This window comes from Solanum lycopersicum, chromosome 12 (assembly GCF_036512215.1).
Source record: "Solanum lycopersicum chromosome 12, SLM_r2.1".
NCBI lineage: Eukaryota > Viridiplantae > Streptophyta > Magnoliopsida > Solanales > Solanaceae > Solanum > Solanum lycopersicum.
In genome coordinates, this window is record NC_090811.1 from 32,161,193 (window position 1) to 32,233,281 (window position 72,089).

Sequence of the window (72,089 nt, forward strand, 5' to 3'; positions counted from 1 at the left end):
TTTAAGGCTTGTGGTTTAATGGATTTGGGATACATTGGCCAGAACTACACTTGGTGCAACCAAAGGGAATAAGAAGCTAGGGTGTGGAAAAGACTTGATAGAGCAATGGTTAATGACAATCGGCTTCAGAAGATTCCTTAAACTACTAGTATTGATCTTCCTTCTGTGGGATCATATCACTGTCCACTTTTGATGCAAATTGTGGGCACAGTGAAACAACCTACAAAATATTTCAAGTTTCTACATTGTAGGACTGAATATGAAGACTTCAATAATGTGGTTGAATCATGTTCATACAGGGGAGCGGAGGGCAACCCTATGTGGAGGTTGCAACATAATATGAAGAGGTTAACTGCTACTCTCAGTACTTGATCCAGGAATAGCATTGGAGACATTTTCAGTAAGGTAAAAGAGCATGAGGAAAGGGTTAGAGAAGCTTAAGAGGAATTAATTGCTAATAATTCTGCTGAAAATAGGGCATCTCTACATCAACTTAATGCCAAATACATTAAGTATTTGAAGTTAGAGGCTTTTATTCTCAAATAGAAGACTCAACTCAATGGTTCAAAGAGGGTGATACCAATTCCAAATACTTTCATGCTATCATGAGGGGTAGAAGAAGGAAGATGTTTATACACAAAATTAGCAGTGGAAATAAAGAGTGGGTGGAAGGTGATGAGAACATTGCCAAAGCAGCCTGTGATCATTTTAAACATATTTTTACTAGAACTGAACAACCTATTAATGAGGAAATTCTTCAGCATATCCCTAGGAATTTGGAGATGATTTTATTGGTAAAGTTACTTAAACAAAGGCAAAAGTCATTTTATGGTTCCAAAAGATACTCCTCTCCATATTGTTGACATGATTCAAGAGATCACAGGCTTCACTAAAAAAGAAAGCCCTATCACTTATCTTGGTTGCCCTTGTATATAGGTAGACAGAGAATTATTTACTACTCTAGTTTGGTGGCTAAGGTGGTCAAGAATATTAGTGGTTGGCAATCTATAAATCTCAGCTTTGGTGGGAAATCTACTCTGGTAAAACATGTGCTTCAATCAATTCCCATCCATACCATGGCAACCATCTCTCATCCTAGGACCACTTTACAGTATATTAAAAGAATAATTGTTGACTTCTTCTAGGGAATGGACAAGGACAATAAGAAATATCACTGGGCATCCTGGGAAATTCTTAACTATCCTTATTGTCACGACCCAAATCGGATCGCGATTGGCACCCACACTTACCCTCCTATGTGAGCGAACCAACCAATCTAAACCTTAACATTTCAATGTAATAACAACAAAAAGTAATGCGGAAGACTTAAACTCATTAATAAAAACCAATTCAATAACTATCAATATTCAACATCTATTATTCCCAAAACCTGGAAGTCATCATCACAAGAACATCTACTTTAAACTACTAATTCTAAGAGTTTCTAAGAAGCTAAAAAATACATAAGAAGCTAGTCCATGCCGGAAGTTCAAGGCATCAAGACATGAAGGAGAAGATCCAGTCCAAGCTAGAAGCGTTAGCTCACCCTGAAGATCCGGTGTGACGAAGACTGGCTTGAGTTACTGTTGAGTCGAAGATGACGGCACGTTTGCTGCACTCCACAAATGACAAGAAGAAAAACATAAAAGTAGGGGTCAGTACAAAACACGGGTACTGAGTAGATATCATCGGCCAACTCAAAATAGGGAACAGTATATATCAATATTATCGTAAATCAACTATAAAACTCAACATGTAGTAACAACAAGTATTATAATCATCAATAAGTACCATCAAGTTCATCCATGAGGGCTCAAGCCTCAACACCATACTCATTTGGGAATTAAGTATATTAAGTTGAGTATATTATCATCTTTCAAGATTCATTATCTTTCCTCCTCTTGTGTCGGTACGTGACACTCCGATCCCCTAATTCTATGTGTCGGAACGTGACACTCCGATCCACTAATACTATGTGTCGGAACGTGACACTCCGATCCCCTACATGTGTCGGAACGTGACACTCCGATCCCCTACATGTGTCGGTACGTGACACTCCGATCCCCTACATGTGTCGGAACGTGACACTTCGATCCCCTACATGTGTCGGAATGTGACACTCCGATCCCCTACATGTGTCGGAACGTGACACTCCGATCCCCTACATGTGTTGGTACGTGACACTCCGATCCACTAATACTATGTGTCGGAACGTGACACTCCGATCCACTAATATCATTCTGTAAATCATCAAGCCTTCTCTATTCCAAGGCATCATCAATCCCATTACTTTAATTCATCAAGCCTTCTTATATACCAAGGCATCATCATTAATAATATATATTAAAGTTTCTTTTCAAGATTTGGGATTCAATATTTTCATCATGCTTATCTTATCACAATCACATAATCATATTCATACAAACATACCATTAAGCATATAGTAGGGTTTACAATACTACCAATACATATCATTCACTATTAAGAGTTTACTTATGAAGCATGAAAACCATAACCTACCTTCACCGAAGAATTGGAATCAACAAGAAATTTCCCAAGCTTTGATATTCCATCTGCCTCTTGATCGATCAATTTCTCTCTCTCCTTGTTCTCTCTATTTTCTTTATTCAAACGCTCTTTCTTTTACCCTAGTTAACATATAATTAAGTGTAAAAGATGGCAATAATACCCCACTAATTAACTTAGGGTTACCTCTTTTAACCCCCAAGAATTTTAGTTATTAATATAAACCCACAAAATCTATATTTAAGGAAGGAATAGTCCAAAAACGTCCCTTAAAACGTGTAAGGAAATCCGATTCTGCCTGGGATTTGTGCAACCTGTGACGGGCCGTCGTGCCTGCGACGGTCTGTCCTGCAGGTCGTCGCAAGAGTCAGAGAGTCAATTTCCACTGAACAATCTATGACGGTCCGTCACGCCTGTGACAGTCCGTCCTGCCATTCCGTCACGAAGTTCAGAGAGTCGATTTTCAGTACCCAATTTCAGATTTTCTAAGTGTTTTGAAACGAGACCCTGCGACGGTCCGTCGTGCCCATGACGGATCGTTGTTTGGTCCGTCGCCTCAGCCTGTTTTTCCAGAATTGAAGTTTGTTGCTCAAAACGACTAAACAGGTCGTTACAATAGATACCAATTTACCCATCGTTCGTCCCCGAATGATCAAAAGAAGGAAAATAAGGGCGAAAAGGAGTACCTGAATCTGTAAACAGATGTGGGTATTTTTCTCGCATATCTGCCTCCTTCTCCCAAGTGGCTTCTTCAACGGGTCGATTCTTCCATTGCACCTTGATGGATGCAATCTCTCTTGACCTCAACTTGCGAACTTCTCTATCTAAAATAGCAACAGGCTCCTCCTCATAAGACAAGTTCTCATCAAGCAAAACTGAATCCCAACGGATAATGTAGTTCCCATCCCTATGGTATCTTTTCAACATCGACACATGGAATACCGAGTGTACTCCGAACAGCCCTGGAGGCAAGGCTAACTCATAAGCCACCTCCCCTACTCGCTTAAGTACTTCAAATGGTCCAATGTACCTTGGACTTAGTTTACCCCTTTTACCAAACCGCATCACCCCTTTCATGGGTGAAACTTTCAACAAGACTTGTTCACCCTCCATGAACTCTAAGTCTCTAACCTTTCGATCTGCATATTCTTTTTGTCTACTTTGCGCCGCTAGAAGCTTTTCTTGAATAGACTTCACTTTCTCTATCGAATCCCTCAAAAGGTCAGTACCCCAAGGCCTAACCTCAAATGCATCAAACCAACCAATGGGGGACCTACATCTCCTACCATACAATGCTTCAAATGGAGTCATATCAATGCTTGAGTGATAGCTATTATTGTATGAAAACTCCGCTAAGGGTAAGAAGCTATCCCAATGGCCACCAAATTCTATCACACACGCACGAAGCATATCCTCCAACACTTGAATCGTTCGCTCAGACTGACCATCGGTCTGGTGATGGAACGCAGTACTAAGGTCCAACCTAGTACCCAATTCTGCATGCAATGTTTTCCAAAACTTAGAAGTAAACTGCGTACCTCTATCTGATATGATGGATAGTGGAACCTCATGCAATCGCACCACTTCCGAGATGTAAAGTTTGGCTAACTTTTCTGCATTGTAAGTCACCTTGACCGGAATGAAATGAGCAGATTTAGTTAACCTATCAACAATCACCCAAATGGAGTCATACTTACACATTGTCTTCGGAAGACCAACCACAAAATCCATTGCAATTCTTTCCCACTTCCATTCCGGAATGGGCATTCTCTGAAGTGTTCCTCCGGGCCTTTGGTGTTCACACTTTACTTGTTGACAGTTTGGACACTTGGCAATAAAGTCAACAATATCACGCTTCATTCTACTCCACCAAAAGTGTTGCTTTAGGTCACGATACATCTTGGTTGCACCCGGATGTATAGAATACCTTGAACTATGAGCCTCTGTCAGAATAGTGTTGATCAAATCATCGACGCGGGGTACACATACCCTTCCCTTGATTCTCAAAACACCTTCCTCATCGATTTGTGCTTCCTTAGCCTCTCCTCGCAATACTTTATCTTGAATTCTGCGCAGTTTCTCATCATCAGACTGTCTTCCCTTAATCTTGTCAAGAAAGGAAGATCTTGCCTCCACAGAAGCCAACAATCCTCCCCTCTCATTTACTTCTAATCTCATCAAGTCATTAGCTAGAGTTTGAACCTCTCTAGCCAGTGGGCGTCTAGAAGCTTGAAAGTGAGCTAGGCTTCCCATGCTTCCCGCCTTTCTACTTAAAGCATCCGCTACAACATTCGCCTTCCCCGGATGATACAAAATAGTGATGTCGTAGTCCTTCAGTAGTTCCATCCATCTCCTCTGTCTTAAGTTCAAATCTTTCTGAGTAAAGACATACTGAAGGCTACGATGATCCGTGTAGACCTCACACTTAACCCCATATAAATAGTGTCTCCATTGCTTTAATGCAAACACTACCGCAGCCAATTCCAAATCATGAGTTGGATAGTTACGTTCATGCACTTCTAATTGTCTTGAAGCATAAGCAATCACACTCTTCTCTTGCATTAGTACTGCACCCAACCCAGAATAGGATGCATCACAATAAACAATGAAGTTCTTACCCTCTACTGGCAAGGTAAGGATAGGTGCGGTAGTCAACAAAGTCTTGAGCTTCTGAAAGCTTTCCTCACATTCGTCCGACCATACAAATGGAACATTCTGCTTAGTCAAATTCGTCAATTGGGAAGCAATAGAAGAGAATCCCTTGACAAATCGGCGGTAGTAGCTAGCTAACCCAACAAAGCTCCTTATTTCTGACACATTAGTAGGTCTTACCCAATTCTTCAGTGTCTCAATCTTAGAAGGATCCACCATCACTCCATCCTTAGAAACCACGTGCCCCAAGAAGGACACTGCATCTAGCCAAAACTCACACTTAGAGAACTTGGCATAAAGCTTTTTCTCCCTCAACATTTCCAATACCATTCTCAAATGCTCTTCATGTTCCTTCTTGCTCTTTGAGTATACCAATATATCATCAATAAATACGATCACGAAGAGGTCCAAATATGGCTTAAAAATCCCGTTCATCAAGCTCATGAACGCAGCAGGGGCATTCGTAAGACCAAAGGACATCACTACAAATTCGTAATGCCCATACCTCGTTCGAAAAGCAGTCTTTGGCACATCCGTTGCCCGTATTTTCAATTGATGATAACCGGATCTCAAGTCAATCTTAGAGAAGACACAAGCACCTTGTAACTGATCGAACAAGTCATCAATGCGGGGAAGAGGATACCTGTTCTTTATGGTTACCTTGTTTAGTTGTCTATAGTCTATACACATTCGAAAACTCCCATCCTTCTTCTTTACAAACAAAACAGGAGCACCCCAAGGGGATGCACTTGGTCTAATGAAGCCTTTGTTCAATAACTCTTGAAGTTGTGCCTTTAACTCTCTTAACTCCACGGGAGCCATTCTATAAGGGGGTATAGAAATGGGGCGAGTACCGGGTTCAAGATCAATACAGAAGTCAATATCCCTATCCGGTGGCATACCAGGAAGATATGCAGGGAACACATCCAGAAACTCACGAACTACTGAAACCGACTCAATCGAAGGTACTTGGGTAGTGTCATCCTTGAGATGTGCCAAGAAAGCTAAACACCCTTTACTAACCATTTTCTTAGCACGAAGAAAGGAGATGATACGCACCGGATTGGAAGTGTAGTCACCCTCCCAAACTAACGGATCTGTCCCAGGCTTGGCTAACGTCACCGTTTTAGCATTACAATCCAAGATCGCAAATTGCGGAGAAAGCCAAGTCATACCCAGAATTACATCAAAATCATCCATTTCTAAGATAACCAAATCTACATAAGTGTTGCTCCCCACAAAGTTCACCAAACAAGACCTATATACCTTTTCAACTACCACAGACTCACCCACCGAAGTAAAAACACGAATAGGCATATCAAGTAATTCACAATGTAAATTTAGACCATTAGCAAATGAGGAAGATACATAAGAAAACGTGGATCCAGGATCAAACAATACAGAAGCCATGCAATCACAAACCAGAAGATTACCTGTGATGACAGCATCAGATGCCTCCGCTTCAGACCGCCCAGGGAAAGCGTAACAATGGGCCCTATCGTTCGTCTGTCCGTTGCCCCTACCATGTTGTGATGTAGTGGCTCCAGTTTGCCCATCACCCCGGCCGTTTTGGTGACCACCATTACCTCGACCACCGCGTCCTCCAGAATAACGGCTTCTACCATGACCACCTCTACCTCTAGTTATTGGGGGTCTATAACTTTGTCTGGGACAATTTTTCCTAATATGTCCAATCTCCCCACATCCATAACATTCTCTGGAGTCAATCATAGGCCCCTCGGAGAAGTGTTGACCGGTCTGAGGTGGTCCCCCAACTACAGTCTGTAGTGAAGACTGAATTGGTCGGACTGAGTAACTTCCCGAACCCTGTCCTCTAGTGTAAGAACCATTAAACTCACCTCTCTTTCGAAGCCTTTTTGATGTCGATGTTGTGGTGAAGTCGTCTGGCTTCACTCCTTCCACTTCTATCACAAAGTCTACCACTTCTTGGAAGGATTTTGCTGTTGCCGCTACCCGTAAGGCCGAAATCCGCAATTTTGACCTCAACCCCTTCACAAACCGGCGAATCCGCTCTTGAGGACTGAAACAGAGTTGAGTGGCATATCTGGATAGTGCACGGAACTTAGCCTCATAAGCATTAACCGACATCCTACCTTGCTCTAGGCTCAGGAACTCATCCCTTTTCCTATCCCTCAAAGTCCGGGGGATATACTTCTCCATAAACAAGCCAGAGAACGAGGCCCAAGTCATAGGTGGTGCCTCTATTGGTTGACACTCAATATGTGACCGCCACCACATTTTGGCGTTCCCTTGAAACTGATAAGTCACAAACTCCACACCAAACCGTTCTACTATACCCATCTTGTGTAGTAGCTCGTGACAGTCAACCAAAAAATCATAAGCATCCTCCGATTCAGCACCCTTGAAGACCGGAGGTTTCAATTTCAAGAACTTACTGAAAAGTTCATGATGATCACTTGTCATTACAGGCCCTGTAGTCAGACGAGGAAATGTGCCTATTTCCAATGGAACATCCATGCGGGGAGCCATAGTAGCCGCATGTTGTACCTCCGGAGCCTGAGGTGTTGGTGCAGAAAACACTGGGGGTGTCTGGCTCTGATCAGATAACCCGCTAAGATAAGCCAGAACCTGATTGATCATCTCTGGGGTAGGTTGGGGTGGCAATCCCTCATTCTGCACTTGTTCAGTTTCCCCATCCTCCCCTTCTCTTATTACTTCCTCAGTCGGTGGAGGAGTCACTGCCCTAGTATCAGATGGTCTAGGTGCTCGTCCTCTTCCCCTAGAGGACGTCCTCCCACGACCTCTACCACGGCCCCTTGCCGCTGTTCTTCCTCGAGCCACAGCCCCAGTGGCTGGCTCAGTTGTTTCTTGTCTGGCCGGTGTTGGTGTTGACGTAGTCGTTGCTCTAGTTCTAACCATCTGCGAAAGAGAGTGAAGATGGTCAGATACCAATTCGTATCGCCTAGATACCAATTGGACTCAAGTAGTAGCACGAAAGAAAGAATGAAAGAGTGAAATTTTTCCTAAAGTCTTATAGCCTCTCAAAGAAAAGTAAAGGCGTCCCCCTACCGTTCCTTAAGACTCTACTAGACCTGTTCTTGTGTGATGAGACCAACGAACCTAATGCTCTGATACCAAGTTTTGTCACGACCCAAATCGGATCGCGACTGGCACCCACACTTACCCTCCTATGTGAGCGAACCAACCAATCTAAACCTTAACATTTCAATGTAATAACAACAGAAAGTAATGCGGAAGACTTAAACTCATTAATAAAATCCAATTCAATAACTATCAATATTCAACATCTATTATTCCCAAAACCTGGAAGTCATCATCACAAGAACATCTACTTTAAACTACTAATTCTAAGAGTTTCTAAGAAGCTAAAAAATACATAAGAAGCTAGTCCATGCCGGAAGTTCAAGGCATCAAGACATGAAGGAGAAGATCCAGTCCAAGCTAGAAGCGTTAGCTCACCCTGAAGATCCGGTGTGACGAAGACTGGCTTGAGTTACTGTTGAGTCGAAGATGACGACACGTTTGCTGCACTCCACAAATGACAAGAAGAAAAACATAAAAGTAGGGGTCAGTACAAAACACGGGTACTGAGTAGATATCATCGGCCAACTAAAAATAGGGAACAGTATATATCAATATTATCGTAAATCAACTATAAAACTCAACATGTAGCAACAAGAAGTATTATAATCATCAATAAGTACCATCAAGTTCATCCATGAGGGCTCCAGCCTCAACACCATACTCATTTGGGAATTAAGTATATTAAGTTGAGTATATTATCATCTTTCAAGATTCATTATCTTTCCTCCTCTTGTGTCGGTACGTGACACTCCGATCCCCTAATTCTATGTGTCGGAACGTGACACTCCGATCCACTAATACTATGTGTCGGAACGTGACACTCCGATCCCCTACATGTGTCGGAACGTGACACTCCGATCCCCTACATGTGTCGGTACGTGACACTCCGATCCCCTACATGTGTCAGAACGTGACACTCCGATCCCCTACATGTGTCGTAACGTGACACTCCGATCCCCTACATGTGTCGGAACGTGACACTCTGATCCCCTACATGTGTCGGTACGTGACACTCCGATCCCCTAATTCTATGTGTCGGAACGTGACACTCCGATCCACTAATACTATGTGTCGGAACGTGACACTCCGATCCACTAATATCATTCTGTAAATCATCAAGTCTTCTCTATTCCAAGGCATCATCAATCCCATTACTTTAATTCATCAAGCCTTCTTCTATACCAAGGCATCATCATTAATAATGTATATTAAAGTTTCTTTTCAAGATTTGGGATTCAACATTTTCATCATGCTTATCTTATCACAATCACATAATCATATTCATACAAACATACCATTAAGCATATAGTAGGGTTTACAATACTACCAATACATATCATTCACTATTAAGAGTTTACTTATGAAGCATGAAAACCATAACCTACCTTCACCGAAGAATTGGAATCAACAAGCAATTTCCCAAGCTTTGATATTCCCTCTGCCTCTTGATCTATCAATTTCTCTCTCTCCTTGTTCTCTCTATTTTCTTTATTCAAACCCTCTTTCTTTTACCCTAGTTAACATATAATTAAGTGTAAAAGATGGCAATAATACCCACTAATTAACTTAGGGTTACCTCTTTTAACCCCCAAGAATTTGAGTTATTAATATAAACCCACAAAATCTATAATTAAGGAAGGAATAGTCCAAAAACGTCCCTTAAAACGTGTAAGGAAATCCAATTCTGCCTGGGATTTGTGCAACCTGTGACGGGCCGTCGTGCCTGCGACGGTCCGTCCTGCAGGTCGTCGCAAGAGTCAGAGAGTCAATTTCCACTGAACAATCTATGACGGTCCGTCACGCCTGTGACGGTCCGTCCTGCCATTCCGTCACGAAGTTCAGAGAGTCGATTTTCAGTACCCAATTTCAGATTTTCTAAGTGTTTTGAAACGAGACCCTGCGACGGTCCGTCGTGCCCATGACGGATCGTCGTTTGGTCCGTCGCCTCAGCCTGTTTTTCCAGAATTGAAGTTTGTTGCTCAAAACGACTAAACAGGTCGTTACACTTATGAAGAGGGAGGAATTGGGGTGAGACACCTCAATGATGTGTGTATATCTATGCATATTAAACAGTGGTGGAACTTGAGGACCAAACAATCTCTTTGGGGTCGATTTCTTAAAGCCAAATACTGTCAGAGATTCAATCCAGTAGCCAAAAAACGAGATACTGGAGAATCCTTGGTGTGGAATTATTTATTAAGGAATAGGGCTGTAGTAGAAACTTAGGTTTGATGGAAAGTGAATTCTGGAAACTCTCTTTTTTGGTGGGATAATTGGTTAGGAGAAGGCCCCTTAGCTCAATATTGTCATGGTATTACCAGCTGGAATAATGTCCGGATTTCTTATTTCCTTAGACAAGGACAAAGGAATGAAAGTTTTGTGAGAACTCATGTCCCACCTTTGTTGGTACCTAAGGTGCTAAGTACTGCTATTTATTATCAGGAAGGGATCCCAGATGAGCCTTACTGCAAACAAAATGACAATGGTACTTTCACATGTTCTTATGCATGGAACTTGGTGAGATGCAAAAAGAACATGAGTAGGTTATTCACTAATATTTGGCATAAGTAGGTTCCATTTAAGGCTTTCTTTATCTTATGGAGAGCCTTAAAAATCAAACTACTTACTAATGATAAATTAGGCTCGTTTGGAGTCCAACCAGCTGCTTGCTTTTGCTGTATACAACAAGGGTGGGATGATAAGAACATATTTTTGTTACTGACAACTTTGTAGCTCACATATGGAAGTTCTTCTCAGGCATGCTGGTCATTATTCATAATCCCAGACACTTGAGAAACTTACTGTTGCAATGATTTGGAATGGATGCTAAAAATGAGGTCCACAAACTCTTTATTCATACTCTTCCGATATTTATTTGCTTGAATATTTGGAAGAATAGGTGTTCAGCCAAGCATGGTCACAAAACATCTAATATGACACAAGTCAAATTTTTGACTCTATAAGGATATCTACAAGCTAATACTGTTAACCAATTACCCATATTGTTCCAGGCCTAACAACTGGGAAAAAATGATCAAAGAATTAGAGAGATGCACGCAAGATATAAGAGTTACAGAAGTCAAGTGGCAAAGACATTCCAATCCTATTTTGAACCTAAACAAAGATGGAAGTGCACTTCACAATTCGGGAAAAATTGGAGGAGGTATTTTAGGGGATTTTAACGAAGACATGATTTACGCCTTCACATTTCACTTGGCATTAGAACCAATAACCAAGTTGAAACACAGGCAGCAATACATGGTCTGCATTGGTGTGTCCAAAATGGTTACAAGAAGATTATTCTAGAGGTTGATTTTGAACTACTCACTAAATGGTTGAAGCTAGAGGTTAAACCACCCTGGAAGTTGCCACAGTACATCACAAATTTACAGCAGATTATCCAATAGTTGGAGCTATTTCAATGCCAACAGGGATTCCAATACCACTGTAGATATTTTATCTTAGGAAAGCCACAAACCAGACATCACTCAACACTTCTATTCTCACAGTCAAATGCTTGCAGCAGCTAAAGGAAGCTTCCTCCTGGAACGGATGGGCATGATCAATTTTAGAAGGAAAAAACTAAATAGAATAAAAAAACCTCCTTGAAGTCTGTCTCTTTTTCCTTTTACGCTTAGTCTAGTCTGTCTAGGGTAGGTCTAATTATAAAGGGAGAGTCTCCCTAATTTATGCATTCCTAATTTCTTTGTATTGGGAGGAGTCCTCTCATATGTTTTTAGAAGTTAGGGTCTTTTGTAGTATGGGCAAGAGTTGGAGGACCTACTGAGGATACTTAGTAGGCTACTAACTCTTGAACAACCATAAGCTGGAGGTAAGGTTTATGTCCCCCTCCCTGTATTTTTGCTTTTTATCTATGATAAGGCTTGGGGGTGTTGCTGAGCCCCTAGCCCTCCAAGGGTCCTTACAATAATAACAACAATAATAACAACAACAACAACAACAACAATAACAACAACAATAACAAAAATAACAACAACAACAACAACAACAGCAACAACAACAACAACAACAACAGCAACAACAACATCAACATCAACAACAACAAAAACATCAAGAACAACAACAAAAACAACAAAAATAATAAAACAACAACAACGCCAGATGCAGCATCAACAATAGCAACAACAACAACAACACAAACAACAACAACAACAGCAACAACAACAACACCAATAATAACAACAACAACAATAATAATAACAACAACACCAACACCAACACCAAAAATAACAATAACAATAGTAACAATAACAACAACAACAATAACAACAACAACAACAACAACAATAGCAACAACAACAATAACAACAACAAAACAACAACAAAACAACATCAATAACAATAACAGTAACAACAACAACAACAGTAATAACAACAACAACAATAGCAGCAACAGCAACAACAACAACAAAAACAAAAACAAAAACAACTGCAACAACAACAATAGCAACAACAATAACAGCAGCAACAAATAACAGCAGCAACAACAACAACAATAACAACAACAACAATAATAATAGCAATAACAATAACAGCATCATCATCATCAATAACAACAACAACAACACCAACAACAACATCAATAGTAGTAGCAACACCAACACCATCAGCAACAACAACGACATCAATAACAGCAACAACAACAACAATAACAATACCAACACCATCACCACCACCAACAACAACAAAACAACAAAAACAACAACAATAATAAGAATAACAACAACACTAACACGAACAATAACAACAACAACAACAACACCAACAATATTAGCAACAACAACAACAACAATAGCAACACCACCACCACCACCACCAACAACAACAATAACAACAAACAAACAACACCAATAACAACAACAACAAACAAACAACACCAATAACAACAACAACAACAACAACAATAGCAGCAGCAACAAAAACAATAACAACAACAACAATAACAACAAGACCAACAGCAGCCGCAACAACAACAACAACGACAACAACAACAACAAAAACAGCAACAGCAAAAACAACAACAATAACAACAACAACAACAACAATAACTATAATAATAATAACAACAACAATAACAACAACAACAACAACAATAACTATAATAATAATAACAACAACATTCAAAATTAATTTTTCGTATCTTTACTTATATTTACTTATAATACATATATTTTCCAGTATTTTCCCATTTAGTATTAAAAAGATTATAATTAAAATATAAAAAAATAACTGATAATCTCTGTTAAGAAAATGACTATAAATATATGAACTAAAACATAATTTTTAATTTATTTTATGAATACTAAATTTGAAATAATTTTTTTTCATGTGCTAGTAATTGAGAAAACGCTACATGTTATTGAGTTAATTTGATATTATTAAAACTAGGGAGAAGGCATAAGTACCCCCTAAATTTTGACCGAAATTACACAGACGCGCTTTAACTAAACTAATGTCCTATTACCCCCTGAACTCATTTTATATATAATATTGTACACTTTTTGGCTTATGTGGGACATTCTTTGACTCCACGCAATTGAAGCACGTGGGAGATATTATGATGTCGCGTAAGTTAAAAGGTGTACAAAATTACAATAAAAAAGAGTTTAGAACGGTAATACGACCTTGTTAAATTAGTTAAGATGTATCTCTGAAATTGAGTCATAGTCTAAGGAGGTATTTTTACATTTTTCAAAATTGAAAATAACAAATTTTATATACGTAAAAATTAATTAATGCATGAACCTACAAAATATAAACCACCTATAATTTTGGATACAATGAAACCATTTACAACATAATCATCTAACCAAAACACTGAGAAAGGAGGAAAGAGAGCTGATTCATTTTTTATTTTAGAACTAATTTGTTTGGATATATATATATATATATATATATATATATATATATATATATATATATATTTCAAGAAGGAAATAATAATAATAATAATGATAATGATAATAATAACAATAATAATAATAATAATAATAAATATGAAATTTGATTTACATTAAGCCTTAAAAATCATGTAAATAAATAATTTTATTAAATAACACACTTAAAGCAAATCAATTTTCACTAAACAAATTTATATTTATAAGCTTCACAAATTCAAACGTATGTGAAATAAAAGTAATACAAACTTGTGTATAATAAGTGCAGCATTACATTTTAAATCATAAAAAATTAACAAAAAAATAAATATAAAAACTCCATTTGTTGCCAACAATATTTGCATTTGGAGGAGGAGGCATCAAAGGTCCAAGTTTTGTTGTGGACAAGAACATCAAATTCAGAATTGATTGCATGCATCCAACGAGAGTCTTTACAAGCTTGAGGGAAGGAAGTAGGTTCTGATAAAATGGAACACGTGGAAGCTGTTAAGGATGTGAGGCTTTAGCGATCCTATTTTAGAACGAGTGACCTGTAACGACCTGTTTAGTCGTTTTGAGCAACAAACTTTATTTCTGGAAAAACTGGCAGAAGCGACGGACCCCACGATGGACCGTCATGGGCACGACAGACCGTCACAGGGTCTCGTTTCCAAACACTTAGAAAATCTGAAATTGGGTACTGAAAATCGACTCTCTGAACTTCGTAACGGAGTGGCAGGACGGACCGTCACAGGTGTGACGGACCGTCAAAGGCCATTCAGCCAAAAATCAAGTCTCTGACCCTTGCGACGACCTGCAGGACGGACCGTCGCAGGAACGACGGGCCGTCGCAGGTTGCGCAATCCCAGTCTGGGTCGGATTTCTTGATACATTTTAAGGGTCGGTTTTGACTATTCTTGCCTTAATTATAAAGTTAGTGGGTTAATGTTAATAAGTCTAATTACTTGGGGGTTAAAAGAGGTAACCTTAAGTTAATTAGTGGGTCCTTATTACCATCTTTCATTCTTAATTATATATTAATTAGGGTAAAAGAAAGAGGGTTGAAAAAAAAGAAAATTAGAAAGAACAAAGAGAGGGAAAGAGAAACCAATTGAGAGAGGATCGAACGAGAAGAAGGAACAAAAGCCTTTGGAATTTCTTGCTTAATCACAAATCTTCGGTGGAGGTAGGTTATGGTTTTCATGCTTCATAAGTAAACTCTTAATAGTGAATGATATGTATTGGTAGTATTGTAAACCCTACTATATGATTAATGGTATGTTTGCATGAATATGATTATGTGATTGTGATAAGATAAGCATGATGAAAATATTGAATCCCAAATCTTGAAAAGAAACTTTAATATACATTATTAATGATGATGCCTTGGTATAAAAGAAGGCTTGATGAATTAAAGTAATGGGATTGATGATGCCTTGGAATAGAGAAGGCTTGATGATTTACAGAATGATATTAGTGGATCGGAGTGTCACGTTTCGACACATAGTATTAGTGGATCGGAGTGTCACGTTCCGACACATAGAATTAGGGGATCGCAGTGTCACGTACCGACACATGTAGGGGATCGGAGTGTCACGTTCCGACACATGTAAGGGATCGGAGTGTCACGTACCGACACATGTAGGGGATCGGAGTGTCACGTTCCGACACATGTAGGGGATCGGAGTGTCACGTACCGACACATGTAGGGGATCTGAGTGTCACGTTCCGACACATGTAGGGGATCGGAGTGTCACATTCCGACACATGTAGGGGATCGGAGTGTCATGTTCTGACACATAGAATTAGGGGATCGAAGTGTCACGTTCCGACACATAGAATTAGGGGATCGGAGTGTCACGTACCGACACATAGTAGTAGGGGATCAGAGTGTCACGTATCGACACAAGAGGAAGAAAGATAATGAATCTTGAAAGATGATAATATACCCAACTTAATAAACTTAATTCCCAAATGAGTATGGCATTGAGGCTTGAGCCCTCATGGATGAACTTGATGGTACTTATTGATGATTATAGTACTTGTTGTTGCTACATGTTGAGTTTTATAGTTGATTTACGATAATATTTGATATATACTGTTCCCTATTTTGAGTTGGCCGATGATATCTACTCAGTACCCGTGTTTTGTACTGACCCCTACTTTTATGTTTTTCTTCTTGTTATTTGTGGAGTGCAGCAAACGTGCCGTCATCTTCGACTCAACAGTAACTCAAGCCAGTCGCAACCCGGTTTGGGTCGTGACAAACTTGGTATCAGAGCCTTAGGTTCGTTGGTCTCATCACACAAGAACGAGTCTAGTAGAGTCTTAAGGAACGGTAGGGGGACGCCTTTACTTTTCTTTGAGAGGCTATAAGACTTTAGGAAAATTCCATTCTTTCTTTCTTTCTTTCTTGCTACTACTTGAGTCCAATTGGTATCTAGGCGATACGAATTGGTATCTGACCATCTTCACTCTTTTTCGCAGATGGTTAGAACTTGAGCAACGACTACGCCAACACCAACACCGGCCAGACAAGAAACAACAGAGCCAGCCACTGGGGCTGTGGCTCGAGGGAGAACAGCGGCAAGGGGCCGTGGTAGAGGTCGTGGGAGGACGTCCTCTAGGGGAAGAGGACAAGCACCTAGCCCATCTGATACTAGGGCAGTGACTCCTCCACCGACTGAGGAAGTAATAAGAGAAGGGGAGGATGGGGAAACTGAACAAGTGCAGAATGAGGGATTGCCACCCCAACCTACCCCAGAGATGATCAATCAGGTTCTGGCTTATCTTAGCGGGTTATCTGATCAGGGCCAGACACCCCTAGTGTTTTCTGCACCAGTACCTCAGGCTCCGGAGGTACAACATGCGGCTACTATGGCTCCCCGCATGGATGTTCCATTAGAAATAGGCACGTTTCCACGTCTAACTACTGGGCCTATAATGACAAATGATCAGCATGAACTTTTTAGTAAGTTCTTGATATTGAAACCTCCAGTCTTCAAGGGTGCGGAATCTGAGGATGCTTACGATTTTCTGGTTGACTGTCATGAGCTACTACACAAGATGGGTATAGTAGAATGGTTTGGTGTGGAGTTTGTGACTTATCAGTTTCAAGGGAACGCCAAAATGTGGTGGTGGTCACATATTGAGTGTCAACCAACAGAGGCACCACCTATGACTTGGGCCTCATTCTCTAGATTGTTTATGGAGAAGTATATCCCCCGGACTTTGAGGGATAGGAAAAGGGATGAGTTACTGAGCCTAGAGCAAGGTAGGATGTCGGTTAATACTTATGAGGCTAACTTCCGTGCACTATCCAGATATGCCACTCAACTCTGTTTCAGTCCTCAAGAGCGGATTCACCGGTTTGTGAAGGGGTTGAGGTCAGAATTGTGGATTTCGGCCTTACAGATAGCGGCAACGGCAAAATCCTTCCAAGAAGTGGTAGACTTTGTGATAGAAGTGGAAGGAGTGAAGCCAGACGACTTCACCAAAACATCGACATCAAAAAGGTTTCGAAAGGGAGGTGAGTTTAATGGTTCTTACACTAGGGGACAGGGTTCGGGAAGTTACTCAGTCCGACCAATTCAGTCTTCACTACAGACTGTAGTTGGGGGACCACCTCAGACCGGTCAACACTTCTCCGAGGGGCCTATGATTGACTCCAGAGAATGTTATGGATGTGGGGGGATTGGACATATTAGGAAAAATTTTCCCAGACAAAGTTATAGACCCCCAATAGCTAGAGGTAGAGGTGGTCATGGTAGAGGCCGTTATTCTGGAGGACGTGGTGGTCGAGGTAATGGTGGTCACCAAAACGGCAGAGGTAATGGGAAAACTGGGGCCACTACATCACAACATGGTAGGGGCAACGAACAGACGAACGATAGGGCCCATTGTTACGCTTTCCCTGGGCGGTCAGAAGCGGAGGCATTTGATGCTGTCATCACAGGTAATCTTCTGGTTTGTGATTGCATGGCTTCTGTATTGTTTGATCCTGGATCCACGTTTTCTTATGTATCTTCCTCATTTGCTAATGGTCTAACTTTACATTGTGAATTACTTGATATGCCTATTCGTGTTTCTACTCCGGTGGGTGAGTCTGTGGTAGTTGAAAAGGTGTATAGGTCTTGTTTGGTGAACTTTGTGGGGAGCAATACTTATGTAGATTTGGTTATCTTAGAAATGGAAGATTTTGATGTAATTCTGGGTATGACTTGGCTTTCTCCGCAATTTGCGATCTTGGATTGTAATGCTAAAATGGTGACGTTAGCCAAGCCTGGGACAGATCCGTTAGTGTGGGAGGGTGACTACACTTCCAATCCGGTGCATATCATCTCTTTTCTTCGTGCTAAGAAAATGGTTAGTAAAGGGTGTTTAGCTTTCTTGGCACATCTCAAGGATGACACTACCCAAGTGCCTTCGATTGAGTCGGTTTCAGTAGTCCATGAGTTTCTGGATGTGTTCCCTACAGATCTTCCTGGAATGCCACCAGATAGGGATATTGACTTATGTATCGATCTCGAACTGGGCACACGCCCCATTTCTATACCCCCTTATAGAATGGCTCCCGCGGAGTTAAGAGAGTTAAAAGCCCAACTTCAAGAGTTGTTAAACAAAGGCTTTATTAGACCAAGTGCATCTCCCTGGGGTGCTCCAATTTTGTTTGTAAAGAAGAAGAATGGGAGTTTTCGAATGTGTATAGACTACAGACAACTAAACAAGGTAACCATAAAGAACAAGTATCCTCTTCCCCGCATTGATGACTTGTTCGATCACTTACAAGGTGCTTGTGTCTTCTCTAAGATTGACTTGAGATCCGGTTATCATCAGTTGAAAATACGGGCAACGGATGTGCCAAAGACTGCTTTTCGAACGAGGTATGGGCATTACGAATTCGTAGTGATGTCCTTTGGTCTTACGAATGCCCCTACTGCGTTCATGAGCTTGATGAACGGGATTTTTAAGCCATATTTGGACCTCTTCGTGATCGTATTTATTGATGATATATTGGTATACTCAAAGAGCAAGAAGGAACATGAAGAGCATTTGAGAATGGTGTTGGAAATGTTGAGGTAGAAAAAGCTTTATGCCAAGTTCTCTAAGTGTGAGTTTTGGCTAGATGCAGTGTCCTTCTTGGGACACGTGGTTTCTAAGGATGGAGTGATGGTGGATCCTTCTAAGATTGAGACAGTGAAGAATTGGGTAAGACCTACTAATGTGTAAGAAATAAGGAGCTTTGTTGGGTTAGCTAGCTACTACCGCCGATTCGTCAAGGGATTCTCTTCTATTGCTTCCCAACTGACGAACTTGACTAAGCAAAATGTTCCATTTGTATGGTCGGATGAGTGTGAGGAAAGCTTTCAGAAGCTCAAGACTTTGTTGACTACCGCACCTATCCTTACCTTGCCAGTAGAGGGTAAGAACTTCATTGTTTATTGTGATACATCCTATTCTGGTTTGGGTGAAGGACTAATGCAAGAGAAGAGTGTGATTGCTTATGCTTCAAGGCAATTAAAGGTGCATGAACATAACTATCCAACTCATGATTTGGAATTGGCTGCGGTAGTGTTTGCATTAAAGCAATGGAGACACTACTTATATGGGGTTAAGTGTGAGATCTATACAGATCATCGTAGCCTACAGTATGTCTTTACTCAGAAAGATTTGAACTTGAGACAGAGGAGATGGATGGAGCTACTAAAGGACTACGATATCACTATCTTGTATCATCCGGGAAAGGCGAATGTTGTAGCGGATGCTTTAAGTAGAAAGGCGGGAAGCATGGGAAGTCTAGCTCACTTGCAAGCTTCTAGACGCCCATTGGCTAGAGAGGTTCAGACTCTAGCTAATGACTTGATGAGATTAGAAGTAAATGAGAAGGGAGGATTGTTGGCTTCTGTGGAGGCAAGATCTTTCTTCCTTGACAAGATTAAGGGAAGACAGTCTGATGATGAGAAACTGCGCAGAATTCAAGATAAGGTATTGCGAGGAGAGGCTAAGGAAGCACAAATCGATGAGGAAGGTGTTTTGAGGATCAAGGGAAGGGTATGCGTACCCCGCGTCGATGATTTGATCAACACTATTCTGACAGAGGCTCATAGTTCGAGGTATTCGATACATCCGGGTGCAACCAAGATGTACCGTGACCTAAAGCAACACTTTTGGTGGAGTAGAATGAAGCGTGACATTGTGGATTTTATTGCCAAATGTCCAAACTGTCAACAAGTAAAGTATGAACACCAAAGGCCCGGAGGAACACTTCAGAGAATGCCCATTCCGGAATGGAAGTGGGAAAGAATTGCAATGGATTTTGTGGTTGGTCTTCCGAAGACAATGGGTAAGTATGACTCCATTTGGGTGATTGTTGATAGGTTAACTAAATTTGCTCATTTCATTCCGGTCAAGGTGACTTACAATGCAGAAAAGTTAGCCAAACTTTACATCTCGGAAGTGGTGCGATTGCATGGGGTTCCACTATCCATCATATCAGATAGAGGTACGCAGTTTACTTCTAAGTTTTGGAAAATATTGCATGCGGAATTTGGTACTAGGTTGGACCTTAGTACTGCGTTCCATCCTCAGACCGATGGTCAGTCTGAGCGAACGATTCAAGTGTTGAAGGATATGCTTCGTGCATGTGTGATAGAGTTTGGTGGTCATTTGGATAGCTTCCTACCATTAGCGGAGTTTTCATACAATAATAGCTATCACTCAAGCATTGATATGGCTCCATTTGAAGCATTGTATGGTAGGAGATGTAGGTCTCCCATTGGTTGGTTTGATGCATTTGAGGTTAGGCCTTGGGGTACTGACCTTTTGAGGGATTCGATAGAGAAAGTGAAGTCTATTCAAGAAAAGCTTCTAGCGGCGCAAAGTAGACAAAAAGAATATGCAGATCGAAAGGTTAGAGACTTAGAGTTCATGGAGGGTGAACAAGTCTTGTTGAAAGTTTCACCAATGAAAGGGGTGATGCGGTTTGGTAAAAGGGGTAAACTAAGTCCAAGGTACATTGGACCATTTGAAGTACTTAAGCGAGTAGGAGAGGTGGCTTATGAGTTAGCCTTGCCTCCAGGGCTGTCCGGAGTGCATCCGGTATTCCATGTATCGATGTTGAAAAGATACCATGGGGATGAAAACTACATTATCCGTTGGGATTCAATTTTGCTTGATGAGAAATTGTCTTATGAGGAGGAGCCTGTTGCTATTTTAGATAGAGAAGTTCGCAAGTTGAGGTCAAGAGAGATTGCATCCATCAAGGTGCAATGGAAGAATCGACCCGTTGAAGAAGCCACTTGGGAGAAGGAGGCAAATATGCGAGAAAAATACCCACATCTGTTCACAGATTCAGGTACTCCTTTTCGCCCTTGTTTTCCTTCTTTTGATCGTTCGGGGACGAACGATGGGTAAATTGGTATCTATTGTAACGACCTGTTTAGTCGTTTTGAGCAACAAACTTTATTTCTGGAAAAACTAGCAGAAGCGACGGACCCCACGACGGACCGTCATGGGCACAACGGACCGTCGCAGGGTCTCGTTTCCAAACACTTAGAAAATCTGAAATTGGGTACTGAAAATCGACTCTCTGAACTTCGTAACGGAGTGGCAGGACGGACCGTCACTGGTGTGACGGACCGTCACAGGTGTGACGGACCGTCACAGGCCATTCACCCAAAAATCAAGTCTCTGACCCTTGCAACGACCTGCAGGACGGACCGTCGCAGGCACGACGGGCCGTCGCAGGTTGCGCAATCCCAGTCTGGGTCGGATTTCTTGATAAGTTTTAAGGGACGTTTTTGACTATTCTTGCCTTAATTATAAAGTTAGTGGGTTAATGTTAATAAGTCTAATTACTTGGGGGTTAAAAGAGGTAACCTTAAGTTAATTAGTGGGTCCTTATTACCATCTTTAATTCTTAATTATAAATTAATTAGGGTAAAAGAAAGAGGGTTGAAAAAAAAGAAGATTAGAAAGAACAAAGAGAGGGAAAGAGAAACGAATTGAGAGAGGATCGAACGAGAAGAAGGAACAAAAGCCTTGGGAATTTCTTGCTTAATCACAAATCTTCGGTGGAGGTAGGTTATGGTTTTCATGCTTCATAAGTAAACTCTTAATAGTGAATGATATGTATTGGTAGGGGATCGGAGTGTCACGTTCCGACACATGTAGGGGATCGGAGTGTCACGTACCGACACATGTAGGGGATCGGAGTGTCACGTTCCGACACATGTAGGGGATCGGAGTGTCACGTTCCGACACATGTAGGGGATCGGAGTGTCACGTTCCGACACATAGAATTAGGGGATCGGAGTGTCACGTTCCGACACATAGAATTAGGGGATCTGAGTGTCACGTACTGACACGTAGTAGTAGGGGATCGGAGTGTCACGTACCGACACAAGAGGAAGAAAGATAATGAATCTTGAAAGATGATAATATACTCAACTTAATAAACTTAATTCCCAAATGAGTATGGCATTGAGGCTTGAGCCCTCATGGATGAACTTGATGGTACTTATTGATGATTATAGTACTTGTTGTTGCTACATGTTGAGTTTTATAGTTGATTTACGATAATATTTGATATATACTATTCCCTATTTTGAGTTGACCGATGATATCTACTCAGTACCTGTGTTTTGTACTGACCCCTACTTTTATGTTTTTCTTCTTGTTATTTGTGGAGTGCAGCAAACGTGCCGTCATCTTCGACTCAACAGTAACTCAAGCCAGTCGCAACCCGGTTTGGGTCGTGACATGACCATATGATGAGTTTGAGGATTAACGACGGGTGATTACAAGGGAAATAGTTTGATTTAGAAAGGGTCTATGTGATAGGGGCAAGAGATGAAATATCTCGTTCAACAGGAGCAACAGAGGAGGGATCCAAAGTGGAGACTATAGGTAGTTGAATCGGAGTAATGCTACTAGTTGAAGGAAGAGAATTTGCAGGGGTATTCCCCTGGAGACTCCTATTTGGAGGAGGAAGCTGCGAAATAGATGAAGTTTGACTACTCCTATTTGAAATGTGATCTCAATAGGTAAAATCGGAATATGAATGGGAGAGGTAAAAGACTTAGAATTATCAAAAATAGTTGGGAATGAGGTAGAATTGAGTGAAGAAGTTGGCGGAAGAGTAGGAAACATACTCGTAACCAGGAGAGTCCTCAACAAAATGGACATGCCGAGCGATAAGAATTCTATTTGCGCAACATTTGAATCCTTTATGCTTATCTAATGAACCAAAAGACAAACATGGTGTAGATCGAGGGCGAAACTTAGAGCACTTATTGTAATCAGGGATATGGCCATATAGTAGTTCAAACGGGGATTTATGATGCAACACTGGAACAGGGGTTACATTGATAACAAAGACCACATATGAACAAGCATCACCCAATATATAAAATACATAGACCTCAAAAAATAAGACAACAAAGAACATTAGCAAAATGATGGATATTGCCATTTTGCTGGAAAATGATCTAAATTTTTGGTTAACATATTCTCTCTACCCCCAATCAGATTGAAAATAGGAATAAAGGTGTGAAAAATATTTTAACCATTGCATGAAACTAATTCTTTGAACTTTTTGAAGGTTGAATTTAGTATAAACATCAAGAAATAAAATATATAAACGGTAGTCAGAACTTGAAGCAACAAAAGCATACCAAACATCCCAATAAACTAAAAGAAATGGAGAATTTGCATTCCTACTAGATAACGAGAACGTCGTTCTAGTTTGTTTGCCTAAATGACAAACATTACTAGAATTATTGCAAAAGAAATAAGTACTACTAATCAATTTTCTAGCAACTAAAGTGTCACGACCGGAATCTAGACCCCAGACGAGACCGGCATCGTTGACTTCTCAGAGGTCGCAAACAAGCCTACTTACGTCATTCTTACTTTACATAGGTTAATTTTAGCAGAAAATTTGAAATTTTTTATTTCCTTAATCATACTTGCTAAATATTCTTAATATTTCGTAATCGTTCATCATCAACCATCTAACATTTAAGAGATAAGCAACTAAAAGAAATAATTCATTAAGTATTAATTGTATATCGGCCAAAATAGCACCAATACAAAGTCTGAACCAAAACAAGAAAGAAACGCTAGTGGAACATGCTCCACTAACTCAACTCTAAAACAACGCTAGAATGTAAAACAGTAGTATCCTCGAAAGCATGAGGACCTACCAAACTCCGGATGAATGTTGACGTCCGGATAGCTGCAACAACGAACCTGTAACTCTAGCGTCCACCTGTGCCTGCACCTAAAAGTAGATGTTTGTATGGAATTAGTACACACTTGTACTAAGTATGGGTATATGCAAGCACACACCAGGGACATGCATGAGAAAGAATAGCTCTTTCCTAACAACATGATTTTTGGAAGTCAAGTCAGTGGACTTGCCAAATTGAGATTGGGAAAGTTATGCCATGAGAGTGACATGCATCATTTTAATTATCGTATGGCACACAAAACATAACATATTCATATAGCACATAACATATAACACACACTTTCTTTCATATTATTGATTCGTATACCATGAGACCTTATTATCATAGACTTAACTTTAAGACTTTCCAAAATGAGGGCTCAACATATGGAACCTCAACTAGGGAGCCTTCTTTAACAAACACAGAGTCTGCTTCATTCATTATACATATTTCGTTTCAATTCATTCATAGGCCAATGCGAACACCAGCTATACCTAGGATGTAGTTTAAGACTTTCATCGGGTTTGCTGTGCAATGATCAGGAATAACCTAATGTCATTACCTGAATCTAGCTCACCTCTTGATTATCCTATCCTAACACCTTCGGTATCATTCATTTCTTTATAAGATTCATTTGAGGCTGACCTCATTCATTCACTGGGAACTTTAACTTTAACCGACATAGATCATGTGAGCATCATGAAATCCAGTGTCTCCCCCACACTGAAAAGAGGTGGAATCACCGGCCAAAGAGATTCAATAACATGCTAGCGTATATGGGAATTTAACCCCGCCAGATCCCTATAGTGGCAATATAGGTTCAAAGACTAGGAGATGTATGGAGACCCATACCCGGCAAGCCGGACAGTCTCATCTCATGAGAATTACGTGAACCTCCGCCCTTCCCGAAAGAAGGCATCACCACTCATAGCTAGCCTATCGGTGCTCGGTATAAAGTTCCATTACATTCAACTCATACATCATAGAAGTTTGCTTCTAGTATGAGGACATCATAGCTCAATAGATGATTTCTCATCTCATCATTAGTATTAAGTGTTTTAAACTCAATATTTTTATTAGAGTATTCATAGAGGCTGGTCTCTTCATTATCTCACACTCACATTGGTAAGTACGTATTAGTAACATTTACTTAGGCTCATTTGAGATTGCTCTCATCATATACATTAGCCTCACATCATGGTTGTCACCACATTCTTCATTTCATTACGTATATCTTAGGTCCACTTATTTTTGAACGTATGTTAAACTTATGTGTCTATACATACAAGCCATGGGACTTCATTTATAGTTCGTTAAGTGATTCTTATTTTTCTAAGATTATGTATTACAAGACTTATGTATCTTGCATATATGCCAAGATCTTTGATTTTTGATCTAAGTAGATGACATTACTCTTGAATATTTCACTCACGTATGACTTATGTATCAATACGGAGGTTTGGACACGAGAACCCAAATCTTTAATTATTTGGATATCATTTATATTTTTCATTGACTTTAGTTCTAATATACGTAAATTTAGAACTCTAAATTAAATCTCAACATATTCGTGACATAATAAATTTTCTATTTTAATTAGAATCTAAATTAAATTTCAATCATTTACATGAAAGAATAATTTTATAATTTAATTAGAATTCTAATTTAAATATCAATATTTACATAAAAGAATTAATATTCTATTTTTAATTAAAATTCTAAATTAAATCTCAATGTTTACATGAGAGAATTAATTTTCCAACTTTAATTAGAATTTTAAATTATTATTATTATTATTATTATTATTTTTAATTAAATTCGCTTGAATAGGGAGGTTGTGGGTTCGAACCCCCACAGCCCCCCCTTATTTTCCTCTTAATTTCGCTGGGATTGGAGGCTGTGAGGTGGTAGGTTCGAACCCCCACAGCCTCACCTTTATTCCCTTAATATTTGTACTCCCCCTTTCAGCCCTGAGGTCGTGGGTTCGATCCCCACGCCTCGCATCCCCTTATTATTATTATTTTTTTGTTTCTGCGAACTGGGGTCTTGGGTTCGATCCCCCGCCCCTGCATTCCCTTTTAATCCTTTTTTTTCTTTTCGCGGACGAGGGTCGTGGGTTCGATCCCCGCCCCCAACATTCTTTTTTTTTTCTTTTCGCGAATGGGGGTCGTGGGTTCGATCCCCGCCCCCAACATTCTTTTTTTTCTTTCCTGCGAACTATTACTGCCTCGCGGGTGAGGTCCCAGGTTCGAATCCTAGTGGCCTCATCCCTTTAAAATTTATTAAATTTCCAGATTTCCTTCATTAAACTTTAGTCTAAATTAAAGTTGCATTGTTGCTGGAATTTTTGGTCATTTTTCAATTCGTTTTTATCAATATTTTCACTTGAATTCCTAAGAAAATTCGTAGACTATTTTAACACATTTTAAGTGTATCTTTTATGGGTTTGTTTGGCTAAAAGATTGTTAATCAATTACTATATATTTCACCATAATGGACATCATCTTGTACACCCATTATACACATAAAATACACAATAAATACAATCATATTACATTAAACTTTTGGAGCATTACATAGAGAACCTCATTCACCGTAACATACTTACACAAAATTTCAAGAAAAACATGATTGCCATTCATACGATTACAAGTACACAAACATAATCATATTCATCGTGAAAACATAAAATACCTCTAAATCTACCAGCAATCATACCCAACCTAAAGTTCATTGGGATCTAGTGACAAGGACATACAAAAGGGAACAACCCTAGTTTTCGGAATGGATATCTTGAACCTTAAGGGGTCTCTTGGGAAAGGGACCAAGAGAGAAGAAACCCATACCTTAATTGATGTTCAAACTTTAATGTTGCTGTCCGGAAAACTCCTCCAAACCACTCCCAATTCACTTCAACGTATACCTCTCTCGACGAACCTCTCTTAGCCTTGACGTTTTGATTACCTTTTCTTTTGCTTAAAAATTTTTGTGAGTTCTTCAAGCATGAAAACTGTTGATATTTTGGCAGAAATAATGTGAGGAAGATGGATAACGTGAGAGAGAGAGTTAAGAAGCGTGAGAGAGAGAGGACTATTGGGATTAGGAGACTAATTCAAGAATTAGTCAAATAACATTTAAAATAAATAAATATAAATCTGTTTTTGATTTATTTATTTATTTATTCATTTAAAACGTGAAAGGACAATTACGCCCTTAAATACTTATTTATTCTTATTTATATAAAATTTTATTTTTTTGAATCGTTACATTATCCCCCCCCCCTTAGGAACATTCGTCCCCGAATGACACTACCGTTACACATCATAATGCCAATCAGATCATAACTTAATTGCTATGTACAATCAGCCAATAGCAACAAATACGAAGAGATAAGGAACTATAGTCTTACGAGTAGGAAGCCTAACCTCAAGAGTTGAAAAGATGTGGATATCGGGTTCTCATGTCGGCCTCAGCCTCCCACGTAGCACCCTCAACAAGATGGTTTCTCCACAATACCTTCACTGTGGCAATCTCCTTGTTCCTCAGCCGCTTGACCTGTCTGTCTAAGATCTCAACAGGTATTTCCTCATAGGACAAGTCTTCACCAACCCCCAAACCTTCTATAGGTAGGATTGATGCTGGATCACCTAGGCACTTCTTCAACATAGAGACATGAAAGACTGGATGAACAGAAGCTAGCTCCGCAGGCAATGCTAACTCATAGGCCACCTCACCCACGCGCTGTAGGATCTCATATGGCCCCACATACCTCGGACTAAGCTTCCCTTTTCTACCAAATCGCATCACCCCTTTCATAGGCGATATCTTCAAGTAAACTTGGTCACCAACGTTAAATTCTAAGGGTCGCTTCCTGTTGTCTGAGTATGACTTTTGTCGGCTGTAAGCAGTAGCCAATCTGTCCCTAATCATTCTAACTTTCTCCAAGGCCTCATGAATGATCTCTGGACCCAAAATAGATGACTCTCCAATCTCGAACCACCCAACTGGAGATCTACACCTCCTACCATACAATGCCTCAAACGGTGCCATCCCAATGCTGGAGTGATAGCTATTATTATACGAGAACTCTATCAAAGGTAGATGGTCATCCCAATTACCTCTAAAGTCAATCACACACGCTCTCAACATGTCCTCCAATGTCTGAATAGTGCGCTCTGCCTGCCTATCTGTCTGAGGATGAAAGGCAGTGCTAAGTTTCACCTGCATGCCCAAGCTTTTCTGGAAAGATCTCCAAAAATGCGAAGTAAACTGAGCTCCCCTATCTGAAATAATAGACAAAGGAATCCCATGCCATCTCACAATCTCATCAATGTAGAGTCTCGCGTAATCCTCGGCCCTGTAAGTAGACTTCACAGGGATAAAGTGGGCAGACTTAGTCAATCTGTCCATAATAACCCATATAGAGTCATGCTGCCTCCTAGTCCTCGGAAGACCAACTACGAAGTCCATATAAATGGCCTCCCATTTCCAAGTCGGAACCTCAATAATCTGAGTCAGACCACCAGGCTTAAGATGCTCTGCCTTAACCTGCTGACAATTAGGACACTTAGCCATATAGTCTGCAATATCCTTCTTCATGCCATCCCACCAATAAATCTGCTTAAGATCATGATACATTTTTGTGGAACCTGGATGTATGGAATATCTGGAACCATGGGCCTCTATAACAATCCTGGTCCGTAAATCATCTATATCTGGTACGCATAACCAGTTCTGGTATCTGAGTATGCCATCATCTCCCAAAGCAAAGGACTCGTTCATTTTTAGCAACACTGAGTCCTTCATCTCTATCAACACAGGATCAAGATGCTGACCCTTTTTGACTTCCACTATCAGGGATGATTCAGAACTAGGGTGAACTGAAATACCTCCACTAGTAGAGTCAACCAACCACACACCCAGTCTGGCCAGTCTATGTACCTCTTTCACTAGCTCCTTCTTCTCATCCTCAACGTGGGCTGTACTCCCCATGCTCATCCTACTCAAAGCATCAGCCACAACATTAGCCTTACCTGGATAGTAGTGCACATTCATGTCATAATCCTTCAGCAGCTCCAACCATCTGCGTTGCCGTAGATTCAGCTCCCTCTGCGTGAACACGTACTGGAGACTCTTATGATCCGTGAACACATCCACATGTACTCCATACAGATAATGCCTCCACAGCTTCAACGCAAACACCACAGCTGCCAACTCCAAGTCATTAGTGGGATAATTCTTTTCATGAACCTTGAGCTGTCTGGAAGCATAAGCTATCACCTTACCAGCCTGCATAAGAACACATCCCAAACCAACCCTAGATGCATCACAATAGACAGTGTAATTCTCGCCACTCTTAGGCAGATTAAGCACCGGGGCTGAAGTGAGTCTGTCCTTGAGCTCCTAGAAACTCTTCTCACAAGTATCCGTCCATTCAAACTTGGATTTCTTCTTTTTCAAGTTTGTAAGTAGGGCAGCAATGGAAGAAAATCCCTCCACGAACCTGCGGTAGTAACCAGCCAATCCCAGAAAGCTATGGATATCGGTGGGTGTAAGAGGCTTTGGCCACTTCTTAACGGCTTCAGTCTTTCTGGGGTCCACTTCTACACCTCGATCGGACACAACATGGCCCAGGAAGGTCACTGATCTCAGCCAGAATTCACACTTGCTGAATTTGGCATACAATTGATGTTGTCTAAGTACCTGCAAGGTTAGTCTCAAATGTTGTGCATGCTCTTCCTTGGTCTTAGAGTAGATGAGAATATCATCAATGAATACTATGACGAAAGAGTCAAGGTATTCACGGAAGACTCTGTTCATGAGGTCCATAAATGCAGCAGGTGCATTCGTGAGACCGAATGACATAACCAAGAACTTATAATGACCATATCGGGTACGAAAAGCTGTTTTTGGGACATGCCCATCCCTAACCCTAAGCTGGTGATACCCTGAACGAAGATCAATCTTAGAGAAGAAACTAGACCCTTGGAGCTGGTCGAACAAATCATCAATTCTGGGAAGTGGATACTTATTCTTTATAGTGACTTTGTTGAGCTGTCGATAATCGATACACATTCTAAGGGTCCCATCCTTCTTCTTTACAAACAACACTGGAGCGCCCCAAGGGGATATGCTCGGTTGAATGAAACCCTTATCAGTGAGATCTTTTAACTGCAGCTTCAACTCCTTGAGTTCTGCTGGAGCCATTCTATAAGGAGGAATTGAGATTGGTTTAGTATCAGGTTCTAAGTCGATACCAAAGTCAATCTCTCGAAAGGGAGGGACTCCAGGCAAATCTTCAGGAAACACATCTAGGAATTCATTTACAACAAGCACTGAGTCTATGGAAGGAACGTCATGATCCAAGTCATTAACACTCACAAGATGACATAGTAACCCTTTGGCCATCATTTTATTGGCCTTAAGATTTGAAATCAAGGGGTTAGGGCGAGTCGGATTGTACCCCTCCCAGACTAACTCTTCTTCATTAGGGAAACGAAACCTCACCACTCTACTATGACAGTCCAAGCAAGCATAATGGCTGTGAAGCCAGTCCATGCCAAGAATAATATCAAAATCATGCATGGGTAACTCAATCAAGTTTGCACACACAGCCCTGCCACTCACAACTATTGGGCAATTCTGGTATACCCTATCAGCTTTCACATTTTCTCCTAAAGGCGTACTAACCACTATAGGATCATGCAGGACTTCAGGTAGTACTTCAAAAGTAAGGGCAAGTAGAGGAGTCACAAAGGAAAGCGTAGACCCTGGATCAAGTAAAGCATAAACAGAAGTTGAGAATACTTGCAGCATACCTGTGACCACATCAGCGGACTTCTCCTGCTCCTCCCTACCTTTCAAGGCATAAAATCTGTTCCTCTTGAGAGGCTCGGCTGCTGCTGCACCCTGTGGGGTGGGCCTAGGCTGAGCATTACCCCCAGCCTGACCTCTGTTCTGGGGACAATCTCTGACCATGTGTCCACTCTTACCACAACCAAATCAGGCATTAGTGCCCTGTCTGCATTCTCCAAGGTGAGTTCGGCCACACTTAGTACAAGTCTTCTTTGGGCGCTGCATCTCACCTCCATTGCCCCTCTTGGGTTCGGGTCTGCCTCTTCTAGGTGTTGTACTTCTCTGAGGGTCAGAATTACCAGCACTCTGTTGCCCCTTCTTGAATTTGGGCTGCTCGCGGACGCCAAAATTGTTTCTATGGCCTCCATGGCTGGGACCTGCCTGATCTTGAGGCCTAGGCCTCCTAACATCACGTACACCTCTCCTCTTTCGGCTGTCCTCTACCTGCTGGATATGCACTATTAATCTAGAAAGGTCCATATTATCATGGAGCATCGCAGCCCGACACTCCTCCTCCAGGTCTCCATTGATTCCTGTGAGGAATCTGCTCATCTCCTCCCTGCTGGTAGAAACCAAGGGAGTAGCATACCTGGATAATTTCAACAAAGTTAAGTACTCTCATCATTCTTGTTATCAAATACTAAGGGAAGTACATACCTTGATAGCTTCACAAACTTCAGGGAATACTCCCTGATAGTCATAGATCCTTGCTTGAGGTTGATGAACTCCTCAACCTTTGCCTCTTTCATCTCTCTAGGGAAGAACCTTTCCAAAAATGTTGTCTTGAACAGCTCCCAGGTGACTGGCACCCCTCCTAGGACACGGCTATCTCGCCACATTTTGCACCAAGTCTGTGCAACATCTTTGAGCTGGTAGGAAGCCAGCTCAGCCTTCTCAATATCTGTAGCCCCCATGGCCACCAGGATCTTATGCAAATCGTCTATAAATTCCTGAGGATCTTCCGAAGTCTTAGCCCCTGTGAAAATTTGAGGATTCATCCTCGTGAAGTCTCGCAGTCTGTCAGCCATGCTGCGAACCGGTGGGTTTTCCCTCAGAACATCCTGCCGGTTTACTTGGGCAGTCATAGCTTGGGCTTGCGTCGTGATGGCCTGTGCCATCTGGACTAGAGATGCCCTCACCTCCGCATCAGTCAACCTAGCTGGGTTAACTGGCATAGCCACTCCTTCAGCTGGAGCCTGGGGTGGATTCTGATTACCCCTAGCTGTAGCTGCTCCCGTCCTCCGACCCTTAGTCCTCCAAGTGTTCATTCTCTGAAAAACAACAAGATTGATGTTAGACACGTTCATAACACCAAGAATTCAAACATTAGGAAAAGCACGATAAGATCAGAAAAAGGGAAATTTTTCCTATGCATCTTGCAGTCTCTAATCCAGGATAGTGGTGCACTTCACTACCATGACTTAGAAACTACTCAATGTGGTTGATGTGAACTCATTATTCTAGGAATTTAACCTAGCGCTCTGATGCCAACTTTGTCACGACCGGAATCTAGACCCAAGACGAGACCGGCGTCGTTGACTTCTCAGAGGTCGCAAACAAGCCTACTTACGTCATTCTTACTTTACATAGGTTAATTTTAGATGAAAATTTGAAATTTTTTATTTCCTTAATCATACTTGCTAAATATTCTTAATATTTCGTAATCGTTCATCATCAACCATCTAACATTTAAGAGATAAGCAACTGAAAGAAATAATTCATTAAGTATTAATTGTATATCGGCCAAAATAGCACCAATACAAAGTTTGAACCAAAACAAGAAAGAAACGCTAGTGGAACATGCTCCACTAACTCAACTCTAAAACAACGCTAGAATGTAAAACAGTAGTATCCTCGAAAGCATGAGGACCTACCAAACTCCGGATGAATGCTGACGTCCGGATAGCTGCAACAACGAACCTGTAACTCTAGCATCCACCTGTGCCTGCACCTAATAGTAGATGTTTGTATGGAATTAGTACACACTTGTACTAAGTATGGGTATATGCAAGCACACACCAGGGACATGCATGAGAAAGAATAGCTCTTTCCTAACAACATGATTTTTGGAAGTCAAGTCAGTGGACTTGCCAAATTGAGATTGGGAAAGTTATGCCATGAGAGTGACATGCATCATTATAATTATCGTATGGCACACAAAACATAACATATTCATATAGCACATAACATATAACACATACTTTCTTTCATATTATTCATTCGTATACCATGAGACTTTATTATCATAGACTTAACTTTAAGACTTTCCAAAATGAGGGCTCAACATATGGAACCTCAACTAGGGAGCCTTCTTTAACAAACACAGAGTCTGCTTCATTCATTATACATATTTCGTTTCAATTCATTCATAGGCCAATGCGAACACCAGCTATACCTAGGATGTAGTTTAAGACTTTCATCGGGTTTGCTGTGCAATGATCAGGAATAACCTAATGTCATTACCTGAATCTAGCTCACCTCTTGATTATCCTATCCTAACACCTTCGGTATCATTCATTTCTTTATAAGATTCATTTGAGGCTGACCTCATTCATTCACTGGGAACTTTAACTTTAACCGACATAGATCATGTGAGCATCATGAAATCCAGTGTCTCCCCCACACTGAAAAGAGGTGGAATCACCGGCCAAAGAGATTCAATAACATGCTAGCGTATATGGGAATTTAACCCCGCCAGATCCCTATAGTGGCAATATAGGTTCAAAGACTAGGAGATGTATGGAGACCCATGCCCGGCAAGTCTGACAGTCTCATCTCATGAGAATTACGTGAATCTCCACCCTTCCCGAAAGAAGGCATTACCACTCATAGCTAGCCTATCGGTGCTCGGTATAAAGTTTCATTACATTCAACTCATACATCATAGAAGTTTGCTTCTAGTATGAGGACATCATATCTCAATAGATGATTTCTCTTCTCATCATTAGTATTAAGTGTTTTAAACTCAATATTTTTATTAGAGTATTCATAGAGGCTGGTCTCTTCATTATCTCACACTCACATTGGTAAGTACGTATTAGTAACATTTACTTAGGCTCATTTGAGATTGCTCTCATCATATACATTAGCCTCACATCATGGTTGTCACCACATTCTTCATTTCATTACGTATATCTTAGGTCCACTTATTTTTGAACGTATGTTAAACTTATGTGTCTATACATACAAGCCATGGGACTTCATTTATAGTTCGTTAAGTGATTCTTATTTTTCTAAGATTATGTATTACAAGACTTATGTATCTTGTATATATGCCAAGATCTTTGATTTTTGATCTAAGTAGATGACATTACTCTTGAATATTTCACTCACGTATGACTTATGTATCAATACGGAGGTTTGGACACGAGAACCCAAATCTTGAATTATTTGGATATCATTTATATTTTTCATTGACTTTAGTTCTAATATTTGTAAATTTAGAACTCTAAATTAAATCTCAACATTTTCGTGACATAATAAATTTTCTATTTTAATTAGAATTCTAAATTAAATTTCAATCATTTACATGAAAGAATAATTTTCTAATTTAATTAGAATTCTAATTTAAATCTCAATATTTACATAAAAGAATTAATATTCTATTTTTAATTAAAAATCTAAATTAAATCTCAATGTTTACATGAGAGAATTAATTTTCCAACTTTAATTAGAATTTTAATTTATTATTATTATTATTATTAATTAAATTCGCTTGAATAGGGAGGTTGTGGGTTCGAACCCCCACAGCCCCCCCCTTATTTTCCTCTTAATTTCGCTGGGAATGGAGGCTGTGAGATGGTGGGTTCGAACCCCCACAGCCTCACCTTTATTCCCTTAATATTTGTACTCCCCCTTTCAGCCCTGAGGTCGTGGGTTCGATCCCCACGCCTCGCATCCCTTTATTATTATTTTTTTTTTGTTTCTGCGAACTGGGGTCGTGGGTTCGATCCCCCGCCCCAGCATTCCCTTTTAATCCTTTTTTTTCTTTTCACGGACGGGGGTTTTGGTTTCGATCCCCGCCCCCAGCATTCTTTTTTTTTCTTTTCGCGAATGGGGGTCGTGGGTTCGATCCCCGCCCCCAACATTCTTTTTTTTTCTTTCCTGCGAACTACTACTGCCTCGCGGGTGAGGTCCCAGGTTCGAATCCTGGTGGCCTCATGCCTTTAAAATTTATTAAATTTCCAGATTTCCTTCATTAAACTTTAGTCTAAATTAAAGTTGCATTGTTGCTGGAATTTTTGGTCATTTTTCAATTCATTTTTATCAATATTTTCACTTGAATTTCTAAGAAAATTCGTAGACTACTTTAACACATTTTAAGTGTATCTTTTATGGGTTTGTTTGGCTAAAAGATTGTTAATCAATTACTATATATTTCACCATAATGGACATCATCTTGTACACCCATTCTACATATAAAATACACAATAAATACAATCATATTACATTAAACTTTTGGAGCATTACATATAGAACCTCATTCACCATAACATACTTACACAAAATTTCAAGAAAAACATGATTGCCATTCATATGATTCCAATTACACAAACATAATCATATTCATCGCGAAAACATAATATACCTCTAAATCTACCAGCAATCATACCCAACCTAAAGTTCATTGGGAGCTAGTGACAAGGACATACAAAAGGGAACAACCCTAGTTTTCGGAATGGATATCTTGAACCTTAAGGGGTCTCTTGGGAAAGGGACCAAGAGAGAAGAAACCCATACCTTAATCGATGTTCAAACTTTAATGTTGCTGTCCGGAAAACTCCTCCAAACCACTCCCAATTCACTTCAACGTATACCTCTCTCGACGAACCTCTCTTAGCCTTGACGTTTTGATTACTTTTTCTTTTGCTTAAAAATTTTTGTGAGTTCTTCAAGCATGAAAACTGTTAATATTTTGGCAGAAATAATGTGAGGAAGATGGAGAACGTGAGAGAGGGAGTTAAGAAGCGTGAGAGAGAGAGGACTATTGGGATTAGGAGACTAATTCAAGAATTAGTCAAATAACATTTAAAATAAATGAATACAAATCTGTTTTTGATTTATTTATTTATTTATTCATTTAAAACGTGAAAGGACAATTACGCCCTTAAATACTTATTTATTCTTATTTATATAAAATTTTATTTTTTTGAATCGTTACATAAAGAATGAAAAGATTGGTGACCAGGACGTCTCAAACGTTGATGCCAAGTAGAAGCATACATAACACTAGTGAAGAGACCACAATTGGAGGATCTGGATGAAACAATGCGGATGGGATAAAGAGATCCAGTATTGTTCTTCTTATCCTTACAAAAAATCAATTATTATCAGCACATAAATGTTGAATAAAAAGTAAATTTTTATCAAGGGAGGACAAGTGGTTTAGAGGTTGTAGGGATAATATAGGAACCAATAGAGTTAATGGAGAGAAGAGAAGCAGAGTATGAAGCATGAGAAGTAAGGTTAAAAGGATTATTTGTCAGCTCCAGAGTCCAGATACCAAACTGTTGGGTGAACTTCCTCCAAATTCATATGTATCGATGCTCCAGAGTATGAAGCATGAGAAGTAAGTTTAGAAGGATTATTTGTCATATGTATCGATGCTCCAGAATCCAGATACCAAACTGTTGGGTGAACTTCCTCCAAATTAATAGCAGCAAATGATTGAGGAACAATGTTAGCTACAAAGGAGTGATTGAACTTGTTTCTACACTCCAAGGAAGTGTGGTTATAGTGAAAACATATTTGACACTATTTAGCCGGAGTAAATGGGTGGTTGTTCCTAAACACCATTAGCGGGTGATGCATGTCGAATATTATTTTGAAAATTCGACCATGTAGAGTTATTGGATCCTCGACCCCCACCATATTTTCCTTTGTTATTCCTGCCACGACCTCGTCTATGTGAATGTCTATAAGGGGATGATGCAACAAAATTGGTTTGCCCATGAGTTGTCACTGTGGGGTCCATTACCATGTACCAAACTTTGAATAACTCTCTGCCAATTTCAAAGTTTGGCAGATTTGGTGCTTAATTATTTTTCAGCTTTACTTAATTTTCAATAGTAGGTAAGTTATGAAGAAAACAAAATTGTTTTTCTTCTATAGCACATTTGAAGGATAGTACATTTGTTTTCTATAAAATGGAGGACGATTCTTCATTCTAGGTGCACCAAAAAGAATTACAAAGGAGAGAAAAGAAGAGAGAGGCATTACAAAGGAAAATAATCTGTGAGGAAAAATAGAGTGTGGATATTGTAGTGAGGTGGAAATATCAAAAGAGTGTTATTTCTTTTGAATGTGTAGTGGTCTTTGGAGTTTTACTCAGACATACAAGTGTAAAATCCTTATTATAGTGATATTCGTTGCTCCTCTCTGGTCGTGGTTTTTCCCTTATATAGGAGGGTTTCCACGTAAAATCTTGGTGTCATTATTTCTCTTTTATTCTCGTTGATTAACCATATTATTGTGTTCCGCATTTATTGTCTTTATTACCGCAAATATTATTTTTGTTACGGATTTATTCCCAACAATTGGTATCATAGCACAGGTTCTGCTCATTTACAGACATATTTTTTCAGCTTATTTTACTATACTCAATAAAAAAATGTCTGGAGTAAAGTACGAGGTAGCAAAATTCAATGGTGATAGCGGTTTCTCAACGTGGTAGAGAAGGATGAAAGACATGCTCATCCAACAGGGTTTGCACAAGGCACTAGGCGACAACTCCAAAAAGCCTAAATCCATGAAACTTGGGGATTGGAAAGAAATGGGTGAAAAGGCTGCTAGTGCAATCAGATTGCACTTAACAGATGATATAGTTAATAACATCATCGATGAAGAGAGTGCATGTGGCATTTGGACAAAGTTAGAAAATCTAAACATGTCCAAAACGCTGACAAATAAATTGTACCTAAAGAAGCAGTTATATGCACTACATATGGGTAAGGGTACAAATTTTTTGTCTCATTTAAATGTACTTAATGGAATAATCATGCAGCTATCAAACCTCAGAGTAAAGATCGAGGATGAAGATAAAGCCATAGTGCTCCTAAACTCGTTGCCATCTTCCTACGATACTTAAGCAACAACCATTTTACATGGTAAGGACTCTATTGAGTTGAAGGATGTCACATCAACCCTTTTGCTTAATGAGAAGATGAGAAAAAGACTTGAAAATTACGGACATGCTCTCATCACGGAAAGTAGAGGCAGAAGTTACCAAAGGAGCTCAAGTAACTATGGTAGATCCGGAGCTCGTGGAAAGTCCAAGGTCCGATCAAAACCAAAGGCCTGAAATTGCTATAATTGAGATCAACCAGGACACTTCAAAAGAGATTGTCCAAATCTAAAAAGGGGCAAAGGGGAAAGCAGCGGCCATAAGAATGATGACAACACAGCTGCCATGGTGCAAAATAATGACAATGTTGTTCTCCTCATAAATAAGGAAGAAGAATGCATGCACTTGGTAGGTATAGAGTTGGAATGGGTGGTCGACACAGCAACATCTTATCATGCCATACCGGTAAGAGATCTTTTTTGCAGATATGTAGCCGGTGATTATGGCAATGTGAAAATAGGTAACACAAGTTACTCAAAGATTGCGGGGATAGGAGACATTTGCTTAAAAACAAAATGTTGGATGCACATTAGTGTTAAAAGATGTGCGCCACGTACCTGATTTGCGGATGAACCTGATCTCGGGAGTTGCTTTGAACCGAGATGGATATGAGAACTACTTTGCAAATAAAAAATGGAGACTCACCAAAGGGGCATTGGTGATTGCAAAAGGAGTTGCTCGTGGCACGTTATACATGACAAATGCACAAATATGCCAAGATGAATTAAATGCGGCTCACGAAGAGAATTCTGCAGATTTATGGCATAAAAGAATGGGTCATATGAGCGAGAAAGGATTGCAAATTCTTTCCAAAAATTCAATCATCTCTTTTGCCAAAGGTACAATGATAAAATCATGTAACTACTGCTTATTTGGTAAACAACATAGAGTCTCATTTCAGACATCATCTGAAAGAAAGTCGAATATACTTGATTTGGTATATTCTAATGTTTGTGGTCCAATGGAGATAAAATCAATAGGAGGTAATAAATACTTTGTTACCTTTATTGATGACGCTTCTAAAAATTGTGGGTTTATATCTTGAGAACCAAAGATCAGGTGTTTCAAGTATTTCAAAAATTTCATGCTCTGATAGAAAGAGAGACAAGTCTAAAGCTAAAACATCTCCGAATCGACAATGGAGGTGAGTACACTTCAAGAGAACTTGAAGAGTACTGTTCAAACCATGCAATCTGACATGAAAAGATCGTCCCTGGAACCCCACAACACAATGGTGTAGCTGAGAGAATGAATCGCACCGTTGTTGAGAAGGTGAGAAGCATGCTTAGAATGGCTAAATTACCCAAGACATTCTGGGGTGAAGAAGTTCAGACAGCGTGTTATCTTATCAATCGTAGTCCATCAGTTTCATTGGAGTTTGACATTCCAGAGAGAGTTTGGACCAACAAAGAGATGTCTTCGTTGGAGTTTGACATTCCGGAGAGAGTTTGGATCAACAAAGAGATGTCTTACTCGCACCTAAAGGTGTTTGGTTGCAAAGAGCTAGAGTAGAAAAAGATTTTGGTCCTGATTTTATGTGTTTAATGTTGAAAATGACCCTTTAACTTTCAAAGAAGCATTATCTTCACATGATTCTATTTTTTGGAAAGAGGCTGTAAATAATGAAATGGAATCTCTAATTTCTAATAAAACTTGGAAGTTAGTTCATTTACCACCGGGTTGTAAAACAATTGGTTGCAAATTGGTCTTAAAGAAAAAGTTGAAACCGAATGGTTCTATTGATAAATACAAGGCTAGACTAGTTGCAAAAGGTTTCAAACAACTTGAAGGCCTAGAATTTTTTGATACTTTTTCTCCAGTAACAAGAATTACATCCATTAGACTTTTAGTTTCTATGGCTGCAATTTTTGATTTGCAAATTCATCAAATGGATGTAAAAACTGCTTTTCTAAATGGAGACCTAAATGAAGAAATTTATATGGACCAACCGGAGTGTTTTGTTGAAGCAGGCCAAGAAAGCAAAGTATGTAAACTTACTAAATCCTTATATGGCTTGAAACAGGCACCAAAGCAATGGCATGAAAAGTTTGATTCCTGCATGATTGAAAATGGTTTTGAAACAAATGAGTGTGATAAGTGCATATATCATAAGTCTTGGAATAATTCACATGTGATCATTTGCCTATATGTTTGTTGATATTTGACTCTACTATGAATGTTATTGATGAAGCTAAAAATATTCTTAGAAGCCATTTTGATATGAAAGATATTGGTGAGGCAAATTTTATTCTTGGAATAAAAATAACAAGAACATGTGAGGGGATTTTCCTTGACCAGTCACATTATGTTGAGAAAATTTTGAAAAAATATAACTTTCATGATTGCAAGCATGTTGTTACTCCTTTTGATTCAAGTGTTCACTTATTTTCCGTTGAAAGTGAAAATGATGTAATAAATCAAAAGGAATATGCTAGTATAATCGGAAGTTTGAGATATGTGACTGATTGCACTAGGCCTGATATTGCATATGCAGTAGGAGTACTTGGCAGGTTTACAAGCAAGCCAGGTAATGAACATTGGCATGCTATAACAAGAGTTATGAGATATTTAATTGGAACAAAAAATTGTGGTTTGTTCTATAAAATATATCATGCTGTACTTGAAAGCTTTTGTGATGCGGATTGGAACACCATGTCAGGTGATTCATGTTCTACCACTGGTTATGTCTGTACTTTAGGTGGTGGTGCTGTTTGTTGGAGATCGAAAAAGAAAACTATAATTGCTAACTCTACCATGGAGGCTGAACTAATTGTTTTAGCTTCAGCTAGTGAGGAAGCGAATTGGTTAAGAGATTTATTGTTTCAAATTCCTTATTTTGAAAAACCAATTCCTCCTATTTTAATTCATTGTGATAGCACCGCTGCAATTGGTAGAGTTCAAAATCATATTACAACGGTAAATCCAGACCTATAAGGAGGAAACACAATAATGTAAGATCGTATTTGACAAATAGTACCATTAATGTTGATTATGTCAAATCTTGTGATAATCTTGCAGATCCTCTTAAGAAGGCCTTAACAAGAGAAAAGGTCTGGAGCACATCGAGGGGGATGGGATTGAAGCCTACAAATTCTTGAGTCATATATGAGGAAACCCAACCTGGGGACTAGAGATCCTATAACTAGGTTCAAAGGGAAAAACTAATCATATGATGACTTGTTGTGAAAAATGCACTATTTTCCCCCTCCCTATGATGTGAGTGCATTGTTTCCTGTAGTTTGTGAAGGTTGAGTTGATAAAAACTCTTAATGAATATCTGTAGCCTGTATGGGTGGAGTGTTAATCTTAAGGAGCACACTCGACAGATTTCACCTATGTGATGTGTGGAAGTAGGTCGCTTCCTATGAGAATGAGACTTATTCTCAAATGCACTCATGAAACCGGGATAGAACATGACCATAACGTGTTGGCTGTTAGAGCTCATGTCAACACCTTGATTATTATGTGTGAGCAGTGATATTTTATTTCCCTTAAGCAGTCATAGTTCAAGTCTGAGACCACTACGACTCTGGAGTAAAAGTTACTGTTTCACTAAGTGGAGGTCCAATGCAGAGCACACCTTCATTATGCATAGTAGTCTTCCTTCAACTGATATACTCTCTTATCTAAATATTAAAATGAGTGGGGGATTGTTAGGTTATTAGCATTTTAATATTAATTTTTAACATATTAAATTGCTTTATTTTGGAGTTATAAGAAAACATTGAAATGGATAACTTCTACATCATCCATTAACATTGGTTGTCCATCACTTTATTTCATTCTTAATACCTCCATTACTCTTTGTAACCTATGTAACATATGTAACTTCTATTGTAACCTATGTAACTTCTATTGTATCCTATGTAACCTATGTAACTCCTATTGTAACCTATGAAACTACTAAGGCCATTATCTTCACTATTTACTACCTCCATTATCTTCCTATTCATTGCTAGGAAGACTTCTTGTAGTATAAATAGTGATGGTCTTCATTTGTTTTGGGATACACAAAACATAAGAGAAAACAAAGAGTGAAAGAGTTAGTCTAAAAGAGAGTTCTTATTAGTTGAAGGGAGGTGTTCTTTTTTGTGGAGCTTTGGACTCAACTTTTGTCCAGAGTTGTTGAGTTATACTTTGTGAAGGCTGTTGTATCCTGGAGGGGACAAGTCAAAGAGGACTACTGCTGGACCGGTGAAAACATTTGCTGCAATGGGCTTGAATCTCCTTAAAGAGAGCGAGATATCCGCGCCTCAGCCTTAAGAGATTAATTTCTTCATTTTATTTTCAATTGTAAACTTGAAATTTTATTATCTTGTAAGTTTTTTCACTAACATCTTCTAATGATGAAACATGAAGGACCATGTTCTTTTTTACAAGATATTATTTATCTATAGATTGTTAAATCATCAAAGATCCAAAATACAACATAGATCTTGAATTGTGTTTGTACATTTTTAATGAGTCCAGTACTTGCATGTTCAAATTTCCATTGCAATTATTTTTTTGTTAGTTTGATTTTTAAACCCTCTTGATCTTGAATTATGTTTGTACATTTTTAATGAGTCAAGTACTTGTATGTTCAAATCTCCATTGCAGTAATTTTTTTGTTAGTTTGATTTTTTAAACCCTCTTTGTATTTGTTGTTTAATTTTTAACCCTCTTCATGAAATTTCTGATTCTGTCATACGTAGAAATTCTTAAATTATATGTATTTAATAGTATAACAACAACATGTGACAAACAATGTTTATTTCCTTTTCCGCACATTAGATACTAACAATGTTTATTTGTACTTTTTGAATCTGCTGAATAAAAATTCTATCCGCTAGTCGTTATTTGTTATATAATCCGATTATCCTGACAAGAAAATTCTAAAAAGAAATAATTTAACATTTAAATTTTAATATACCTTATCAACGTCTAATTTAAAAACACAAAAAAGTTCACAAGCTAGAAGAAAGAAAGCAAATGACCATATATTACATGCTTTTCTCAATTAAATAAGATAACAAATTTACTACTCAATAGTCCAGACTTTGGAGGCTTTCTTCAAATGTTGCGATGTAAATCTCGAGAAATATAGAATTTCCTCATAATATTTTTTGCTTTTGTTATATTGTGAAATAAACTTTTAATATTTCCTCATAGAATTTCCTCAATATTTCAAGATATAATAGGATTCACTGTCAACACATTCAATATTTAGTAAAAATATCAGAATTTTAATTTATTATGTATCTTATTTATATTTTTAGTCTTTGATTTAATTAAAAGAATATCATATTTATTTAACAACTTGAGAAATTTAAGGGAGAAAAATATTTTTAAAAGTAACAGACGCTTAAAAGTATCATCAATGCTGAAATCTCTTTTGAAAAAAATTCTGTCGACAATGAAGTTTTTGGAAAAGAAACTGAAAAAAATTGTTGTTGAAAAAATATCGACAATCAATTTTTGGGAAAGAAACTCGATAATTGGCAGAATATACATTATATGAGGTATTTGTTAATTGCTTCATCCTAATCTGTTTGTAATTGGTTATAATTTGATGTGAGTTTCTGTAGATAATTACTAATCGCATATTTTCATTTTGAATTGTATGTATTGTGAACAGTGTATTGAATCATTAATTTTGCTGGGTTTGTTGAATTTGTTTGCTTAATGATTGATTGCAAAAAGGCAAACTATTCTAGTTTGAATTTGTTTTGTAATTTTTTTTAAAAATCTTTAATGTCTAACTGCATACAAATGTGATGATTATTTGCATCACACAGATAGATTTGTCTTCATAAAAAAGGGGAAATATGATAGAATCGATAATTCTACTACAAGAATATAAAAATCGATGTTTTGATGATAGACAAGAAATGCAAAATAATTGATGCAGCAAAGCAGCCAAAGTGATATAATAAGGATTACAGTAGCAAAATGATGCAGCCACGTAGTCAAGAAATAGACTTATTTGACAAAGTCAAAATTAATATATTGAACGTATAAGTTGATACAAATAAGGAAACCTTAATATATTGTATTAAGGAAGGAAGTTGTATATAATAATGATTGTACTATAAAAGGTAAAATAGGTAATCCTTGTTTAATTACAATTACAATTTCCTTACCTTATCTGATAAGGATTCAAGGCAAAAGAAAACTCTATTAGAAGAGGACAATCGCAGATGAAGAAGATCACGACTTACAATTTTAGACAATAATTTGTACTGTATGATTTTTTTTTGTTTGGTTATTTGTTTTTTAAAATAAGTTGTATCCATAATAGGAAATTATATGATAAAAAAAATGAAAATATGTATGTAGTTGCTTTGAATATACGTTCTTTATCTGTGTTGGATACATAATATGTTGACAGATAATAACATAATTATAAATAATCGTATTTGAGCTTAGCCCCAAATACAAAATATGTTTGAGGTTTCAATTGAAAAAATAATTTTGTTATGTATTAATCTAGTTGTTTTTTGAATCATATATTTGAAAGTTGAAAATACATTTTAGTTCCGAAAAATGGGATAAGTACTATTGTAAATACATTATTTTGTAATTAGGATACAAAATAATGGTAACATTTCCAATTTTGTAACTAGTAATGACTTGGGTATGTTTTTTGTTTGTACAAAGCATATATGGAGAGCATTAGTTTTCTAATTATGCGTTCTGGACAATGGAATGAAGATAATTTCTATGTTAATTACATAATTGAGGCAATTATAATTAAAGAAAATGCATAGTTTAAAGATTTAGTTGCTGAATTCGCTAAGCAAATTGAAGTAGATTTGAGGTATAACCGTTTGAATCTTAATTATAAAATAGAAGGTAGCATTGCACCTTGGAGATACACAATGAGATGGGTGTGGGGGAGTATGTGTCATTGAAGAAAGAAAATTGAAAACTCGCAAAGTATCCCATATGTGTAACTGTATTTGTGAAGGATTGTGATATAAATAGTAGTAATCTATATGAAGAAGGTGTTGGCATGTGTGGTATAAATTGAGGACATAATATTGATAACCAAACAATAGTTATTAGTGCAACATTAGTCATCAATGAGATAAATAACGAAATTATCTCCAGTATGAATCACAAGGAAGTAATTGAGGATCAATTTTATAAGGACAAAGGTACTTTAAAGACTTTGATGACGCAATATGCCATTGATAATAAATTTCAGTGGAAGGCAGAGAGAGCAAGAGAAATAAGGTATTTAGATTTGTTTTTATCGTTTTTAATAATAGTAACTATTCCACCTAATAGCATGTTGTAATGTAATTGGTTATTTTTTTCTGTTTTTTCGAGCAGTTATACACTTATTTGTGTATCTGAAAATTGTGGCTGGATAATGATATTAATAAATCAGAAATGTTTAGAATTAAAAAGTTTGTACACGATACATGTCCATTGAAAGATAAGGTGAATAGTCAGAGACAAGCGACAAACAATTTTGTTGGAGGTATAATAAAGCCCAAGCAAGTTGATCATAAAGGAAGTCGACATCGAAAGATACACAAGCTGATGTTAGACTAGACCTTGCGTAGATTTATCCTACTATGTGACATGGAAGGCAAAAGCTATAAATTCATTAAGGAGACATTATCCGATTCATAAAGTAAATTATCCAGTTACTTGTATATATTGGATACCACCTATCTTATAGCGCATACAAGAATGAACAAGATAGATTAAAATCAATTTTGTATCTTTTTATCGTTGTGTTTCCGTTCATAAAAATTTTTGAAAGTTGAAAGCCAGTAGTTGTAGTAGAGGGAAACTATCTCAGAGGGACTTATAATGGTACATTTGTGCCAACAAACACTCTAGATGGAGCAGATAACTAGTTCATATTTATATTTTTTCCAAGAAATATGTATTGTATTCTACTATTAAAATATATATTTATTGTATTTCCCTATTAGATTATAATATTTACACTGTTTATATTCAGGAAATATATTTTCACTAGCATGCGATATCGTTGAGTCTGAAAATGATGCATTCTAGTTTAGAAAAGCACATGATTTAAAGGAAAAATTGTGCATTGTATCTGATAGGAACGAGAGTATTATAAAGGCAATTTTGAGGGTATACAAATGGAGTACCACATTATGCTTGCACATGACATCTTTGGAAAAACGTGAAGACTCTATAAAAAAAAAAGTCACATGACAGTATTTCAGAAGCGTTTAATGCAATGAAAAAGGCATACAAACATTCTGAATTTGATGATCAGATGAAAAAAAGTAGATCATGTTGATATTAGGGTAAAAAATTATTTGGAATTGACTGGTTATGAAAAATTGGCTAAGGTTCATGCAAATGTTTATTGAGGCTCTGTTATGATATCAAACATAGTTGAATGAATAAATGCATGCTTTGTGGATGCAGGAAAATTATCAGTATATGATTTTCTTGAGAAAGTTACATAAATGTTTGGTCAATGAAATTTCAAAAATTGTACATCTGCTTCTAATACATTCACAATACTTTGTGGTAAAGCTCAAGAGATGCTCACTGAAAATGAAGAATGTTCAATACGTACGAAGGTATGTTGCTACTTTCTTGAAAGTGTTGTATTTTGTATTCATCCAGTAAAATATGTAGCTGTAAAATTGGTATGATTCAACTTGATTTCATCTTTGTTTAACAGGTAGTGGCACATTTATTGTTTGCCTTGCAAGGAAAACTTAGATGTGTAGGAGATCTCAAGTGGATAAAGTACCATATTCGCATGCTTGACCTGTTTTAAAAAAGAAATTTCTTGACCCTGAACCATATTGTTCTGACTTTTACAAATCAAATACATTACTTGTTACATGCAATAATCTAATCAATCCATTACCTGATCGAATTGATTGGAATGTAGCTACATATATATAGAATAAAGTAGTGAGGCCACCAAAATTCAAAAGAATGCCTAGTAGGCCTCCAAAATATCTTCGTGATGAATTGTACATCGATCTATTTGGAAAGAAGAATAAAAATTCTTACAGTATTTGTGAGCAAAAGGGGCATAATAGGCGGTCATGAATAAATGAACCAAAAACTGAAATAGATAGATATGCTTGATTTTTTTTTTTGAAAATAAACTTGAAAGTGTTTTGTATATATCTTGTCCTTAGAGTGATGTAATTAATGTTTTGATAATGATTAATGAATATTCTTTTCAAAATATATTTGTATATGATTATTATTTGTATCCTATTGTGTATTTTTTTTTAATATATATCCAAAATGTTCATATTCAATATAAGTAAAAGGGATACAAAAATTAAACAAAAATAGGATAATGTAGTCCATATACCAAATTGAAATAAAAACAAAAACTGTTGCGAAACAATTATGATGATATCGATTAAATTAATTAAAAAATACAAAAACAATTTGATATCCATACGTCGTTATGTATCCATAGTTCAAAGATCACTAAATATTTTGACCTATCACATTGTATATGAATAATCATAACAACACACATTGTATATGTATTTAAAAGATCACTAAATAATTTGACCTGTGTCACTGTAATTTAAGTCATAAGCATTTGTATTCAATACTCTATGAATATAAAAGAGATCATATATGATGAATACCAACACTTAAAAATAATTTAAATTATAAAGCAAACAACACAACTACAGTTAATGTGTCGTAATGAATACTGAAGAATCAAAAAATAGGTAATCAATACAATATAATACAACATCACTTTTTGCTATAAAATAATACAAATGTTAAAATGTATTGGTACTTTCCTAGATACAACACTCTTAGAACGATGGATCCAAATACAATATACAACATATGTAATCAACAAGCATAATATATATAAATCAAATCTTTTTAAAAATACATAAATCAAAATGATAAGAATGCAGAATGAATCGCTACATAAAAATTGTTCAAAATGATAAGTAAGCAGGATAAGCTACTTTGACACTCAATTTTGGACCTCCACGATTTGAATTAATCATTAAATTTCTTAAATTTCAAACGATTTGAAATAATTAGTTTTTATAAAGTTCAAGATATATTTTCAAGTATTTGAAGTAGTTTTGGTAGCTTTTATAATTTTTAATAATAAATATGTTTTTTTATATAATTAGTTTATTTTATAAATATTTGAAAATCGTCTAAAAAAGATTTTATTTTAATTAAATAGTTGGTTAATTAGTTTAATTATTCAATAGTCTACACTTTTGATTAATTATTTTATAATTAAGTCGACTATTTTATTTCACTAAGTTTAAAAAATTGTTAATTAATTCGTACTAATTTATTTTATTTGGGTGCTTACTGAATTCACCGATTAATTTCAATTCGGCTAAGGTTTTTAAACTTAATTGATTATAATTTTAATTCTTTATAATTCCAATTGTAGCCATCTCCTCACTTTGCTTTCCATAGAAAATCCAAAATTCAGAACATTTATTTTCTTCCCAAACAACCCAATTCTGAGCTCACATCTGTTAATGACAAGTCCATCCAAATTCTCCTAAAACAGCCCATCAGCAACACAATTTCCAGCACACATACTACTCACACGCGCATCAATTCCAAACGACCCCCACCCCTGCATCTTTCTTTTCTTCTTCAACAGTCCAGAACAATGACAAAACCCAGAAATCGACAGCCCTAAAAATGCGACCCGAGTCCAGCAAAGAAGCAGTTGCGTGGCCCTCTCCTCTCTCATTATCTTCTCCGTAGGAAGAATCTTTTGTTGAATCCATCCCATTGTTTTAGTCAACTTTAGCCATTCAATTGGTACAATCAATTGTTAAAAAGGAATAGTAATTGGAGTTGAAAATAAAAGACTTGGTAGTTGGCAAATTGGTAAGATTTGCAACCATTCTTGACTTTGCTATGTTTACATATGTCATTTAGGCATGGTTTTATCCTTCTATAAAAAGAGCATTCTTGCTCATTTGTAGAACGCACCAAGTTAGACAGAAAAACCATTTTGAGAGCAAAATGAGGTATTCCATAGACTATACAAGAAAATAGTCAGTGAAGAAAAATAGAGTGTGAGCGATATTTTACTAAGACGGAAACCAAAAGAGTGTTTTTCCTTTTGAGTGTGTAGTAGTCACTTTGAGTATTGTATTCGTGACTACACAGTGTAAAATTTCTTACTATAGTAATATCAATTGCTCCTCTTGGTCCGTGGTTTTTTCCCTTATTTAGAAGGTTTTCCACGTAAAATTCTTGGTGTCGTTATTTTCCCATTTTATTTCCATTACTTTTACCATATATATTTTTGTGCTTGTCCGCGTTTTCCCAACAAACTAGTATCAGGGCCATTGTTTTATCTGAGTATGCTCTGTGGTTGCGGCACAGTCTGAACTTTCACATCAGAAAAGATTTACTTTGATTTGCGATAACTATAGTTTTTGGGGAAAACAATGAAATCCAACACAAGTAATATGGTTACTTTGAATGGTGTTAATTATATCATTTGGAAGGGAAAAATGGACGATCTACTTTATGTGAAGAATTTTTACAAATCAGTATTTACCATTGTAAAGCCTGATAATAAGACAAATGAAGAGTGGAACCTGTTGCATAGACAGGTTTATGGATTCATTGGGCAATGGGTCGACGATAATGCGTTGAACTATATTTCTGGGGAAACAGATTCTCGAACCCTATGGGAGCATCTTGAAATTTTGTATGCTCGAAAAACTGGCAACAACAAAATATTCTTAATAAAGCAGATGTTGAGTTTGAAGTATCATGATGGTTCTCCGATGACAGACCATCTGAATAATTTTCAAGGGATTATGAACCAATTATCTGCTATGGGCATCAAATTTGATGAAGAAATTCAAGGCTTGCTTCTACTTGGTTCCCTACCAGATTCTTGGGAAACATTTAGAACGTCTTGTCAAATTCTGCTCCGAATGGTGTGATCTCTATGGATTCCGTCACGAGTAGTGTCTTGAACGAAGAGATGAGAAGAAAAACTCAAGGTTCCTCTTCGTCGGATGTCCTGATAACTGGCCCCAGGGGGAGAAATAAAACTCGTGGTTCTCAGCATAGAGAACAAAATAGGAGCAAATCTAAAGACAGATTTAAGGATATTGAGTGCTATCATTGTGACATGAAAGGGCACACAAAGAAGTTCTGCAGGAAGTTGAAGAGGGATAACAAAAACAAAGAGGAAACTAAAGAAGATGGCAATGAAAATTGCCTAGCCACCGTCACCATCGAAGATCTTCTTACCGTTCTTGATGCAAACATGATAAATATTGCTTGTGATGAGTCAAGTTGGGTTGTGGACACTGGTGCCGCATCTCATGTGACATCAAGGAAGGATTTTTTCTCTTATGACACTCCTGGTGATTTTGGAACCTTGAGTATGGGTAATGAGACTGTTTCTAGGGTGGTTGGTATTGGTACAATTTGTTTAGAAACTAGTGTTGGAACTAAACTAGTTTTGAACAATGTGAAACATGCTCCTGATGTTCGTCTACACCTAATTTCGGTTGGTGTTTTAGCTGATGAAGGATATGTTAGTACCAACGGTGATAGAAAATGGAAGCTCATTAAGGGTTCCTTGGTTGTGGCTCGCGTAGCAAATGTCGTGATCTATACAGGACTACAACCTTTGCTTGTGTTGATATGGTGAATGCGGTTGAGAGCGATAGCTCTTCAACATTATGGCACAAGATGCTTAGCCACATTAGCGAGAAAGGACTTAATATTCTAGCCAATAATAAATTATTGTCAAATTTCCAAAGTGCTTAATTAGAAAAATGTGAGCACTGCTTGGCTGGTAAACAAAATAGAGTTTCCTTAAAATCCTACCCTCCTTCGAGAAAGACAGAGTTGCTTGAGTTAGTGCATTCTGATTTATGTGGTCCAATGAAGACAAAGACATTGGGTGGTGCACTTTACTTTGTCACTTTCATTGATGATTGCTCGAGAAAACGTTGGTTCTATGTCTTGAATACTAAAGACCAAGTGTTAGGTGTCTTTAAGCAGTTCCAGGCTTCAGTTGAAAGAGAAACTGGAAAAAAGTGAAATGTATTCGTACTGATAATGGTGGTGAATATTGTGGACCATTTGACAAATACTGCAAGCATCAAGGTATTAGACACCAGAAGACTCCTCCCGAGACTCCTCAGCTTAATGGTTTAGCTGAGAGGATGAACAGGACCTTGATGGAAAGAGTTAGATGTTTGCTTTCTGAAGCAAAGTTGCCAAACTCATTTTGGGGTGAGACTTTATTGACCGCTGCACATGTTATTAATCTATATCCTGCTGTTGCTTTGCAAAGTGATGTATCAAATAGTGTTTGGTATGGAAAGGATGTTTTCTATGACCATTTGAGAGTATTTGGTTGCAAAGCTTTTGTACATGTGCCGAAAGATGAGAGGTCAACGTTAGATGCCAGGACAAGGCAATGCATCTTCATTGGATATGGCCTAGATGAATTTGGTTACATGCTATATGATCCAATTGAAAAAAAACTTGTGAGAAGCCATGATTATTTTCATAGATAATCAAACAATTGAAGATATTGACAAAGCGGAGAAGGTAGAATCTTCAAGTATTGATGGTATAGTTCATCATGATGAAGTTCCTCACACAAGTGTGCATGATGATGTTGGGTTTGATAATCATGGTAACGCCCAGAATCATGTATTGAATCAACATGTTAATGTTGATAATAACAATGATATTGTTATTGATTATCCTGTTGCTCATGAAGTTGTGGACGAATCAAATATTCCGCTTCGGAGGTCCACAAGACAGCGGTTTCCTTCCTCCCGTTATTCACCCAATAAGTATATGTTACTCACTGACGGGGGAGAACCTGAATGTTATGAAGAAGAGACCATGGAAGATGAGCACAAGAATCAATGGATTGAAGCCATGCAAGACGAGATGAAGTATTTGCATGAGAACCACACTTATGAGTTGGTAAAATTGCCCAAGGGCATGAGAGCTTTGAAGAACAAGTAGGTGTTCAAAATTAAAGTTGAAGAACACAACTTGAAGCCCAGGTACAAAGCTAGATTGGTTGTTAGGGATTCGGTCAAAGGAAGGGTATTGACTTTGATGAAATATTTTCTCCTGTTGTGAAAATGTCCTCGATTCACACAGTTCTAGGTTTCGCTGCTAGTCTTAATTTAGAGATTGAGCAGATGGATGTAAAGACGACTTTCCTTCACAATGACCTAGAAGAAGAGATTTATATGAAAAAATCTGAGGGCTTCAAAGTATATGGTAAAGAAAATTTTGTATGCAAACTCAAAAAGAGTCTCTATGGCCTAAAACAAGCTCCCAGACAGTGGTACAAAAAGTTTGAATCTGTTATGGGGGAGCAAGGTTATAAGAAGACTTCTTCAGATCATTGTGTATTTGTACAAAAATTTTCTGACAAAGATTTTATCATCCTTTTGTTGTATGTGGATGATATGTTGATTGTGGGTAAGAATACTTCCAAGATTGACGAGCTGAAGAAAGAGTTGTGTAAGTCTTTTTCTATGAAAGACTTGGGTCATGCCAAGCAAATTCTGGGCATGAAAATTGCTCGTCTTAGAGATAAAAGGAAGATTTATTATCCTAGAAGAAGTACATTAAACGCGTACTGGAGCACTTCAATATGAAGAATGCTAAGTCTGTTAGTATACCTCTTGCTGGTCATATGAAGTTGAGCAAGAAGATGTGTCCTACAGCTAGGGAGAAAAAAGAGAACATGGCCAAAGTTCCATATTCCTCCGTCATCGGAAGTCTAATGTATGCAATGGTTTGCAATAGACCTGATATTGCTCACGCAGTTGGTGTTGTCAGTAGATTTCTCAAAAATCCCATAAAAGAGCATTGGGAAGTTGTGAAGTGGATACTCAGGTATCTTAGAAGAAGCTCAGATGAATGCTTGTGTTTTGGAGCATCAAATCCAATCTTAAAAGGCTATACAAATTCTGATATGGCAGGTAACCTTGATAACAGAAAATCCACTACTGGATATTTGTTTACTTTTTCAGGGGGAGCTATATCATGGCAGTCAAAGTTGCAGAAGTGTGTTGCACTATCTACAACTGAGGCTGAGTATATTGCGACTACTAAAGCCGACAAGGAGATGATATGGCTAAAGCGATTTCTTCAAGAGCTTGGTTTGAATTAGATGGAGTATATTGTCTATTGTGACAGCCAGAGTGCAATAGACTTGAGCAAGAACTCCATGTACCATGCAAGAACAAAACACATTGACGTCAGATATCATTGGATTCGTGAGAAAGTGGAGAATGAATCATTTCATGTCAAAAAGATTCACACAAGTAAAAATCATGCTGATATGCTGACCAAGATGATACTGAAAGACAAGTTCGAGTTATACAAAGAACTTGTGGGTAAAGAAGCTGAAGATACCTTCTTCCAGTAAATGGGACTGGAGGGGAAGATTTATTGAATCTCCCATTGTTTTAGTCAACTTTAGCTATTCAATTGGTACAAGCAATTGTTAAAAAGGAATAATAATTGGAGTTGAAAATAAAAGATTTGTAGTTGGCAAATTGGTAAAATTTGCAATCATTCTTGACTTTGCTATGTTTACATATGTCATTTAGGCATGGTTTTATCCTTCTATAAATAGAGCATTCTTGCTCATTTGTAGAACACACCAAGTTAGAGAGAAAAATCATTTTGAGAGCAAAATGAGGTCTTCCATAGACTATATAAAAAAATAGTCTGTGAAGAAAAATAGAGTGTGAACGATATTTTAATAAGACGGAAACCAAAAAAGTGTTGTTCCTTTTGACTGTGTAGTAGTCACTTTGAGTATTGTATTCGTGACTACACAGTGTAAAATTTCTTAGTATAGTAATATTAATTGCTCCTCTTGGTCCATGATTTTTTCCCTTATTAAGAAGGATTTCCACGTAAAATTCTTGGTGTCATTATTTTACTATTTTATTTCCATTACTTTTACCATATATATTTTTGTGCTTGTCCGCATTTTCCCAACATCTTTCAGGTGGAGCAATCTCGCACCTCAAGCGTCCTTGCTCCAAGATTTGACGGCTCAATTTTTTTTCCGTTCAAGTTTCTTGAAGAAATCAATGATGCGAAAAGCATCAAAGGATATTCCTTATCTCTTGGGATGTTTTGGATTTCGAATTGAAATCCCAAAAAAATTTCTCCCTCCCGTTTCCGATCATTTTTTCCCTCATTCTCATCTATAAATACTGCTCTTCTTCTCTATTGTTGGGGTTTTTTTTTTCTGAAAACTTTTTTTAGTGACATTCAGAAATTAGCTACAATACTACATAGAAATATACATAGAAAATACATAAATTTTGAGGTAAAAAGGACCCGAATCAGACAAGTTATATAAAGGATACTCAACTTCCTCTCTCTGTTTTCGTGGTTTCATTTTGGTGGAAGAATCGTCTTCGTGTTAAGCTCGTCGTCTCGGGTCGCTGCCCACAACAAGGTAAATTATTCTTTTAACACTCTTAGTTCTTTCGCTTTTGATGTAGGTTAGATAATGGCGTTGTGTTTTGATCCGCATTAAAATACTCTTGTTGGGTGTATTCAAGTCTAAGAGTCCTTTTTGTTTTGTTTTTTTTATTTTATAAGTGTTGTTGTGCTCTCACCTTGTTTAGTTAGCATCTAAAGAGACTTGAGTTGTCGATTTTGTATTTTATGAGTTCGAAATGCTGTTTGTTCACTGTGGGGTTTGTTCATGAAACTTTTTAGTATTGTTACGTTGCAAATATTTTCAAACTGATAGCTTTAGGTCTCTACGGTTAAATCGGGTATCGTTTATGGCGTAAAATGTGAAGCGTGCAACATACTCTCTCTCTCTATTACTCTATACTTTGAAATCTTTGTTATTTGTTGATCATTGGTTCATAATGTGAGCCTTCTTTTGCTTGCATATGCTTTTTCCCTTTTGAGCTTTTACTATAACTACATATGTTTTTCCTAGGAATTTGCTTGTGGTAGGATTCTTAGAACTTTGTCATTTTTTATATCGTATTAAATCTCCTCCCGTTCATCTTTGGTCACAAGATAAGTAGTAAAGGTTTTTCTTGCTAATAATAGATATATTGTCTTTCTGAAGTGCACAAGTTATCGAGAATAGCAATAGTTTGGAGCTTTTTAAAAAAAAGCATGGTGACGAAGTTGTTTCATGTCCTTTTATAAAAATTCTTTTTTTTTCTATATATCGACATGGTCCGTTTTGACATTGTTTAATGGTCAAAAGATCTGAAAATTTTAGTCATGGATACGGTCATCCCTTGCACCTTCGTGTCCATTTTAGGATAGATCGTTTCTTCATAATCCATGTCGAAAATAGATTCCTTTCTTCTTCTTTTTTTATGGCTTAAGTTGGCAATGTTCTCTTGGTGCCTCTCTGTGTACCCCTTTTAATTGGTCATTATAAGTTTCTATCTTTCGTTCTTCGAACATCATTTGGTGTCTTAAGCTCTTGAATTTCATGGATTGTTTTGACATAGGTAGTTTGTTCAATTCCTAGTTGGATGAAAAAAAATGTTTTAGCATAGTTTGATAAATCTTGATGTTAAAATCTATAACACCACTCGATGATTTCTTGTGGTGTAGCGATGCTAATATATATATATATATATATATATATATATATATATATATATATATATATATATGAGTCTCCCTTCTTTAGAAATGGGACTTGGTATGTATGAACATGGCAATAACATGTTTTACAATTAGCTATGTGAAGTGTACTACAAACTTGGCTTTATTTTATTGGACGTCATTTTTTTGTTATTTTCCACTTGACACGCGTATTTGCACTCAAAACAACTCACCAGCTAACATGGATCTTTGAAGTTCACTTTCTTTTTCACTTACTCTTTCAAATTAAAGTTTGTTAATTGTATTTGCTGGCAAGTGTTTCTCACTTTTTTCTTCCTTAATTTTTTGCTTCAATTTTATCTTGTGCAATTAGTTAATTTTTTAGAGAATATAATGAGATGAAGTTGACAGATGTGACCATTTCTATTTCTCGTGATCCATTTGTAGAAAGGAAAATTGGATGAAAATGACTGTAAACAAAATAATACTTAGCAACCATCCAAACAAGTTGTTGATGAAGATGGAGATACCGTTGTTCAAATTTCGACATACAATCATCATCTGAAACAAATTTTGGTATTTATTCTTTTACATTATTGTTCTCTATTGTACTTTCTCTATAAAAATATAGGAACGTCAATATTATTTTCTGATTTGTTCATGCATCTTCAGAATAAATACTCAAGTTACCTTAGTGCACCAAGGGTGTTTGATAATATGCCTACATAAAAATGGATCTTTAATTGAGCACTAAAGATGGTCAAGTTGTCAACTAATAATTAATTTTCCCTTCCTCGCTTCTTAATGAAGTTTTTTTGTACTGTTGAAACCTTTTAGTCAAATGTCTGTCTTGTGTCATGAAAAATGGTGAGATGGTTTAAAGTTTGAAACTTAATTCTTTATTTGCAACGTCATACCGTGTAATCGGAACCTCATCTTTTACCTTCTCAAGGTAGGAATAAGGTCTACGTACGCTCTACCCTCTTAGAGCCTATTTATGAGACCACACTGATTTTATTCCCCTATCTCTAAAGGGGCTTATGCACTCCACTCGCTGTCTACTAAACGAGCGTTAGAGCGAGTATTATTGCTGGCTATGTTGCTGTTTGGCTAATGAAAACATTGAATGCTGGTAATACCAATGGATGGCTTTCCATTTCGTTGAGAGTTTCTTGTTTTGGCCCTGGAATTTCATTTCTTATACTAACTGTTCTTAATTTCGTCTTATGGGGAAGTCATAGCACTGATGCAATTCCTTTCACTACATACATTATTCTGTTGTTGTTGTGGTTTTGCATTTCCATGCCTCTTACACTCATAGGTGGATTCATCGCTACAAAGGCTCCACACCTTGAGAATACCCTTGTCGTAGCAATCAAATTCCTCGTGAAATCCCATCAAATAGATTTCCTACTTGGGTGTTGGTAACTGGAGCAGGAACTCTGCCATTTGGAACTCTGTTTATTGAACTCTTTTTCATCATGTCTAGCATATGGCTCGGACGTGTTTAGTATGTTTTCGGGTTTCTGTTGGTAGTATTGATACTTGTTGTGGTTGTTTGTGCTGAAGTGTCTTTGGTCCTGACTTATTTGCATCTTTGTATGGAAGATTGGAGATGGTGGTGGAAATCATTCTTCGCGTCTGGCTCAGTTGCAATCTACATATTCTTCTACTCCGTCAACTATCTTGTTTTTGATCTCAAGAGCCTCAGTGGACCTGTTTCGGCTATGCTATACTTAGGCTACTCACTTTTAATGGCGCTTGCTGTTATGCTAGCAACTGGTGCTATAGGGTTCTTGACGTCTTTTTCTTTGTGCATCGTCTCTTCTCTTCCGTTAAAATAAATTGAAGAAAGTGACCTGTTTGAGTTCCATTTTTCATGCTATTGATGATTAACATGAAGTTCAGGTGGACACTAATGTTAACCACTTGCAAGTATTGCTAGCTTTTATGGTAGACTACTTTATTTCAAATTTGTTGTCATGTTGTTTCATAGATTTTAAAGGAAATAAGATTAGTTACTGAGAAATTATGAATGTGTGTGTAGTGTAAGTTTAGTTCTAGCTCTAGGAATTTGCAAGCACAACATATGACTTCTCAGTTAAACAGAAAAACAATGTGTAAATAGACTTCCATTGCTGTGTGAAGTCACAAACTTGGAAATACATTAACCAAAGAGCAAAGGGAAGCTAGAGTTTTATAGTATCACAAACACACACCAAAGATAAGGATTTCCCTGATTGTAATTTATATGAATGTCATCAACATTGCTCATATTAAAATGTCAAAAGTCCAAGTCTAAATTTCATCACCTGCTTCTGTAAGACATACTTTGAGCTGATAATTCGAGAGTATGGTTATTAATTCATGGTGTATAGATTAGTTTTACTTTACAAGGTCTTGAAGCTTGAATTAGGTTTTTTGAATTTACTTATGAAAGACGTATGAGTGTTAATTTTAAGTACTATAGATTTGACTTAATGATATTTTCATATTTTTAGTTATATTTTTTATTCTTCTATTTTACTTGTGAGTTACATTTTTCGGGGCTATTTGAGTGACCCATAATTTTTTGGTCGAATGCCACTTAACCATAAGGAGAGAGACATCAACCACTTGACTCTAATGAGATGAATTTCACAGAAAAAGTAGTTCAAAAGAAGCCACAAATTTAAATAGAAAGAACAATCAGTGTCAATTAGAGACAATTTTGTTGAATTCTTCCTTTCGAAACTTACCATCATATGAATTATGTTAGTATGAATCTATGTATTTGTCAAACTTCTGATGGAGGCATATAGTATCTCTCATATAATTTGCTAATAACTTTTGGAACTATCGAGATTGTTCTTTGAAAATGGATTATTGCAAGTTTTCTTATATAATCTATAATAAATCTGCTCAAGAGGAGGAAAGCCAGAATATTTTACATTATAATTGACTCTGCCAAATCTTAGGTTGTGGTGATCTCACCCCATGATGATGTTGTGGATGCGGGACATTAGTTGTATTGTTGTGAGCAGGTACATAAAGATCGTCTTTATCTGTAATCTTCTGAAAAATATTGTAGATCTCATTATTTTTCTTGCTTTCCATATTAATGATGAATAACAGAAAGGAAAAGAAAATTAGAAACAGGATAATCTTGCAAGAAATACCAGTGAGTTATGGTTCTATATAGAGACCCGAATTCATAGCTACTTGCGTACCTTAAAGAAAAAAAATGTATCGATATTAGATGGTTCAGTTCTTGAATCTATCACTTTTTAACTTGCGTATATTTTTATTATTTGCAACCACCTCCTTTTTTATCTGGCAATTTAGCTTCTCTGCAATATCAACACCTACTATATTTTAGTAAATATTTCAAGTCTTTTTTTATACATTATCTTTTTTTTCATTTGCCTTTTCAATTTATTTTAGTGCCTAATGATGATACAGGCAAACCGTGCAAGATTACTTTCCTTCTTGGATTATAAGGTTTGAATAACCCACATTGTGAGAGAAGTTGAAAAACATGTATCAAGTAAATTCACCCTTTTATTTATAACATTTCAGTTATGTATTCACGCTTTCGACATACATTTATTATTTAGACTCGGGGTTGCTAGAGTTTTCCTACTACCTTTCACTCGGGGGAGATACTACTATTTTTATGCTAAATATTGATTTTGACATCTTATTTGTTGAACTGTAAAACTCCACAAGAGAAAAACATTTGAGATGGATGGTCAGATGGTAGTAGTTGGTGTTGTTGGGTTTGTCATGACATTATCTAAGGAAGAGACCATTATGAAGTACTGCTACAAATAAGAAGCTAATGAAAACTAAGGAAATTCATGCACAGTTGTAGAAACCAAACAAGTATGTTTGTGTCAACCATGTGTTAACTCTCACATGTATCAAATTTGAATGTTATCCCTTATATTTCGGGGTACCATGGCTTGAATAAGCTTTAGCTATATATAAAAAATGTATTTCAATAATCATGTGTTTCTCTGAAATCTTATTTACACCAACATTCATATTATCAGTTAATTATATAATAAGAGGTGATGTATGAATTAGTTTTTAATTGATGTTTGCACCTCTTAGAGTTAATTGAGCATTGTAAGGATAATTTTACTGATACTTGTATGTCATCTTCTTTTGTTGAGAAACATGTATGTGTTCTTTCAAATTCACTGATATTGATTATTTATGAAGTGAATTTATTGATGATATAGGACTCGAGAATGTTAATAAGATAGCAATATATCACCTACAAGACATTTACTGGTCTCTCTGTCTATAATGTTTATAGACATGAAATGGTTGTATGCACTTATCATCACTTATCCAATCATGTATTTGTGTATTATCACTTACCCAATCATGTATTTGTGATACGTAGCCTATTTTAAATAAAATGATAATTATTATTTAAAGGTATATGAACTTACGTTTTCGTACAGGTATATGACAATGTCATGTTCTACCCATATAGTTAAATTGATTCGGTTGTATTGTTGCGATGAAATAGGCGACACTAAAACCAACATAAAATTAATTTGGTTGTGTTGTTACGGTGAAATAGGACACTAAAATTAACTATGTAAAGCACGGGACTGGACGAATCTAGTGTGTGTGTGTGTGTGTATATATATATATATATATATATATATGTATGTATGTATGTATTTTTTTTTTATTTTATTTAAGTCAAACCTACTAAAAGATATGCAATTATCTTAAAATGGGTCTAAATAAATAGTTTAATTACAGTCGTTTTTCTTGCATTTAATGTCGTTCGGATAATTTGTAATGCTTGTTTGATCCCTAAATTATGTTATGCTTCATTCGGTTTTTTCTTCTTTCATCTTTAAAAATAAAAAGGGATCCTTATCTATTTGTCCTCTATCGAAAGTGATGTAGTAAAAAAATTGGTAGTGCAAAAGTTTGAAATTTTTGTGGGTGATTAAATAAGTATATGTTTACTTTACTATGAGAACAGAATAATCCTTATCATTGAAAAAGAACATTGTGATACCTATTTGCTCACTGGCTGATGCCTAATTTGTGTAAATGCTAAGTTCTAATTTTAATATGTTTGAGTTGTATAGTGATGTGAACACTTTCCTTTATTGGTATAACTAGATTTCCTTCCCCTATTTGTTTTCTATTAGTTTTATAAGTTCATTTATTTTCTTGTGAGGATGCCAAATAGATTATCATAAATAGTATTTTACTTGATTCACATGGACTCAAATTAATTCTTACAATATTATATTTTTATGTATGTAAAATTTGTCCGAGTTCACAACGAACTCTGGCCTTCCCTTTACATTTTAAGAGAGTCATAAAGGCACAATTCCTTCATCGAGTCAGCCATAAAAATCGACGAACAAGTTCCAAAATTGAAGAATACGTGCAAACCAAAGAGTTGAGAGATTTCGGACCAAGATTTCAAAATTTATTTTAAATATTGTATTCCGTTATGTAGGGCATAAGCCCTCGTTTTGTATTATTGTTTTTTGCTAGAAACTTAGGACATGTACAATTGAAGTGGGTCAAAAACCCAAAACAAAAATGGGTCTAAATATCGGTTCAGGCGAACAGAAATCGGATTTGGACCCAAAACAAAAATGGGTCTCTCTCTCTCTCTCTCTCTCTCTCTTTCTCCTTTTTACTTTACTGCGTATGTGCTTGTTAATTAATTGTCGCTAGATTTAGGGCTAAAGAATCCAAATCTCCACAAGACACCTTTATGTTTTAACTATCTTAATTACATCGATCGCCTTTAAATAGACTCAAAATAATAATAAATAAATTTTGCAAGCTAAATAACATGGAAATATATTAATAGTTCACTTTTCAACAAATTCTCAATTCAAATCAAATTAAAGGTTTTTTTAGCCAAGCAAGTTAGTTGTCGGATAATCGCAAATAAGCGGACGTCTTATGCGCTTTCAAACCTTCCTAAGGCGTTAATGTGAATCCCTGAACCCTCCTTTAAGTTTACAAAATAATATTTCTGTTTAAGTCTTTTGAAAATAATAATTTTCTTCATTTTTCTTAAAAATTAAATGGCGACTCTAAAAAGTTGAAAACTTATAAAATAAATATTTTTCCTTTTTTTAATTAAAACAGCTACTATATAAAAGTGATCAAAATTAGATGAAATAGTTTAGAATAAAGCAAGATGAACAATCTACTACAAATGAACGATCATTGTATTTCAATTGTTACACAACCATCATGAACTACATGATGTTATTCCTTGGGGTGCTTCAATATCACTAATGGCTCCGACGTCAAGCTTCTTTGAGCATAGTTCCAAAGAAGTGCAGCATGTTTTGACCTTAAAAACATAGTGAATTTCCTTGACCATAAGATAGTCACTCGACATAAGCAAGCATATAGATACCACAATCCCTATGTACAATAGGAGAATATAAAATTAAAATTAAATACATTTATAAATGATAATACAAAATCAAAATAACACAACTTACAAGCTATCATGTATTTGTTGAGGTATGTTTTTAGTGAAAACTATCTCAAATAACTCGTTCTCTTCTTGAGATACATCTAAACCTGTTCCTGTAATAATCATTCATTATCATCTTAAGCGAAATGAGTTGATCCAACTTGTTAACCTCATTCTTGATTTCTGAATTATGATATGCTACTCTGTAAGAATCATCAACTTCTATACATTTATCTTTAAGAGAAACTACTGCTAATACCCAATGGAATTTGTCCTTCACATTTACAAAAACAAAGACGTGATCCACCAAATGCCACAAAATGTTGGCATGCACTTTATACCCTCTAATGTATTCACCTATAAAATGTTCTTCATCAACGCAACAAACATCACTATCTTTATTTGCACAGTTCTTCCAAATTGAGGAAACTTTGGACCCAAATACACAATCCACGATTATGTATTTATATCTGTTGTCAGTATCATACTTGACTTTCTTTCTCAAATAATATAAGATAACATTGATATACTGAACAATAAAGAAATTAGTAATCACTAACTAATAATGAAATAGTAACTAATGACTAAATAACTACAGTTCATACTTACTGATTCAGTTAACAACTGTCCTCTGAAAGACAAACTGTAGAACCAATTTTTATTGTCTACAAGATTAACACCAAAATTAAATGGCACCGGAATGTTTGCTTTCCCCTTCTTGTATCGGTCCTGATCATGAAACATAAATAAAAAATAAAATTTAAAAGGTATACAAATCTGCTTGAATTTGATAATGAATAGAACATACAAGTTAATACAAATATGTAATGAAACATAAGTATTAACTTATGTATTTAATGCATGATGAAACTATACACTAACATTTAGAATAAATAACTAAACAATCACCCAGTCTCTTGAATGTTTACATAAAACAGAATGCATAACAGATTCACATACAATAAATAAGTTTTTTCAAAAACTTTAGAATACAAAATACATCAAACCATTCAATCTCTTAATTAAATTACAGAGTGCAAATACACTAACATATTCAGAATACAATAGCAGAAAACCACTCAGATTATTGACTGATTATGAAATACAACATAATAGACTGATCTTGTATACAAAAAGAAAACAAGGTAGCTAATCAAAACTATAAGGAATACATAATTCAGAATACAAATATATATATATATATATATATATATATATATATATATATATATATATATATATATATATATATATATATATATATATATATATATATATATATATATATATATTATGTGTCTCTAATACTTACTTACTTCTTCTCATGTTTTGCAAGAAGACCTTCTCAAACCCATGAAAAGTATGCATCCCACAAAGTTATATCATGATTTCCAGAAACAAGATCAAAGATGAATGAGTGTTTCTGTTCAAAAATACAATGTTATACCGATGAACTACCTAAAATAAATAGAAAAAAATTAACAAATTATATACCATATATAATTACTAGAGGGAATGTATATAAATCAATTTTAAGGGACGTTAAAATTTGTTATATTATTATACCTGCAGATGAGTCAAATATTGCCAGATATGGGGATGTATTGAAAGGGCCTTGACGTTTGATTCTATGTGCAGGTAATGGTGTGTGAATATGACTTATTTTGGTCTGATTGCATAATTATTTATGATGTGCAGTTATGGATATCTCAATAACACGATTACTTTTTATGTTACTGAGACTTGGCATCATATGGTCACCCAATTCAAACTGAGATTGTGGAGAGACCTCCATGGGATCCAAAGACTTAATAGGGCTAGGAAAAATGAATTGATCCTCATCTTTATTTTCAGCTTCATCTGGTAACTCATGTGGATCTTCAAACAACAATTAATTTGATAATTAACGAAATAGAGGATATACATTAAATGAACACATTTATGAGGGTAGATGACTACAAATATCCAAAATATCTCTCTATTACCATATTGAATGTGTCTTTAATCAACATTTTGGATCGAGTTTTTTTAATAATTGTCAGTTTAGAATTCGAGGGATACAATCATTTTGTGCAAAATGACTGTGATATTACCACTAGACTTGTATATCCATATTTGAAGGACAATAGACATACCACATATTCTGTAATATCAACCATGAGAAGACAACACCTTGTTGATACTCTGTAGCAATCAATGGAATGCTTTTCTACCCAAGGATAATACATATATTGACCACTTTCAACCAAATCAAAGTGAATTCTAGAAATTCGCTTTGATGTCATTTCGTCAGAACACATGCATATGAATGAAATAAAATATGACAAACTTTATCACATCACCAACTTTATTATTGAATCAATCAATTAACTCCGATCTATGTATAACCTCATTACCATCAAGTACTGAACGATAAGCCGACTAGGTTCTTCAATGTTAAACTTGAAATTATCTACAATACCAACACAATTTAATTCAGTTATCAGCGCAAACGTCCTAAGTGTAAACTTCAATATATTTCCATTAACAATGAAGACAAAATTATGCTCTGTACTAGTTTCTAGGTCTAGTGACATGCATCACCTGTGAATTTAACCTTGAGAAACACATTTTCTGATTCTCATATAATGAACGAAACATGTTTTCTCATAAAACATTTTATATTGCTACTCAGAAAGATAATCAATCAACTAGGTTTCAATATAATGGTTGACTATTCAGTGAATGTGTGATGCATTTTTTAGTAGATTTTTGCAATCAAAGCATGCCCCTAAGTAAATGAGTTTTATAAGAAAAGTTACTTCATTTTGCAATCATATAAATATAAAAATTCTGTTATAATGTAAATAAGAAACTAAATCACATGAATATAAATTTAAACAATAATGTAACTTATACATCAAACAAAACATATACAATAAATACAATGATCTAATGAATACACCAACTATGCCATACTGAATACAAAATAATAAAATACAACTAAATGAATACAATGAATATAGTTATATGTATGTTTACTTCAACTTAAAAAAAACAATAAAAGAGCATCACTATTTGTTAAAAATCAAAACAAATGTAAAAAATTATTGTATCTTCACTGTACTGGATAAATCATAATGCATACAACCACATGTAAAATAACATAACAAAAACAAATAAACCATAATGAGTACAAAAAATTATAAATGTATCCTTTATTTACTGAATACCTACATATGTGGAAAACAAACTCCTACTAAAGAAAGAATACAACCTGATATAGCATCACAACACAAAGATAACGAAATACCACAATGAACACAAAATTATAGAATAAAAATTGTAAATGTATCCTTAATTTACTGAATACCTACCAATGTGGAAAACAATAAAATATAGTTCCAAATATGTGGTACATTATCAGAACTAACACAAAAATACCTAGAATACAAAAATTCATTAAATTTGGAAATACAAAATACATACTTTTCAATTCATAATAAAATTTCATATACACTTTCAAATCTATTTTAAATTAGTACAAAGGCAATCTAACCTAAATTTATTTTAAAAAAATTGGTTCTTAAACAAATTAAACCGAACATGCAAATTATAGAAATGAGAAATACCTCTTATTTTTCTTCATTATTATGAATTTGGGGAATATTTTGCATACTAACATTGTCCTGCAATTGTTTCGATCGTCTCTCCTCATCAATTTAGTAGCGGAACTTACATTATCCGTTATTTCTTGAGTAACACATAGATTGAAGGATGGAAAATCAGTAGAAGTTTGGTGATCTTGTCGGATATATCTAGTAAGTCTCTTAAAATCATTCATTGGAGAGCGTTTTTCAGTTTATCAAACCCTAAAAGAGATTTTAACTATAGACAACAAATCAAAAAAATATAAACAACAATGAAATCAGATAACAAAAATAAAAATAGGAGAAACATGAATATCTTAACCAATGGGATTCTTGATAATCCAATTCCTGAAACAAAGAATATGGAAAGAGTGATCTGCGGAATCTGAAAATTAGGGGAGAATTCAATAGATAAATCTTAGAGAGGAGAATTCGATGAAAAGTTAATTGAGAAACGTGTAATATTTTACCTTTATCTACATAGACGTGTAATCACATGATAGGGAAATTAACAAGTGAATTAGGATACATTTTTTTTAAAAAAATATGATATTTCTGACATTTTTACTAATATTTCTAAAGTAAGGAGGATTTCACTAAATATGTTAGTTTTTTTGATTAGTTATCTAATTTTTCCTACTTTTATAGGAAATTTTTTTAAAATATACAAATATAGTACCTTAATAATCACGATATAACAATACTTTTAATTTTTACTAACATATTAATAGTGTTTTGTTTTTCAAAATAGAAAATAATATTTAAGAAAAGAAAAAAATGAGAATCATGGTATTCATAAGCATCAGGTTTGTGTGATCTTGACTGAATTTTAATTCAAAATTTAATCCTATTAGTATTTTATATGATGGTGTATTTTAGATCGTTAAAAATATTAATTTTTGTAATTCAATTTGGGTTGATTAGATGATTTAATTACTTAGTTAAATTTGGAATTGAAATAATTAGAAGTTCGGGCCTTAATTTCCAAATTAGGATTATATATGAGGTGTATTGGTGTAACGACCTGTTTAGTCGTTTTGAGCAACAGATGTTATTTCTGGAAAACTGGCTGAGACGATGGATCCCACGATGGACCGTAATGGGCACGACGGACCGTCGTGGGGGTCTCGTTTCAAAACACTTAGAAACTCTGAAAAATGGGTACTGAAATTGACTCTCTGAACTTCATAACGGAATGGCAAGACGGACCGTCACAGACTCTTCAGAGAATTGAATCTCTGAACTCTGTGACGGAGCTGCAGGACGGACCGTCACAGGCACGACGGCCCGTCACAGGCTGCATAATCCCAGGCGGAGTCGGATTTCTTTAATGTTTTAAGGGACGTTTTTGACTATTCCTGCTTTAATTATAAAGTTAGTGGGTTAATGTTAATAAGTCTAATTACTTGGGGGTTAAAAGAGGTAACCTTGAGTAAATCAGTGAGTTATTATTGTCATCTTTTATTCTTAATTATATGCTAATTAGGGTAAAAGAAAGAGGGTTTGAATAAAGAAAACAGAAAGAACAAAGAGAGAGAGAGGATCGAACGAGAAGAGGAAAACACAAAGCTTTGGAGAATTTGCTTGCTTGATCACTAATCTTCGGTGGAGGTAGGTTATGGTTTTTATACTATTCATAGTAAACTCTTAATAGCGAATGATAAGTATGGGTAGTATTGTAAACCCTTCTATATGCTTAATTGTATGCTTGCATGAATGTGATTATGTAATTGTGATAAAATAAGCATGATGAGGCTATTGAATCCTAAATCTTGAGAAACCCTAATCTACTTTGTTAATGATGATGCCTTAGTGTAAAAGAAGGCTTGATGAACGAAAGTAGTGAGATTAGGGGATCGGGTACCATGTTCTGGTACCAGGATAGTATATGAGGATCAGAGTGTCACGTTCCGACACCAGGATAGTATATGGATCGGGTGCCACGTTCCGGTACCAAGATAGTATATGAGGATCGGAGTGTCACGTTCCAACACCAGGAGGTACAACATGCGGCTACTGTGGCTCCCCGCATGGATGCCTCATTGGAAATAGGCACATTTCCTCGTCTGACTACAGGGCCTATAATGACAAATGATCAGCATGAACTTTTCAGTAAGTTCTTGAAATTGAAACCTCCAGTCTTCAAGGGTGCTGAATCTGAGGATGCCTACGATTTTCTGGTTGACTGTCATGAGCTACTACAAAAGATGGGTATAGTAGAATGGTTTGGTGTTGAGTTTGTGACTTATCAGTTCCAAGGGAACGCCAAAATGTGGTGGCGGTCACATGTTGAGTGTCAACCAATAGAGGCACCACCTATGACTTGGGCATCATTCTCTAGCTTGTTTATGAAGAAGTATATCCCCCGGACTTTGAGGGATAGGAAAAGAGATGACTTCTTGAGCCTAGAGCAAGGTAGGATGTCGGTTACTGCATATGAGGCCAAGTTTCGTGCATTATCCAGGTATGCCACCCAACTTTGTTTCAGTCCACAAGAGCGGATTCGCCGTTTTGTGAAGGGGTTGAGATCAGAGTTGCGAATTTCAGCCTTACAGGTAGCGGCTACAGTGAAATCTTTTCAAGAGGTGGTAGACTTCGTGATAGAGGTAGAGGGAGTGAAGCCAGATGACTTCACCATGGCATCGACATCAAAAAGGTTTCGAAAGGGAGGTGAGTTTAATGGTTCTTACTCTAGAGGACAGGGTTCAAGAGGTTACTCAGTCCGACCAATTCAGTCTTCACTACAGACTGTAGTTGGGGGTCCACCTCAGACCGGTCAACACTTCTCTGAAAGACCTATGCTTGAATCCAGAGAGTGTTATGGATGTGGGGAGACTGGACACATTAAGAGGTATTGTCCAAAACAGGGTCACAGACCTCCAATAGTTAGAGGTAGGGGTGGTCATGGAAGTGGCCGCTATTCTGGAGAACGTGGTGGCCGAGGTAATGGTGGTCATCAAAACGGCCGGGGTGACAGACAAATGGGAAATACTGCAGCGCAAAATGTTAGAGGCAACGGACAGACTGGTGATAGGGCCCATTGTTACGCTTTCCCTGGGCGGTCGGAAGCGGAGACATCGATGCTGTTATCACAGGTAATCTTTTGGTTTGTGATTGTATGACTTCTGTATTATTTGACCCTGGCTCTACCTTTTCATATGTATCTTCCACATTTGCTAATGGTCTTAAATTACATTGGGAATTGCTTGACATGCCTATTCGTGTTTCTACTCCGGTGGGTGAGTCTGTGGTAGTTGAAAAAGTATATAGGTCTGGTCTGGTGACTTTTGTGGGGAGAAATACTTATGTAGACTTGGTTATCTTAGAAATGGTTGATTTTGATGTAATTCTGGGTATGACTTGGCTCTCTCCGAATTTTGCGATCTTGGATTGTAATGCTAAAACTGTGACGTTAGCCAAGCCTGGGACAGATCCGTTAGTGTGGGAGGGTGACTACACTTCCAATCCGGTTCGTATTGTCTCCTTTCTTCGTGCTAAGAAAATGGTTAGTAAGGGTTGTCTAGCTTTCTTGGCACATCTCAGGGATGACACTACCCAAGTACCTTCAATTGAGTCGGTTTCGATAGTCCGCGAATTTTTAGATGTATTTCCTGCAGACCTTCCTGGTATGCCACCAGATAGAGATATTGACTTCTGCATCGATCTTGAACCGGGTACTCGCCCCATTTCTATACCCCCTTATAGAATGGCTCCTGCGGAGTTAAGAGAGTTAAAGGCACAACTTCAAGAGTTGCTAAGCAAAAGCTTTATTAGACCAAGTGCATCTCCTTGGGGTGCTCCGGTATTATTTGTGAAGAAAAAGGATTGGAGTTTTAGGATGTGCATAGACTACATACAGTTGAACAAAGTAACTAGTAAGAACAAGTATCCCATTCCTCGCATTGATGACTTGTTCGATCAGTTACAAGGTGCTTGTGTCTTCTCTAAGATTGACTTGAGGTCCGGTTATCATCAATTGAAGATACGGGCAACGGATGTGCCAAAAACTGCTTTTCGGACCAGGTATGGGCATTACGAATTTGTAGTGATGTCTTTTGGTCTTACGAATGCCCCTGCTGCTTTCATGAGCTTGATGAACGGGATTTTTAAGCCATATCTGGATCTCTTTGTGATCGTATTTATTGATGATATATTGGTATACTCAAAGAGCAAGAAGGAACATGAAGAGCACTTGAGAATTGTATTGGAAATGTTGAGGGAGAAAAAGCTTTATGCCAAATTCTCCAAGTGTGAGTTTTGGCTAGATGCAGTGTCCTTCTTGGGGCATGTGGTTTCTAAGGATGGGATGATGGTGGATCCTTCTAAGATTGAGAAAGTGAAGAGTTGGGTAAGACCTACTAATGTGTCAGAAATAAGGAGCTTTGTTGGTTTAGCTAGCTATTACGTCGATTTGTCAAGGGATTCTCTTCTATTGCTTCCCAACTGACGAACTTGACTAAGCAGAATGTTCCATTTGTGTGGTCGGACGAGTGTGAAGAAAGCTTTCAGAAGCTCAAGACTTTGTTAACTACTGCACCAATTCTCACCTTGCCCGTGGAAGGTAGGAATTTCATTGTCTATTGTGATGCATCCTATTCTGGTTTGGGTGCAGTACTAATTCAAGAGAAGAATGTGATTGCTTATGCTTCGAGGCAATTAAAGGTGCATGAACGCAACTATCCGACCCACGATTTGGAATTGGCCGCAGTTGTGTTTGCATTAAAGCAATGAAGACATTATTTATATGGGGTTAAGTGTGAAGTGTACACAGATCATCGTAGCCTACAGTATGTCTTTACTCAAAAAGATTTGAATTTAAGACAGAGGATATGGATGGAACTTCTGAAGGACTACGACATCACTATCTTGTATCATCCGGGAAAGGCTAATGTTGTGGCAGACGCCTTAAGTAGAAAGGTAGGGAGCATGGGAAGTCTAGCTCACTTGCAAGTTTCTAGACGTCCATTGGCTAGAAAGGTTCAGACTCTGGCTAACGACTTGATGAGGTTAGAAGTAAATGAGAAGGGAGGATTGTTGGCTTGTGTGGAGGCAAGATCTTCTTTTCTTGACAAGATTAAGGGGAAACAGTTTGAGGATGAGAAACTAAGCAGAATCCAAGATAAAGTATTTCGAGGAGAGGCTAAGGAAGCACAAATCAATGAGGAAGGTGTTTTGAGAATCAAGGGAAGGGTATGTGTACCCCGCGTCGATGATTTGATCAACACTATTATGACAGAGGCTCATAGTTCAAGCTATTCTATACATCTTGGTGCAACCAAGATGTATCGTGACCTAAAGCAACACTTTTGGTGGAATAGAATGAAGCGTGATATTGTTGATTTTATTGCCAAATGTCCAAACTGTCAGCAAGTAAAGTATGAACACCAGAGGCCCGGAGGAATGCTTCAGAGAATGCCCATTCCTGAATGGAAGTGGGAAAGGATTGCAATGGATTTCGTGGTTGGTCTTCCAAAGACAATGGGTAAGTATGACTCAATTTGGGTGATTGTTGATAGGTTAACTAAACCTGCTCATTTCATTCCGGTCAAGGTGACTTACAATGCAGAGAAGTTAGCCAAACTTTACATTTTGGAAGTTGTTCGGTTGCATGGGGTTCCACTCTCCATCATATCAGATAGAGGTACGCAGTTTACTTCTAAGTTTTGGAAAACATTGCATACGGAATTGGGTACTAGGTTGGACCTTAGTACTGCGTTCCATCCTCAGACCAATGGTCAGTCTGAGAGAACGATTCAAGTGTTGGAGGATATGCTTCGTGCGTGTGTGATAGAATTTGGTGGTCATTGGGATAGCTTCTTACCCTTAGAAGAGTTCTCCTACAACAATAGCTATCACTCCAGTATTGATATGGCTCCATTCGAAGCATTGCATGGGAGGAGATGTAGGTCTCCCATTGGTTGGTTTGATGCATTTGAGGTTAGACCGTGGGGTACTGACCTTTTGAGGGATTCATTAGAGAAAGTGAAATCTATTCAAGAAAAGCTTTTAGCGGCGCAAAGTAGGCAAAAGGAATAT

The 72,089-nt window shown here is 37.0% G+C and overlaps 2 protein-coding genes and 1 long non-coding RNA gene across 4 annotated transcripts; 1 reads left to right on the plus strand and 2 right to left on the minus strand.

Annotated features, from left to right (window-relative positions):
• Positions 1–11,613: 11,613 nt before the first annotated feature.
• LOC138340311 (uncharacterized) lies at positions 11,614–31,372 on the minus strand. The gene is made up of 6 exons (XM_069292023.1): positions 30,652–31,372; positions 29,898–30,036; positions 28,895–29,711; positions 12,763–13,014; positions 11,744–11,808; positions 11,614–11,623 (listed from the first exon to the last, which is right to left on the minus strand). The coding sequence occupies exons 1-6, from the start codon at positions 31,370–31,372 to the stop codon at positions 11,614–11,616; spliced, it is 2,004 nt and encodes a 667-aa protein (XP_069148124.1).
• Positions 31,373–31,396: 24 nt separating this feature from the next.
• On the minus strand, positions 31,397–32,517 carry LOC112940617 (uncharacterized). The gene is made up of 2 exons (XM_069292024.1): positions 31,907–32,517; positions 31,397–31,838 (listed from the first exon to the last, which is right to left on the minus strand). The coding sequence occupies exons 1-2, from the start codon at positions 32,515–32,517 to the stop codon at positions 31,397–31,399; spliced, it is 1,053 nt and encodes a 350-aa protein (XP_069148125.1).
• A 21,837-nt stretch (positions 32,518–54,354) lies between these two features.
• On the plus strand, positions 54,355–59,637 carry LOC104645153 (uncharacterized). 2 transcript variants are annotated; one of them, XR_739022.4, is made up of 4 exons: positions 54,358–54,825; positions 56,403–56,531; positions 58,913–58,978; positions 59,397–59,637. It is a non-coding gene; the product is annotated as an uncharacterized lncRNA (long non-coding RNA). The 2 variants fall into 2 exon arrangements; XR_003244713.2 differs by lacking the exons at positions 58,913–58,978; positions 59,397–59,637 and adding an exon at positions 57,564–58,266 and having other exon boundaries at positions 54,355–54,825.
• Positions 59,638–72,089: the final 12,452 nt, after the last annotated feature.

Excerpts from the sequence above, each read along its gene's own strand:
- LOC138340311 (XM_069292023.1), bottom strand. The coding sequence starts at position 31,372 with ATGGTCAGAGATTGTCCCCAGAACAGAGGTCAGGCTGGGGGTAATGCT. Across the intron at positions 30,037-30,651 it reads CTTTCGAGAGATTGACTTTG|TGACCTTCCTGGGCCATGTT; the intron begins GTATCGACTTAG and ends GGCTGAGATCAG. Across the intron at positions 29,712-29,897 it reads TTGGCTGGTTACTACCGCAG|GGTTGGTTTGGGATGTGTTC; the intron begins GTTCGTGGAGGG and ends TGATGCATCTAG.
- LOC112940617 (XM_069292024.1), bottom strand. The coding sequence starts at position 32,517 with ATGAACACTTGGAGGACTAAGGGTCGGAGGACGGGAGCAGCTACAGCT. Across the intron at positions 31,839-31,906 it reads AAGTTTGTGAAGCTATCAAG|GTATGCTACTCCCTTGGTTT; the intron begins GTATGTACTTCC and ends GAAATTATCCAG.